The sequence below is a fragment of the Anas platyrhynchos genome, chromosome 1, assembly GCF_047663525.1.
Source record: "Anas platyrhynchos isolate ZD024472 breed Pekin duck chromosome 1, IASCAAS_PekinDuck_T2T, whole genome shotgun sequence".
Classification (NCBI taxonomy): domain Eukaryota; kingdom Metazoa; phylum Chordata; class Aves; order Anseriformes; family Anatidae; genus Anas; species Anas platyrhynchos.
In genome coordinates this window covers 18,171,242-18,243,330 of record NC_092587.1, presented here as the reverse complement: position 1 = coordinate 18,243,330, position 72,089 = coordinate 18,171,242, and the positions used below count along the sequence as shown (strand labels likewise).

Here is a 72,089-nt window from a genome sequence, read left to right as displayed (position 1 = left end):
TTTTATTTAATAACTCAGCTAGAAAGAGAAATAATCCACTACCAGTTAGAGGCACATTTCTCTAGATCTTCCTGTAAGAACCTGAAATAAACAGCTGTTTTTTACTTTAAACTGGTTTTAAATAGTGGTGAAAAATAAATAAATCCAAATGTTTAAAAAAAGAATGGTTTTAAGTACATCCATTCGTCTTTTTACACTGCAGGTCTCTTAATTTGTAAAGACATGAAAGGGAAGTTGGTACATAAGAAAAAAACAAAAACAAACAAACAAACAAACAAAAAAATATTTTCTTGCCTCGGTCCTTTGGGCTCTGTAGTTACCCTCAATTGACGTACTAAAAAAATAATAGCCAGTCCATATTTTACTTTCTCACAAGCTCATCCAACCAGCTTTGGAAGTCTTAGAAGGGCTCCGAGGGATCCATTAAAGCTGCCCATAAGTCTGTTGCTTTGATTTTAATATGTATAGCTGCCTGTCTGATTTTACCACCTTTTGCCTTTAATTAAGAAAAAGTTATAAGCATACTGCATTGAAACTATTCAGTACTAAAAGTAGCAATTCTTTTGATGAAATATGAATTTTTGCTTAATGACATGTAATATAGGCATCAATCAGAATGTGAGAGGATAGAAAGGGAAATGGAAGTACATATTAGTAAGGAAGCCACCAGATACATGGCTTTAGTAATTATTATATATATATATATAATATTAATAATATAGAGTATAATATGAGTATGGAAAGGGAGGGGAAGAAAAAAAAAAAGGGGAAACAAAAAGGAAAATTTTGAGGAAAAAAAAAAAAAAGAAAAGAAAGGTAAAAAAAAAAGGAAAAGGAAAAGTTTTTACTGGCAGAAGCAAAGCCATGCCAGTGTAGTCATATAACCTTGACTATACCTCCATCTTTCTCGCAAACACTCTTCAGTGACTAGTAAAATCAAAGGGTAATCTCTGCTGTTAGAAAAAAAAAATAATCCCTGCTGTTAGAATTACTTGAGTTTCATTGCCAAACTCCCACTGCATACTAAATAGAGCACATTAGTTTGCAACAGTCTACTCTTCTCTCTTTCAATACTATATACTTTCAACTTTGAAAGATACCTGTTAATACATTATACCCAGAAATTCCTTATTCTGAACTGCTGAATTCCTAGTATGCATCTTTTCCCTTTTGCTCAGCAGTATGGCTGGAACTTCCATGAATTCAATAAATTGCTGGACCAGAATTTAAGTTTCCTATACATCAAAGATTCAAATTGTCGAGACCTTATGAGAATAGTTTTGTTTGTTTGTTTTTTGTTTGTTTTGCTTTGTCTAGTTTTCCTTCAGTCTTACAAAACTGAATGGCAAACATTTGTGACAAATACTTTTCAGTTAAAGATGGACATGCCAGTTTGGGGTTATTTTTTTTTTTCCGGTTTGGTTTTAGATCTATAATTCTGTGGGTTTCAGACTGTAAGTGCAGAAATTCAAACCTATATATAGATCTCTGGGGTCCATTTAACTTTAGAAAAATCTTTATCAGAATTCCATTTGAAATATCATTTTTTAAACAAAATGAGGTAGTTGCAAAATCCTAGGTGAACAGGGGTACAGCTAAAATGACTTGTGGTGCCTTGAAAACAGAGTGCAGTAGAATAAACAGTAAAGAAAACATTTTACTCCAACCAAAAGGAAGCAATTTTTTATTTTTTTTTTTAGCACAGAAAAATACATCAGGACCTCTGAAGATGTTGTGGAAGAATGTATACATTCTTAACAAATGAGAGAATTCTTCTGAAAAACTTGACCAAACCTAAGATTTAACCTGCAGAAACCAACAGGGAATCAGAAGGCCTCAGACATTCCACAAAACTAGGTTCTTGTTACAGAGATTGATTAACTTAACTTAGTAGAAGTCTGAACAGCTTGCAATTGTGCTACAAGGTAAACTCCATTTAATGAAAGTTTCTTACAGATATTGGACCAATTTTTTCTTATGCAATTTTGTTGAAGTAACACCAATACCAATGAATTAAGTTTCTGCTGTCTTCTTTCTGTTTATTTTCAAATACAAGAGAATGGAGAGTGAGGAAGATAGGAAGTAATTACCAGCATATGAAAATAAATCTCATAGAGTAGGAAACGGTTAGTGTAGTTTTCTTCTGAAATTAAAATGTGCAGAGTTTTCTTATGCTTTCATTTTCTGTGCAGAGGAAAAGGATCTGGGGTTGTTGGTCAATGCTCACCTGAACATGAACCAGCAGTGTGCCCAGGTGGCCAAGAAGGCCAACAGCATCCTGGCTTGTATCAGGAATAGTGTAGCCAGCAGGACCAGGGGGGTGATCATCCCGTTGTATTCTGTTCTTCTGCTCTGGTGAGGCTGCACCTTGAATACTGTGTTCAGCTTGGGGCCCTCACTACAAGAGACATCAAGGCCCCAGAGTGTGTCCAGAGAAGGGCTACAAAGCTGGTAAAGGGTCTGGAACACAAGTTCTATGAGGACTGGCTGAGGGAACTGGGGATATTTAGTCTGGAGAAGAGAAGGCTCAGGGGAGATCTTATTGCTGTCTACAACTACCTGAAACGAAGCTGTGGGGAGCTGGGGATCAGCCTCTTTTCACAGGTAACTAGTGGTAGGACTAGAGGGAACGGCCTCAAGTTGCTCCAGGGGAGGTTCAGATTGGAAATTAGGAGACATTTCTTCTCAAAAAGAGTAGTCAGGCATTGGAATGGATTGCCCAGGAAGGTGTTGGAGTCACCGTCCCTGGAGGTGTTTAAGGAAAGGTTGGACATGGTGCTTAGGGGCATGGTTTAGTGGGTGATATTGGTGGTAGGGGGATGCTTGGACCAGATGATCTTGGAGGTCTTTTCCAACCTTAATGATTCTATGATTCTTCATGTTTCTTTAAGCATAGTAGAGCAGAGCTTGTTCAGTGCCGAGATAACCAAGAGATATTCTAGGGACAGAATGCTCCAGTTTCTTAACCACTGCCTTGTGCAGGAAATTACTGTCAGAAATGTATTTATTCCAGAAATTACACCAGCAGAATATCATCAAAACACCCAAAGGCTACTTCAACTTCCTCTCTTCAGCAAGAGTCACAACCTTTCGTTTGACCAGGTCTTGAGAGCAATGGAGTGAAAACTCATAGAATCTTTACAATTAAAATTCTGAGTTTGATGCATCTGTGCAACAGCATGTGCTTTCATCTACAGTACAAATGGTCTTCCATTGTCCAGCAGGAGGAGAATTGGCACTCAGCTGTAAAGAAAATTTCCTCTCATCTATCTAGTGAAGCAGGCCTCTAAGGAAGCAAAGAAGATAGAGTTTTGTTCACTTACTCCTCTCACTAAGAACAGATAACTGCTACCAACATGAAAAAAAAAAAAAAAAAAAAAAAAAAAATCTTGGAAAGTTATTATTTAATCTGCAAAAGCAAGTGTTCAAAAACTAAGAACCAAAAGATTCCTGCTCCCTGTAGAAGCTAAATTCAAGCCTCTTGCACATTCTTCCACGCTGTGAGAAAAAGAAACACTTTCTGAAATTAGCATCCTTCTGAGTAATGTGTATTTGCAAGAAAGTTCTGTTTGCAGAACTGCTACTCTCATGCACACATAAACGCATGCTCACACCATTCACACTTCCCTCATTTTCCAGCCATGTCTGCAGCAGGCATTGTCACATACAAAACCCTTTCTTAATGCACCCAGCTGGAGCCAGCAGGCAGGGTGCTTTGGCTCTGACCACTCCCTGTTGACTGGGTAATAAAACACGATGTTTTACTAGTGACTTGTCCAATTAGCAAGGCAAAACCCTTAAATAATTGCTGTGATTTTGTCTAGAGTTTTACTTTTCTGAAACACAAGTCTACATTAGACACACTAGATGGTTCCCATTCCCATTTTCAGAAATCATGTTAATGACTGAGATAGCTCCTGTTATTTTGGGGAAAAAAAAAAAAAAAAAAAAAAAAAAGTGTTGCCTTTTTGTTTGTTGCAGACTTGAGCAGGAAGTGATTCTGCATTTATTTCCATAATGAGTGTTCAACTATATTTTCTATCCCCGTTCTTCCATACTAGTGCAGTGGTTTAAGTATTTTGCCCCTTATCAAATATGAAGAACTCTTATCACACTGGATCTCCATTTCATATGAAAATTAATTACAGTTTTGAACAGCAGATTAAAAAAAAAAAAAAAAAAAAAAAAAGAAAAGACAATTACATTACTTTTGACTGCATTGTGAGGGACTTTTTGCATATTATGATATAACAGAAGCCTTTGTATTCTGGGTGCAGTCAGCTGTCTTTAATATAAAAAAATATATATATATGCAAATGTGCATATCTGTGATGATACTTTTATTTATTTTGTTCACAGATGCTAACAGTAGAGATGACACAGTTCCCTAGAGTTTTTTTATATCTCTTTTGCTGACCCCAAATGTACCAGATTCTGAACTAAAACATATTAAATATTTCTAGTGTAGTTTTTTTGCATATTGACAACTGATAACCATTTTTTTCAAACTTTTTGGGAAAAAACAAAACAAAACAAAGCTTTTTAAAGTCAGACAGGAATATTGCTTTTTCTTATGCTCATGTGTTGTTGTAGAATAAAAAAAAATAGTTGATTACTGTACATCAGAAATTTATACAATTTTTTAAACAAGTAAAGTAAGATTTCTTTTTACTTATCCGAATTTTACATTCTAGATGAATTGCTATACCCTTTAAAACCTTAAATGGAATGAAGTTGCCTTAATTTCATTGTCAACAGCAATGACAAGATGAAATACACAGTTTCAGTTTGCAGTCAACTTAGTGATTTTTTTTTTTTAAGGATGTATCAGAGAAAGGTCAATTTTTACACGTGAATAACTTGAATTTGTGTTTCAGATTCATATGCTTTAGTCCCTGCAGCAAAACTTTCAACTGAGCAGAAAATATTTTTCCAACGAGCCATTTACTAAAACAATCACATAAATGTAGTTCTAACACTGCATGAACTACCACTGTGACAATTTGCCATGATTTAACTTTCAAATTTGAAATTGCTGACCTGACGACAAAAATGACAAATAACAAGAGCAATTGCATTACAGGAAAGGGCGGCATTCTTTTTGTAATTGTCACAGAATTGTGTCAAATGGACATATAGCTCCTGTTGTGGATAATTATTTCATACCTTTGTTCAACTCCAGTTTCATACTCTGTAAAATAATTTGCATTTCTTGAAGAATGGATGCCACCTCCCCAATTTCCAGTCTTTTGTATTAGTGTTTAAAGTCTTCCCTAAAAACATTTTATTTTGCACATCAATTACTTTTCCCATCATTTTTTTTTCCTTATATACTTGTGGTGTATTTCTAAATTAAACTTCTTTTAGTAACCTTAAAGCATAAACAATTTCTCATTTTGTTTTACAATACTCTTTTAAAAGTGAACAATAAAACATTTTATAAGATTTTGCTATTTATTGTAATTTAATATAAAGATTTCGTAGTATTACTCATTTCTTTTTTAATCATTAAAAGAAACTATTGAATCAAGGCACTTTTCCACCCATGTAAGGATTATAAAATGTGTATAGTTTGCCTCAGAAATATCTTACTATAGTGACATATTTTCATTCCTTTACAATTAAAAAATAATGTATCTGGTTTCATAGAAAACTGCAATTATGTCAACAGAGCATCTGAAGTCATGCCATGCTGTACACAGTATTAAAGATTAATTGTTTGCCCACTATGACCTACTATTCTAAATGACCTACTATCTACTATTCTAAATAGACTGAAAAACTGCACCAGAAACAAATCTACTGTTAAGTAAAAAGAAACATACATGACAGTTTCTCCATCTTCCATTCCATAAGGTAATGAAAATATTTTTAAATAGGTAAGTACAAAGAAAAACCATCAAAAGTAACTTCTGAGGGAAACTAGACTATAAAGTAACTTCTGAATATACTCAACCAATCTAAAATGTGGAAGCATAAAATATTCAGAATGTACTTCCTCTCATAATGTGAACATGCATTTGAGTCTGAACATTTTGAATTTTAGAATTTCTAAAATTTTCCATTTCAGGGATATTTTGTATAGGGAAGGAAAAAAGAAAAATATTTCCTGATAAAATTTATTTTTATATGTACATATACTGTCTTCATCTTCAGGATGAAATAGAACATTATATAACTATTCATGATTTAATAAACAAGAAGAATGTGAAAACTTGAATAGAATTGAATATTTGCAAATACTAATTGCTTGGGGGAATATATATATATGTTAATTTCCCATTTGTTTATATTCAATTATTTTCAACATATTCTTTTTTCATAGAGCTTATTAAATATTAGATACAAGAGCATATTTTTGATATGCACAAAACTAGCAAGAAATAAACTTTTAAAGAAATGAATCTTTGTGATATTCACCTTTTTGCATTTTATGACAATATAATGATGAATTGTCTTGCAGTAACACTCACTGAAGTCATGAAAGGTTAATAACTCATTTAAACATTCATTACATGTCCCTATCAAAGTCATCTTAATTTCACAAAGACATCTAAGTTTCTCTTTAGGGAAACACTCTCTCAGGATTCAAGTGTGATTCTTTATTAACAAAATGGCAAGTGCAAAGTTACATGTCAAAACCCTGACTGATGATGCTGCAAATTGGTTCTTCCACCAAAGCAGAAGACTTTAAATTACTGCTTTTTAAAGGTGTGCTCCCTCAAAGGCAATTAATGTGTCAGTTGTCAGTCAGGATTATTTAATTTCCCAGTGAGGGCTAAGAAAATGGGCATAGCAGATTGATGAACAGAACATGGTGCTGCCCACAAGAGAATTCTAATAATGCTGCTAGTTTTCTACCATCATCAGGTCTAAAATTTAAGAGTTGAATGTTCAGCATGTCTGTAATACTTGGAAAGTTCTTAAAAAAAATAAAATCTGAGCTTCTTAGGAGCAAAATTTTCCTAAGCATTGATAAATTTTCCTGTGCAAGTTAGAAATAAGATGATAAAATTGCTATTTTCAATGAATCTGTTTTGGGTTTTATCTTTTTGACAACCTATGTCTCAGGAAATCCCATCTTAGAATGAATAAACATTCATGTACAAGATGTAGGTAAGCAGATTTTAAATATTGCCTGTGCTGTGACCCAAGGTATGGATTTTAAATTGGTGTCCTGTTCCTTAGGAATGTCATAATGTTCTGAAATCAGGATCGTCTATGTGCGTTTATCTTATTACTTATACTTAGTTCAAATTAGAAGTGCACTTTGGAAAAGAATATTCTAGTTGAATCCACTTGAATTCTGTTCAGTTCACATTGTAGAGTGTTCTCAGAGTGCATCAGCTGGATTTCTTCTAGATAAAATTAAACGGGGAGATCCAATGCAAGATGCTTAATATGCTCTTACTGTTATCAGGCATTCAGTCCATAGGACTACAGTAAAACCAGGTTGAAGTATACTCTCAGAAATGATAGCAGTGTGGGCATCATGTTCTCAGCACCAGCTATTACAGCCTATAAATACTGTAAATCCATTCCTGTTGGACCATCCCATTTGCTAATGAACACGTAGCTCAGATCTCTTCTGCTGCTGCTCTTCTACTTGTTATCATATAGTTTTCTAAAATATAACTATTTCTGCACACATGCAAGAAACACTATAATTGAAACAAATATTAAAAGTTGAGAAACAGAGGTCATACAGAATAATTTAATTGTGAAAATATTTATCCCAGTTATGTTTTTCTCATTGTAAGACCTGATGCCTTACAGAATTGAACAGCATGAAAACATAACCCTGCATTTCAATAGGATAAATGTTTGTTGTGTACACAGCTGAGACTTGATAAACCCAGAGGGGTAACTTACAGATAAACACATGTAAGTTCTCTAGAAAAAAAATGAGACCATATGCAGTAGCATCCCATTCTCTGAATAAACATGATCATCAGAATTGCTGTCCTGAGATTTGTCAGATGAAAATTTGCTGTATGTGATATTAGTTACATCTAATATTTTTCATCTTATTGATTCATAATTCTGTTTTTCAGCCTCCCAGTAAGAAAATACGTTTTTGAAGACAGCAAAACAGATTTACGTAACAAAACAGATTTAAGTAATTTCACTATAAAGATGTTAAACATGTTGAGTTGTTGGAGAGATTATTATCAGAAGAATGCAGGAATGCTCCATAGAAAATGAGGTTACTGAATGTAAAATATAAGGTGTCTTCTTGTTTTCTCTTCAACAAGATGTTTTATATCCAAAAAGAGATCAAAACATATGATCAAAACAATATGTATGTTTTCTTGTGTGGCTCTACCTAAGCAGTAACATTAAATAGATATAGTATTATTATTTACTTAATAAATGTGTAATATTTAGAAGGATGTAGACTGAAAACTGACTTTTCACTGCACTGTTTTCTCCATATATTTACTCATTTTCTCATAAAAATCATCCAGTTTTAAAGTTGTTAGAAAACAAAAAAAAAAAAAAAAAAAAAAAAAAATCCCTGACCTGCACTTTCTGATGTTTTCTTCTTGTAGGTGGCCTTTGTGTTATTTCCTTTCTGAAACACAAAATTTACTTCATGGAACAGAAAGGGTAGAAAAATTTATTTGCATAAAGATGGAGCTGAAGCGGAGAGCAGTTGCACTCTGAAATCAAATGGATGGAGGGATCCTTCCTGTTTCATGACTATGTAAAAGACTTGCATATCTTTCGAATGGAAATCATCACCAGTCAGCCAAACTATTTTGGAAAACAGATTTTCTCTGAAGAGGGTTATGCAATATACTTGAACTGGGGTGATATTCTCCCAGACAGCAATCCTCCAGAGTGATATGAATGCTGTCAACTTTTATTCTATTCCAGAGGGAAAAACAAACAAACAAACAAACATCCTTTCAGGCTTGCCACAGCTTTTGCATTTAACATCATTCCTGAAGTTCTACCTTTAATTTTACCTATTCCAAAGATAGTGTCACTCAGGGCCAAACTGTTCTTTATCTTCAAATATTTATATATTTCATTCATATATCTCATTCATAATTTCATGCACTTTTATATATTGACTCTTATTAAAAAAATATATATATATATATATATATATATATATATATATATATATAATAATTATAGCTTTCCCTCAGAAAAAGTGGTTAGGCTGCCATAAGGGGAAAAGTTATTCACCCTTATCCTAACAGCAGGCAAGCCAATTGCACACAGCTCAGTCCAGATTATAACCATCCACTATTCATCTCCATTTTTTGTTTCTGGATATTGATAATACATGTTTCAGTATGCTGTAATCTTCTGAGTTTTTTCCTTGTATTACAGCTCAGACAAAAATGACCTCCACAGAATCTTTTCAACTGGCATGACATTTCTGACTTGGCATCTGTCCTCCACTTGAGGACTAAAAAAAAATTGTGTTATTTTTACAACTGACAGAACATCCATTCATGGAAACTTGAAATATGTGTATTTGGAACACTAACAGTCCCCACTAAACCATATCCCTAAGTTCTACATCTAAACGTCTTTTAAAGACTTCCAGGGATGGTGACTCCACCACTTCCGTGGGCAGCCTGTTCAAAATCACACACTATGAAGATTAAAATGCATTTGTTTAAATTGACAGCTTTCCAAAAACTTTCTTAAGAGCTTTTGTGTCTTATGAAAATAAAAAAACAACAGGAAGGTCTTTGAGGATTTAATAATGAAGCACACTTTTCCCTCAAATGCTTTGTCTCACATGTTAAAAATGTACTATAATGTAAAATGCATATTTGAATGAGCTTTAAAAAATTGCAAATGGAAATGACAAAAATGACAAAATCTGTGAACATAAGGGGTTTCTCATTTACTGTAGAGATTTCTCTGTAGACTAAAAATGAAGGAGATAATGAATCTAGAAACAAACTTGCCCTGTTCTGTTACTGTTACCAAGGACAAGCATTTTTTATTTTATTTTTTTTTTATCTTATTTTCCCCAGACTGGGAACTCCTTACAACCATTTCCAAAAACAATCACACAAACTTTAGCTATCACAGTATTTGGTCCATAGTCTAGTTCTTACCTTTCCATCTAATGTTTGTGGGTTTTTTTTGTTTGTTTGTTTGTTTGTTTTTTTGCTAAATTCTGCTGGCTTTACCTAGCCAGTGAGATTCTTTTGTAAGAGCAAAAACATCTAGCACTGATCTTACAACAAATCAGGCCAAAGCTCTGAAATTAACCTCTGGACTACAGATTCCTGTACTTTTAATGTGCTCAGAACAGATTTAAAATGTTGTGTAGAGCACGAGAAAAAGTGGAAGGATGTATGCCATGAGCATTACGCAAAGATATGATCTGAGTCGCTGATAGTCTAATGAAGTGTTTGAACCACCAGAATATTACGTATTCTGAGGTGAGGCTTTCTTAGCTCATATTGAGAAAAAGCTCCGTTAGAAAAATGCATAATTATATTTCTTATTAGTGTTTAGCCAAACCACTAGACCATAAATATTTTACTTTTTCACTAGATGATGAACTCATCTAGTTGAACTCATGCCTAAAGTTCAAATCTTAAAGGTAATTTTTTTTTTTTTTTCTCCTGGGTGCTGTCACAACAAAACAAAAACAACAAAACATGGCTTTTGTACAATTCAGAAGGACAGAGTTCACAATCAAGGATCATGAGTGAAGAAAAGCGTCTACCAAGTCAGAGATTAGACTGACTCTGCACCCAGGAAAGTAACTAAACCCTAATCCTTATGCCATTTAATTCAGTTTCATCAGTTTCCCACTTAACAGATCTCAGAGAATCCTATGCTGAATTGCTTTCTCTCCTTGTACACAGTATTTTGAGCTAAGGTACTTAATTCTGCTTTGAGGATTCAACTAAGCAGTGAATCACCCCAGTAAAGTTCTGCAGAAACATTACAAATACCTCAAATATTACAATGCAATGAAGGTCTATGCATGTCTCAGAATTCACTCCAAACCCCCAGAGTTTCAATATGGTGTCAGATTTTCCATAGGCCATGTAATTCTCCTTTGCATAACATAAAGTTGCTCATAGAGTACTTAGATGACTATAATCAAAAGAAAACATAAAGATAATATATATATATTAAAGGACAAATAATAGACATACAGGGACCAAGTATGTTCCCTTTGAAGGATGTATTGGGAGCAACTTGGTTTTAGTGATCCCATCATCATGTGTCTCAGGACACCAGAAATGTAGAACTATTCTTCACAGTCGTTATGCACAGTAACTTACAGTTATGTTCTACATCTTTCAGATTGTGTAATACAAGGTGGCTGGAGGTGAATATCAGGTTTCCTGTGTGCAGAAGCTATGGAAACTGGTGTGCTATGTACATTTAGGATTCAAACAGATTGAATAGAGCACAAAAATGCTTTACATATTATTTGCCTGGCAACTCTACAACAGACTTCAGGTGTAATTTAACAAGAGACAAATACCAGCACAACATTTCAAAAGAAAACTAGTGTGAGCTTTAAATCTGGAAGCAGAAAGGATGGTTTGAAGAGAGGAGCATAAAGAAGGAAGGATTTAAGGAGGATAAAGTATGCTCAGCAAATTAAAAGTAGTTCAAGTGAGACTGAAAGTAGAATGTGTTACAGAGATTGTCAGGCAAAAGGCAAAGTGAACCAAGGCAATAAAAAGGAAAGATTGAGGATTAAATCTTTGCATACATGAATTAATACATGCATGTTTCTAAACAATTTGGACAATATGTAGGCATTAACTGCTCAAAGAACACACATATGCTGTTTGTTTTACATCTAGCACTGGCTTCCCCAATAAGGGGTCACCCCATCCCAGACATGGCATAGGTAAAAGACCTGTGTCCTGAATTTTGAGCTCCTTGAAAGTCCATGCAAAATCCAGTCACAGGGTCTTTCTTGTCTATCCTGATTTCCGTGGTACAGGCATTCCAAGGAAGTTTGCAAAAGTAGAAAAAGGTGAAGACAGCCTTGAGAAAGTGTCTCCAGTCCCTTCCTTCATCTGCCCACATCATGCCTGACTGGGGAAGGAGTTTCTATGGAGGAATAGACTGTTGATGAGGAAGTACAGAATACAATCAGGCATGCACAGCAAGAAGCTTAAACTATTTCAGAAAGATAAAGAGAGGAGATACTGTAGAACTTTTGTTGAACAGCATTTCTTTACAAACAAAAAAGCAGTCTAGTAGGGATTGCATTTTGTGAAAAATTAGGTAGTATTTTGTTGTCCTTCATGTGGACTGCTAGATGAAGATCAATATTTTTGGAGTTTATAACATTGACTGTGATGTGTTTCAGAGAAAGGTCATCTAAAGATTTTTTTCTGCATTTTCTAATATACAGTAATAACAAATATTTTCAAAATTATGATTACATTTAGCAGCAATTTTCACACACACAAAAAAAATCCTTATTAAGTAGAATATTACACATGCAGTCATGTAACATATGTGTCTGAAAGTGTTCTGAATTTTCATTTGAGATCTTCTTATTTCAAAATTCAGATAAGATATTTGGAAATTGAAAACAAAACAAACAAACAAATAATAATAATAAAAAAAAAAACTGTCATTGACCCAAACTAATACATTTCTGAATTCATTTATGATATATTCTTTCATTTTGTCTTAATGCTTTGTTTAAGGATTGGCTTGGTTCAGTCTCTGCTTCCTTTACATTTTAATTATCTGTAAAGTTTTCTTATGGCAAATTTGAATGATACGTACTATTAGAATTTATAATATAGTCTAATCCCAGTTCAGTTGATAGTTAATTTTAGTTGCATGTTTATTCCTGTACAAATCACTTTGTCAACTTGCAGCCTGTGGCAGTTTAAAAATCTAGAAATTAGAAAGGTATATCTGGACTTCCAAGGTATAGAAACATTCCCTACTATTAGCCTTTGGTTTTACAGGCAATTTTTTGTTATTTTTGCTGCATTCAATTGTTAATATATTCCCCAGAATGCTACTCTGCTTCAGGTGTTGAATCTTAAATAAACTGGAATGCACTGTGGGCAAATTGAAGTGTGTTCCCTTTCTGTGGTTACTTATTCTCTCAGCCCAAATGAGGAAATTGCACTGTCACCAAATGTGCAAAGGTTTTATATGTCGTTTATATGAAACTACACAGAAGTTCCCTAACACATTTTTCAGTAGGCTGGAGACAAGATTATCAGAAGATGATACACAAGGGAAGCATAACACATGGAAAAAAAAAAAAAAATATATATATATATATATATAAGTATATATATATATAACTAATGTTAAAGAAATTACCTCAAAGCAGCAATCAGAATACTATAAAATGAAGTAGAAATATTTATTATTATTAAAATAGATGCTTACGTTACAATGCTTAAGTAGATCAAATGAAAATCCAGGGCAATAAAAAGGAAATGAGACATTTCATAACATATCTAAAGAGTGGATTGGACATGAATTTAAATGATCATTCATATTTGTTTGTTATGAATGTAAAATAAAACCACTAGAACATGAACGCAAAGCAGATTTTATTTAGACTAATTGGGTCATAGAAAGTGGAGCAATAGTATAAGCTATAATGTATGTATGAATACACTGACAGAAATTTAAGTATTACATTCCTTGAATAAAAAACATATTTTTTCCTACTTGCTTTGTTTTTTTTTTTTTATGTTACATCAATAAAGTGCCATTTAAAACTAATTCATCTCTCAACAATATGAGATGTTATTTATACTTTCACCTATGAAAAGTCAGTGCTTATGTGAACAAAAACAAGACCAACTGCACCATATATACTGTATTTTTGCTTTATTTCCTCACAAAATGAGTCAATTTATTTTAATAATGTGTTTCTGCAAAGAAGAGCGTACTAATGTTATTTCACAGTGACAACATTCTGGTGCTAATTCTCAACTCCATTGTGTATTCAAAATTGTGACCAGCAGTTATTCAACCCCTGCTTTCAGGAGGCTGAGTTTATTCATAATAATATTTGCTCAAACCTGAGCAGTAGAAGGGGCTTCCTTGTCAAATAGAGGGGAGGTGGAGAGGGGGGCAAAGTGGCATGCAAAACACTATTAGCTTTAAACAAAGATCATGCTACACTTTCAGGGTAAAAAGATGAAAGGATGAAATTTTTAGAACAAACATTATGTCAAGTTTGCTGGATGCAAGAAGCTGTAGATTATAAAAAGATAAATCTCTAGGGCATGTTACAGTCAGTTTCATATGTAGGTGTAAAAGAGAAAAAAGATGCAGTCTTCAGAATCAGGCATAGTCAAGGAATATGGAAAGCTTTTCTTGCATAACATTTTCACAGATTTCACTGGAAAATTCATATTCATTTTCAGAGACAATTTATGTTTTTGCTTTATTGCATCCACATCTACATTTCAGAGACCTTGAAAGAAGAACTAAATCAAGCAAAATGATATATCTGATTCTGCAATGAAATCAAACTAAGAACACAATCATAATTTTCTTCCTTATCCAATATCTCAAAAAGAATGAAAACTATAATTTCTAGGGTATTTCTAATAATTCAGTTCTAAGCAGTTCTCACTAACAGCAGCACCACTTTTCACCTCATAAAACATCAAATATTATGAAGTTAGTAGGGTGGTTAATTTTAAAAATATATGGATAACGGCTTTCCTATTGAAATTCTGTTTGGACTTTGTGTTCATTCCCTAACTTTCAGTGAAAGCAGCAAGAGACTTAGAAACACATAGCAGACAGGACCATGCTTCAACAGTGACTATATTTTTCCTCATTTCTATTTAAAGAGTATATTGTCTTTGTTTTATTCATCTTAAACACAAAGGGATTGAGATCAACTCCATTTCTGTCTTCCATTATTGTTCACGTAACTTACTCTCTGAATTACAGATTTCCCAGTGATTGAAGAAAATAGGAAAAAAAAAATCAGAACAGCATAAATATGCTAATAAAAATCAAGTAGGGCCAGCAAACATGACAGGAAATAAAAAGTGCCAGTAGATGGAACCCTTTAAAATAAAGAAAATATAATTTGGGGACATTTTAGATCAAATCTGAGGAATAGATTTAGCTGGGAGAGAGAGAGAAAGAGAGAGAGAAAAAAAGAAAGGAAGGAAAATGTTGAAAAAAAAATAAACTCTTTAAATGAAATATTACATTTGAGAAATAGTGAAGCATTTAATTTTCCAGTTTGCATTTTACGGCAGAACTGACTTCTAATTCTGCAATTGCCCTAAATTAAAAATAAAATACAATTAAATTAAAAAATAATGATAAAGAAGATTCAAAAGAAGGAAGCCCAAATGATACTAAATATTTATTGGTATAGGGTCAGCTGAAAAGTCTTTGGAATAACCTGCTTCTGTCTTTCCAAAGCATAAATATTTACTTGTTTCTGTACGTATTTACTGAAAATTGTATTTTCCTCTATGCTAAGTTAACTACTAACAGATTTGTTTCTCCCGCTCTATTGCAAAATGTTTTTGAAGTGGCAGAATATTAATCAATAAATAAAATAATCCTGAAAATGAATAAAAAGGTAGTTGAAAATTAATACAATTCTAAAATATGCATCATTATATTCAACATTACCATCCTCTGTTGCTGCCTTAATCAAGTAAATTAAGTTAGGTGAAAGTTCTGTAAGTTAGATTTAGCTGAAACCCAAAGTAACAGTCCCTAGAATCTTCCCAACATGCAAAGGGCCAAAGACTTTAATACACCATAACCAAATAACTGTATGAACACAGAGACTTCTGGTCTTGTCTCTCAGGCATTCCTTTTATTTCTTTGACCTGCTGCAGTTCAGAATTCTACCTCTATGACTCATTGTTTGTCAAAAACAACCTGAAGAAGACTTCTGGAGGTATCTACAGTTTTCAAGAAACTGATTCTCATCATAGAAAAGTCAAAACTTCTTTCTCTATAAGTACATCCTAAAATCACTGAGCTATGAAAAACAAACATTTACTAGATTGTTTCAAAGTGAAAGAAAAGCTGACAAAATGTACCCTGACCTTTACATAGTTTTATTAAAAATCACAATAAGAACATGCAAATAAAACAAAAATATCATGTCTTCATTTACTTATGTGCTAATTCTTGATGTTTTTGTTTACTTGTTTCTTCAATACAAATAAAGACAAAATGTCTTTATTTTAAAAGTAGTAGCAATATATCATATTCAGCAGTGCCAAAATCAGCATGAAATTCATGCTGGCCTGTAAGTCGTAGACATATCCAGTCTTACTAGAATTTATTTGTTAACAAAGCATACTTCAAATGTTTTGTCCTAAAGTTGAAAGGCCCAGAGAGCCTTTTATTTATACTTTTTGAAACATGAAAAGTACTGCCCCACAGAATTTAGTTTGCATAATTTCTCCAGGGAGATTTTAACTATAGAATATAAATGGGTGAAAGAAACTCCCAGAGTGCTGTTAGCCTAGGAAAGAGTTCTGTTCCTCTGCCAAAGGGTTTATTTCCAAATGGAAAGATATTTCTCAGAGGCCCTAAGCACTCTTGTCTCCAATGGTACTCAGTGCCAGAACCTTTCAGAAAGGTTCTCATGTGAGGTATTTGCTTCAAGAGCTGTCATAAAGATCATGCAAGAAATAACACAGTGGCCAGTAGCAGAGCTAGAAGACTCCCTTGGGGCCCCCTTTTAATGCCGATCTTTTTTAAAAGCTGATCAGTAAGTATAATTTCACAGAGCTTTTCTCAGTGGATTTTGTTAAATGATTTCCTGTGGTCTAGATACTGCCCTGCAACAAGACACTTGATATCTTGATAACAATTGATTCAAACTGATAGTGAGATCTAGTTTTGTGACACAGAATCTATGATTATTTTCTCCCAAATTTAGAATAGTTTTATCTGACTCTTATATCCATTTCCTTCTTTATACTCCACCTTAGAGGACTTTATGACTGGAAAAGTTATGATTGTTAAAGAACCCAATGAATTCTCCTTCAAATTTTTCAACTTTAACTATGGGAATTCAAATGATTTCTGCTATTTGTAAAAAGAACACTAATTATATTAACACTTTTGTGCTGAAAATAAACATGGTAATGACCTGGTACATATTTCCGTCTATGCTCAGACTGTAATTTATTTATTTACCTAAATACCTAAATAATATTACAGTAACATAACTAAATAATAATAATAACAACAACAACGCTTTCAAAAACATTCCTCCTCCTCTTTAATCTCCTCACCAAATGATGCTTTCTCAAGGGATTTTGTTGTTGTTGTTGTTTTGTTTTGTTTTATGTTTGTTCTTGTCTGAACTTGTCCTTCTAGGAAACAAGGAAAAAAAAAAAAAGAAAAAAAAAAAAAGAGCTCAGGTCGTTTTTCTAATTCTATATTTTCTTATGTATCATCACTTATCTGTTACAGTGCAATAGATACTATCTAAAAGTTAGACATTTGAACATGCTTTTTTTGGTAGTATATCTACCAATGCCCAACCTATCCATATGGAACAATACTGAACATTGCACAGTAAAAATAATGTTTTGTGATAAGTGCTAATTTTTACTGGCCTGTGCTTTTTATAATTATTTGATAATAATCAAACATAATATTATTAATGTTTCTAGCAAATAAAAGATCTCTATAAAAAGATTTATTTTTCTGTAAATCACATAGTTCCTTTTCTCTGACCAAGATTCTCTGCTACTAATATTCTGACCAGTATATATAATGAAACATATTGACATCTGTGATTCTGTGATTCTGTGACAACATAGAAATCATTAGATTCCTTAAAACTTTATGCTAGTTTTCAACCTTAAACTTAAAAAGCAATCTTACCTGCTCCCACCAATCCTATCAGGTATGTTGTCATCTAATTACATCTGGTTCATATATACGAAATGGGCTTTAGTATGAAACACCTCAGGTAAAAGTGATAAATTTGATGGAATTCCTCTCATGCACCTTAGACACATACATCTGGTATCCAGTGGAGATCAAAAGGGTTCTTAGGGTGATGTTCCTGAGGCCTGATTGAAATATTTACTCTAACATAAATCTTGTTCTATTCTCTATTGGGAGTCTGGAAAACTAACTGTATATAATACAGATGTTAGATAAATCTCATTTAGAATGATTAAGTACATCATGTTGAACTCAATGTTAAGACATACATACAGTTATGAAAGCTCTTTAATTCAAAAAGTCTCTTAGGCATTTGAATCCACACTTTCTCTCTCTCTCTCTGTGTGTGTGTGTGTGTGTACCCTAGTAAAGCTAGTAAAGCCAACTGTATCCTGGGCTGCATTGAAAGACCTGGGCCAGCAGGTCAAGGGATGTTCTTCACCCCTTCCCACACCATTCTCCTCAAGAAACTGTCTGCTCTTGGCTTGGACTGGCATACGCTTTGTTGGGTTAAAAACTGGCTGGATAGCCGGGCACAAAGAGTCTTGGTGAATGGAGTCAAATCCAGTTGGAAGCCAGTCACTAGTGGCGTTCCCCAGGGTTCAGTGCTGGGGCCGGTCCTCTTTAATATCTTTATTGATGATCTGGATGAGGGGATCGAGTGCACCCTCAGTAAGTTTGCAGATGACACCAAGCTAGGTGCGTGTGTCGATCTGTTCGAGGGTAGGAAGGCTCTGCAGGAGGATCTGGATAGGCTGAGGTCAACTGTATGAAGTTCAACAAGGCCAAGTGCCAGGTCCTGCACCTGGGGCACAATAACCCCAAGCAGAACTACAGGCTGGGAGATGAGTGGTTGGAGAGCTGCCAGGCAGAGAAGGACCTGGGAGTGATGGTTGATAGTCAGCTGAATATGAGCCAGCAGTGTGCTCAGGTGGCCAAGAAGGCCAACGGCATCCTGGCTTGCATTAGAAACACTGTGGCCAGCAGGGCTAGGGAGGTGATTGTCCCCCTGTACTCGGCTCTGGTGAGGCCGCACCTTGAGCACTGTGTTCAGTTTTGGGCCCCTCGCTACAAGAAGGACATTGAGGTGCTCAAGCGAGTCCAGAGAAGGGCGACGAAGCTGGTGAGGGGCCTGGAGAACAAGTCCTACGAGGAGCGGCTGAAGGAGCTGGGCTTGTTCAGCCTGGAGAAGAGGAGGCTCAGGGGCGACCTTATCGCTCTCTACAGATACCTTAAAGGAGGCTGTAGAGAGGTGGGGGTTGGCCTGTTCTCCCATGTGCCTGGTGACAGGACGAGGGGGAATGGGCTAAAGTTGCGCCAGGGGAGTTTTAGGTTGGATCTTAGGAGGAACTTCTTTACCGAAAGGGTTGTTAGACATTGTAACAGGCTGCCCAGGGAGGTGGTGGAGTCACCATCCCTGGAAGTCTTCAAAAGACATTTAGATATAGAGCTTAGGGATATGGTTTAGTGGGGACTGTTAGTGTTAAGTCAGAGGTTGGACTTGATGATCTTGAGGTCTCTTCCAACCTAGAAATTCTGTGATTCTGAGTGATTCTGTGATTCCACTCTGCTCTTGTGAGACCCCACCTGGAGCACCACTTTCAGCTCCGGGGCCCCCATCACAAGAACACAGATGTATTAGAATAAGTCCAGAGGAGGGTATGAGGATGATCCGAAGGATGGACCACCTCTCCTGTGAAGACAGGCTGAGGGAGTTGGGGTTGTTCAGCCTGGAGAAGGGAAGGCTCCGAGACTTCTAGTGGCATTCCAATACCCAAAGGGGACTTACAGAAAAGCTGAGGACTCTTTATCAGGGAGTAGAGTGATAGGACAAGGAGAAATGGATTTAAATTAAAAAAGGGTAGATTTAGATTGGATATTTGTAATAAATTCTTTACTCAGAGGGTAGTGTGGCACTGGAACAGGTTGCCCAGAGAAGTTGTGGATGCTCCATCTTTGGAAGTGTTCAAGTCTAGGTTGGACGGGGCCCTTGACAACCTGATCTAGGGAGTGGCATCTCTGCCATAAACTGCAAGAATATATACATATATATATTATTTTTAATGTATATATGCATTTAAATTTAAACTTTTCTTAGGTCAATTGAACCTTCTTTTTGTTTCTCTCATTACTAAGACGAATATCCCTTGTTAAGACAAATGGCTTCCAGTGTCTTTTTACTTTTTAAAGATAATTTCTTTACTATTTCATCTGTAATCAATAGTGAGTAAATTGTTATCACAAAATTTGTTTGGAATAAAATTCCAGCCTGTACCTGCCAACTTTATATCCATTAACAAAATTAGGGGAGCTGTACTTGGCGAATTGTGACTCATTCTTTTCCCTTTCAGATATGGTTTTAGCTCTAATCTTTGGTTTCTATAGCAGAATAATGAAAAAGCCATCTTCATAAGATATTGATTGGAAAACAAAGTAGTTATAACAAACCTACATGAAAAGCCTTTGCCATTAACTACTTTGCTTTCAGTTTCTGACATTTTAAAGAAAGATTTTTGCAGAGTGCCTGAAAAGTATAAGTTAATACTAAACATAAGCTAAGTGTGGAATATTCATGGTATTTATGAGCTACCATTATTAACACACCTTGCTCAGGTGTTATCCATGGAACACACAGAACTGTAGGTAATCCACATTAACAGTCCAACTCTAGTTCCACACTCCTGTAATTTCCATTCATGATTCTCACTCTTTCTGGCATAGAACTATGATATCTTAGTTATGATCATATAATACCATAACTTTGTTCATCCAAAATTTTACATTGTAGTAATATATTTCCAAGCAAGAAGCTGTATCTATTAAATGAGTCTGTAGTAATGTTTCACGCTATAAACATTAGTGTTATATTTATAGCAGAATTCAGATATAGAACTGCTATTGATCTTTCAAATACTCACTCAGCTGCCTCCTAGCACCTCATACCACAAGTAAAGACTTCATCAGAGACTGAATTTCATGTGTATATGCAGACATTTTATTTCCACCACCTATTTTCCTGGTTTCCAACTAAAGTGTAGAAATCTCTTGAGTCAGAAGTGATTTGTTTGTATTTGGTACCTCTCAATGCCTTTCCACTATACCACCCTCCCTAATTCTCTGCCCCACCCCCCCTCCTCTCCCCCCATTCCCACCCCAAAGTTCTCCAAATACTTTAATATTAAAACCAAAGAAGGAAGAAAATTGATATTTATCTCTTTGGCTACTCTATGTATAACAATATTTATTAATTTTAGAAGCAGTTCTGCACAATAGTCTTGGGCTAGAGACCGGAGAAGTTGGAAACATTTCTACTCGTCACCATAGAAAGTGATAGCACAACCTTTTCTTATGGTTAATTTCAACACAAAGAGATTTTAAACAGTCAAGCCAGAAATGCATTAACAAATGAGAGAGAAGAAGATGAAAAAATTGGGGGGCAGGTATGTAAATCACAGTTTAGAAAAGATTTTCAGGATCACAGATTTCATTATTATCAGTTTCACAGATTTCATTAAATTAAACACAAAGAATATGTTTCTAATCTAAGAATTTGGATTTCACTGATGTATAGGAATCTAAATATTTTTTCCTTAGTAAGGTCTTACTGATTCCTTGTAGTGAGATTACCAGATTCTACTGGTTTCAGCAAAATTAGCACAGTCATCATGTTGCTTAAAGAAGGTAATTAAGGTTCAGTGTGAGTATATAAACTACCTGTGTTCCTGCTGTGGTTGACTGAAAGACATACATTCCTTCAGAGCATGATTTTATCTGTGTTGTTCCAAATCACTCTCCAAATGAGCCAGTTTCTTTCTTTTCACTGAGTATTGGAAGATTTGAAAGAACATCTTAGAATAAACACCTAAATTAGATGTCTCACCTTAGGAAGCCTTATAAAACCTGATATGGTGATTGAAAGCATTATAATACTAGGTGATGTTTAGAAAGAGGAGAGCAAGAGAAAATACACCTCCCGACTTTTGTGAGATCAACCTAACTACTTTACATTCAAAAAATAAGATGCATAAGGAAATATTGAGACAGATAACAGAGCAAGCAGGTAGTCGTATTTGTTCAAGGACATTTGAGTGTCTGTGCATGTGCATGAATGTTTACTGATGGGGAGGGAAACAGAAAGTAAATGCAAAAGGATTACTCGTAGCAGGTAAGAGGATAAACTAAATATCTCCACAGCAAACTGCAAGACAGAGATTACCAGAATGCAGTTTTTAATTGACTTTGATGGACTTTTGAGAATAGGAATCATCAGCACAATAGCTGTCAGCATGATCACAGACTATAACCAGAAAGAATAATCGCTGAAATGCATTAGCATTGTCTGATGCTCTTTAGTGTTTTGACTTTAGTTAGAACTGAGTATCTCTTGTGATTCCAAGGAATAGCATATACTTTGCCACATAATCATGAAAAAGGCACCTGGAATGCAGGTCAGGGATGTGCTTGATCCCTGGAAGGCTGCTGTTTTTACCAAATATTACAGTACTGCAAATTCACTAATCTCAGCATAAAGAAGGAAAGGGGATGCAATAACAAATTACAGCTGCTATGATGAATCCACATTAAAAGATCTATCTGTGTGTATGTTTGGAGTGAGGAGCATCCAGTTGATGCTGAAGTTATATGAATATCTTAAGTTAGTGGTCTGTGCTGAAATCCCATTTTATGGAACTGTAAATAGAGAATAACAGAAGAAATTGAAAGTTCTGAAGATTATTTTTTTTTTCTCTCTCTCTTTCTGAAGATGAAAATTGCTGTTTCATTGATATCGTATCAAGAAGGGGAGATAACTGTATTCTATGCCACTTCCAAGTGTTCAGCCACAAAATTATTCTCAAGTGAAAGACAAGATAGCCTGCAACAGAAAAATGTTCATTCCATTAATAATTAACTATTTACCACTTCATCATCACTGGCCAAATTTGGAGGCCTTTAATCACTTTCTCTTGGGTTTGTGAACATTAAGATGTGAAGGCTTTGCTGAAAATCAGTTCAGTGCAGTTTGTAGGACCTCAGCAGTATAACCAGATACAGAATTTGAGAGAGAAAATAAGTTCTCCATGTTATTTACACATCTCAGAGAGATTCTGAGAGGCTTTGCTGATGCTACTAAAGCTCTGCAACTATTATGACTGTTAGTTTTCTCTGTATGTGAAATATTTCCTAGCATGTACCGGATTGGCGAGGTAATTACTTATACAGACTATTTAAAACAACTTTATCTGCAAAATTCTGTTTTTGCACAGCAAATCTATTCTTACAGTACATAGGAATACCAAATTTATAAGAACAATGCAGCATACTTTGTGATCCACAGCTGTTCTGAAAGCAAATACTAGCTGTGATAAAACATCTACTTATGCTGACATAGCTGCAGTCTCCAGAAAATCTCTTACTTTGTTGTGATTTGTCTTAAGCTAAACCCTTTTGGAATCAAAATGTGAATCACAGTCTGCTTACTAAAAGCAGAGAGGCAAAGGTCAAAAATAAACAAAAATCAAGAAGTGTCTTTAAATGTAGTTCTTTAAATGTAGTTCTCATTTTATATTTTATTCTGAATACACCAAAACATGTAATTAACACAGGGATTATATTTTTTCTAGTTCAACATACATCCTTTTCTTATTATTTTTATTTAGCAGCCCTCTCTACCCTGCATGCTGGGGTTATGCATCTTGAAAACAGGTTCATTGAACTTAATACTGCAGCAATGGAGAAGCAGCGCATCTTCATAAAACCATGTGATTATCCTTGTAAAAGTTCTGTGTGCATTCTCAAGCACTGATGAAGACTATTATTATCGTTACTAAAGCTGAAAAAATGTATTTAAAGTAAAAAGACAAGGACTTTATTAATATAGAATGCCTTGTTTCCAAGTGTTCATTCCAAGTGCTCCAAGTGCTTCTACTATTGCCTATAGTTTGCCTTTATTCACTTTCACTACAGAAATTTTATCACCCTTTCATCCTACTCTAATTTTCCTTCTTACTGCTCATCTTGAGAATATAGCAGTCAGCCACCACTATGTTTTATGGTCTGAATGAGAGATATTTAACACAGATTAAGCAGAAAGATTGTTTGGAAAAGAAAGCACACAAATGAAAATGTCCCTTTCTCACAAATACTGTGTTAATCTTTTTTTTTTTTTTTTTTTTTTTTTTTTTTCCCAAAGGTTCTATCTATTTAATTGCTGAAAATTCTGGCTTTAATCTAGCCAATAATTTAAGTACATGCTTAATTGTAAGTATATGCATCTGTTCCTTTGAAGTCAGTAACCATACAAAATTCTAAACTGAAACACAGTCTAAATGCTTTGTTGAACAAGGAACAGAAGCAAGTTTTCAGTCCTGTTTTCTAGAAGAGACAAAATAAAAATGCCCTCTGCATGCTATGCTTTTGCTTTTGTGTGTATACATGATCCAATTAACTTAGGCAGCCTTCTACAAAGAAAAATCAACTGCATATAACTTTTAACGATTTGTTTGCTTTATTTTGGGGGATGTTCAGACTACAGGTGTCCCGACAAACAAGATTATCCTTCTTTAGAACATATGTAAATCATCATACACATAGTTATCTGTCACTCTACCAAACTTGTAAGGCAAGTACATTTCAGTCAGTCACTGCATTACGCTGATTTTAGCTGATTGATAAGTACAGCCAGACAATTACTTTTGATGTGTTACTACAGTATAATAGGAGTAAACCATGCTGGAGATTTCAAACAAAATGTTTTCCATGTGTCAAGAGTATTTGTAATAATGACTATTGTTGCTTTCCTCTTCAGTTTGGAAAAAAGAGAGAAAAAATAATAATAATAAATATGACCTAGGATTCCTTGGCAGTACACTGCTGCAGATATTTGCTTAGGATTTATAGCAGCAACTGCTTAAGTACAGGACTCAGATTTTTGGATTTTAATAGTGGAAGCAGGGATAAAATAATTATTTTTCCCATTGCATATTCTTTTATCTTTTGATTTCTAAATCTTAAGGTTCACAATTTTATTAATAATGTATCTGTATACATTCACCATATACATACAGAAGAATAACTTATACTTCTCTAGTTACCATTATCTCTTTCTTTACTCTTTCTTCCTCAAAAAACTAGCTCTTCAGAAACACCCTAAAAATATGTAACTCAAACAACAGAAAAGTAATTTTCACAACTACAAGTCTAAGACCAAACTTCCAGTCTTTTAACATGAATTTGAAGAAGGCAATGTAGAGCTGTAATCAGAATCCCAACTATTTTTTGTAAAAACTAGAATGCTAGAATCAATAAATCAACCTAACTGTTAGTCTAACTATTTTATGTAAAAATGTAACCAACACTGGTATGAACTACTTTGTTCAGATTCCTTACACCAGATGATCAAATATGCAGCTTGGAGTAGATATCCAACATTCAGGGAAGTCTGTTATGCTGAGCTGAATTTGAAGCCAAAGACCTGAAAAACGATCTATGTTTCCGTTACTTCTAGTGCCTGCCCTATCTTGCCTATGATGACAGAAATTTTGGTAAACGATGAATACTTTTGAAAATCTTATGTAAAATTTACAAGTTTAGAAAAATATTCAAGCTCGATGATCATTTCATTCAATTTTCTGTCCATATAACCATAGAACCATAGAATGGCTTGGGTTAGAAGGGACCTTAAAATTCATCTAGTACCAACCTCCCTGTCCTGGGCAGGGATCCTGATCCACTAGGTCAGGTTGCTGAAAGCCCCATTCAACCTGGTCTTGAACATCTCCAGAAATGGGGCAGAATGCCAGCCCACATTAAAAGTCAACTCTAATCAATTTCCACATGCTTCAAATATCCAGTCTAAGTTTAGCTATACAAGCATTGTACATTATAGAAACTAATTAATGTTTGTAAAACCCTTTGCTTGGTCTGCAGAAGTATCACAGGTTCTATGCAATTTAATTCTTCTAAATGATTGTCATAATCTTTCATGAACTTCATACCAAAAGTCATAACAGAAAAAAATATTACATTGAATATCTTCTTATTACTTGGGTATCCTTTACTAGGTTGCTTGATTTCAAGCAATTATTTCTTGCTTTCATGAAATCTTTTTAGCAGTACTTGGTGTTTCTTAACCATTTGTGATGGGTCAGGATTAAAAAATTCTCCATACTTCCATACTTCTTTACTGTATGCAAAAGTTTATGTTTAAAGTTTATGTTTAAATTTATGTTTATGTTCTATGTTTAAAACAAATATGTACATTTTCTTTATTTCTCATCATACGTTAATTCTTTCAATTGGACTTCACCTTCCTCTAATCATTTATTTGCGGTCCAATGACACAAATCACATTTATTACAGCTTAAGATATGTATGAACAACACTAAAGATTTATGAAATATTTTGTACATTTCATCTTACATCATTCTAATATGCAACAGCAGAAATATAAGAGAGCAAACAAACAACAACAACAAAAACACCTTTTTCTCCTGATTTCATGCAAGCTTGCCCCTCTTTAAACCAAAAGAAAGATTTCTTCACAGATTAGTGGTATTTCCAAAGAGGATGCATTAGCATTAAAAATAAATGTTATGCATTCAGATAAAAGCAGAGATAAATCTAGGCAATAAACCACAGTTTTCAGTTCATGTTATTCAGTAATGTGCAAGAAAATGGTTACAAGAAGCTTTTATAATATAATATATATATTTATGAGTACACAATGTAGTTATTATTTTTAGGAAAAAAAAATCCAATACTCTTTAGCAAATGTGGATACAACTAATTTCAAGAAATATGGAAATTTCACTAATTAGAATGCTAGGTAACAGATCATGGGTTTATTAAGTCCATAGGAAGAACAGCTTAGTACTATATGTTTATTTGTTCCCATAAACTCCCCATTAAGGTATATTTAAACACAAACTAGCATGTCAAGCCTTTTTTTTTTTTTTTTTTTTTTTTTTTTATATATATATGTAATAGGTCTTGTTGAACAATTGTAAGATGTGAATTTAAATGTATTTGCTGTAAGAATAAATAGCTGAGAATATATATATATATATGTAAAAATATAAATTATATATATTACTTTTGTATCTGTGGCCAGAACTGTAAGCCAGTAAATAATTTTTGCCATTTCTAGTAAAGGGATTTAGACTATGATGAAGCCTGATGAAGCTGCAATCAGAGGTCTCAGGGCTGGCCTGTGCTCCCCTTGGCTGCAGCTGGACTGAGCTGTTTCCAGGCCTCTGGGCTGAGTGCCTGCTGCCTCCCCTGCCTGACCTGATCTCTGACAGTACCTCCATGGGAAGGGTCTGGCAAAGCCAGGGAGTCGCTGCTGTATTCAGTTTATGTGGCAAGGTTTTGGTGGGGGGCTGCAGAGGTATCCTCTGTGAGAAGAGCCCAGAAGCTGTTCCACATCAGATAAGAAACAGTTCCCGATGGCTCCAAAAAGAACTTGCCACTGGCCAAAGCTGAGCTAATGAGCAACACTGGTTGCACCTCTGTGGTATTGTATTGAGAAAGGAAAAAAAAAAAAAAAAAAAAAAAAAAAAAAACTGCAGCAAAACAACAGCTGGGAGATAAGTGTAAGAACTAGCCTTGCACACAGCAAAAGTTCCCCCCTGCGGCCTGTGGAGAGGCCCCTGGTGGAGCAGGCTGTCCCCCTGCAGCTCATGGGTTGCACATGGAACAGATCTCCATGCTGCAGCCCGTGGAGCAGGTGGATGTGGTCTGGAGGAGGCTGTGGCCCATGGAGAGTGCCAGCAGGAGCAGGCCCCAAGCTGGAGGTGAAGCCTGTGGAGAGGAGCCCACGCAGGAGCAGGGGCTCTGGGGGGAGCTGCTGCCTGGGGACCAGTGCTGGAGCAGTTTGCTCCTGACGGATGAACCTATGTTGGAGCAGTTCTTGAAGAGCTGCTGCCTGTGGGAAGCCCATTCAGGATGAGTTTGGGAAGGATGGCATGCCGTAGGAGGGACCCCACGTGGAGCAGAGGCATAGAGTGACTGTGAAGGAGTGGTGGAGATGAAGTGTTAGGGATTGACCTAACACTTGCTTTTAGTTTCTGACTGCACTTGTCTGTTAGTAATAAGCAATAAATTATTTTAATCTCCATATGCTGAGTCAGTTTTGCCCATCACAATAACTGATGAGTGATCTCCCTCTCCTTTATCTCAGCCCTTGAGCCCTATCCTGCTCCCCCCCCCCAGTTCTCCTTGAGGAGAGGAAGTGAGAGTGGTTGTGCTGGAGTTCAGCTGCACAGGTTGGTAAAACCACCACAGCTGCCCAGCAAACAAGATCCGCTGGGGGGCTGAGCCTTGGGGAGGCTTTGGGTCCATGCTTAATTTGCTGGGAACAGCCAGAAACGCTTAAAAATTAATCTAAATGTATCAGACTGAGGAGGGAGAGCCTACTCCACTCCACATACAAATCTCCCAAGCCTTTTCCTCCAAGCAAAGACTTTGTGATGTTCCAAACTCATTAAAACCTTTCCACCCTTCCCTTTCAACATTTCCACTATTGGGGAATACTGAAGTGCTAACCATAGATCCCAGAATGGGAACTGGAAGAGTAATAGTAAATCAGGAAGAAGGGGTTGATTTGAGCCAGCCCACATACAGTGATTTAGACCATTATCACAGACCCCTCTGTATTAGTTACTTATTTGGACTAATGGGCGTTAAAAAGTTAACTGGGCTAACAATAAGTTAATAGCTAAATGTATATTTTGTGTTCTATTTTGGTTACATCAAGATTTTGAGAGTAACAGAACATAGTACAATGGCAATAAGCTGTCAAAAAGAGAGTTGTTTGGTTCTCTGTTTTCCAAGTTCATTAAAAAAAAATAATCTGCAGTGATGACACAAGAATAAAAATCTTGGAAAGTAAAGATTAATTAAAGTCATAGTTAAGTAAGAGACCCTCTGTTTTCCTGAACTCTGCTCTGCCTAAGGATTTAGTGCAAGTTAAGTTTATGTCAAGAAGGGCAGCCATCCCAACACACATTGCCCATTGAAACACAGGGTTAGGAAGGCAGGTAGCTAAAACATGCAGAGCAATAGGATTTATGTGCATCATCATAGAAGCAAATGAGGATTCACGAACAAAGCTGGCTATCTGGTTATCCTTTAATCCAGAGAAGAGAGATCTCCCCATCATTTCCTTTAATAGCTTTGCAAGGATTTCTTTCAAAGAGTGTGAAACAGAGTGGTTTTTTTTTCAGTGTTATGATTTGCATTTACAGCATTCGGTAGTGTTTATATATCAAAAACTAAGGCGAGCTTGCTTAAGTCAGTATTTAGTTGAACAACCTTCAAGAAACACCCAGAGAATCAAGAAATGTAAGTGTTCTTTTGCAATGTTATGCCAAATGTCACAGCCAGATGCCAGTGAAATCCTTTTAGATGAATCAGAACAACCATTGTAAGTGATTTTCAGTCCTTAAAATTCTGTGTAACATAAGTGAATGAGGTAAATAGCAGGCCCACAGGACTAGGGTGGTGATTGTCCCTTCATACGCTACACCAGTGAGACCTCACCTTAAATACTGTGTTCAGCATTGGGCCCCTCACTACAAGAAGGATATTTAGTTGCTTGAGCATGTGCAGGGAAGAGCAAGAAAAGTGGTGCAGGGACTGGAAAAAATGACTTATGAGGAGTGACTGAGGGAATTGGGGTTTTTTAGTCTGGAGAAGAGAAAGCTGAAGGGAGACCTCATGCTCTCTACAACTACCTGAAAGGAGGTTACAGCATTTTCTAAAATGACAAGTGATAGCACACAAGACAACAGTCTCAATTTGGGACAGGGGAGATTTAGACTAGATATTAGGAAGAATTTCTTCACAGAGTGGCTGGTAATGCCTCGGAAGGGGCTGCCCAGGGAAGTGATGGATTCCACATCCCTGGAGGTATTTAAGAGATGTGTGGACATAACAGTAAAGGACATGGTTTCATGATAGGATTCATTAAGTCAGGTTGATGGTTAGACTTCATGAACCTAAAGGACTTTTCCATCTTAAATGATTCTGTGAATCTATGATTCTAATCACACTGATGCTACCATTTAAAAAATGTTACCCCTCTTTTATTTCCTGAACTGTACAAGATTGCTGTGCACAGAAAGCACTTCAAAAGTAACTGCATCCCTGTGGTGCAATTGCCTAAAGTAACTATGAAAATAAAACTAACATTCACATTTTAAAGAAAACATACAACATTGAAGAGGCTTTCAGGATAGGGCATAGCTTCATTACCCGAGCATTCCCTAGGTTTCCAACCTTAGATGCTATCGTGCTGGGGGAACCTGGTGTGTTAGCTCTAAGGAATGGTACAGAGTGTAGAGTGGAGTGGAGACACCATGGATAGGCTCTGTGACCAGGTGGGGACTTGATTGTTCTTGTGCACACCGAGACCAATAAGCTGCACTTTTTGCTACCCTGAACTAAGGACCTGCCATGTTTTGAAAAATGCTGTACCCTAGTGAACTTTTGCTCATTATAATATCATTATAATACCAAAACACACCTCCATCCCAAAAGCTACCCACCTCCAAGGTGCGACCACCCCTCACTGAGCATGTGCTCTGAATTTCTCAGAGCCTATACCTTTAAACGGAGATGGGAAAACTTTTCACCAATCATAACTAAGATATGCTTGACTAGAGTCACTCAAGCTCCACCTAAAAGATAGAAAATAATATAAATTGGCCTAAGAGAGAGGGGATGTTAGGGGAGATACCATCGTCAGGGGAGATACCATCGTCAGGGGAGATACCATCCCGAGGGAATACACCATCCTGAGGACCTCCTGACTCCTAGGATCAGTCAGTGGGCTGAACCTCTCTTCCCCCCACATTGGGACGCCTTTGGGTGAGATTTGAACACTTGGTTATACTGTGTGTCTCCGCAGAAACTTAGAAATCTCTATAGAGTCTTTGTGCCTTTTAACACATTAATTTCGAGGCTTCACACCTGTATCACCTGTGTATTTCGTGCATGCTAGCTTGCTTTTGCAGACAGTAACTATCACTGGTAATCCAAAGAACCTGTGTACCTGTTACTGTAATAAATTGCACTTGATTGCATTGTTCCTAGCCGTGATAGTTCTCATTAAACGTGACTAGAGTAAGGGTGGTTATACTTTATTGCTGAATCTGTGACTGTAGTAGTTCAGTGGTCTGAATCCAACCAGACCCCTAACAGTTAATGCATTATTGGTGAATCTGTGATTGTGATAGTTCAGTACCCTGAATCCGACTGGACCCGTAACAGTTAATTGGCTACACCACTTAATGCGATAACCCCAGTGGAGAATGAAATGTTGTCCCTCTTTACATTGCACAAGCCCTTTTGAAAATTGCTGCTTGTGTTGAAGGCTGTTTGCATTGTTGAGGCTGGTTTACAAACTATTGTGACTTCTACAGGCAAGAAAATATTGCTATATTATGATCATATTTTTAAACATTCAGAATGCCTTAGTTTATATTATGCACAAGCTAAACCTACAAAACAAAGACACTGAAGATAAATAGTACATTCAGTTTCTCTAATTCAAGTGAGAGTCTAAGTTCTCTTATTCCCCTTGCTGTGATATCATTTTTATATCAGCAGCCAAGAGACAAAAGACTGTCTGTTTATGAATTGACAGGTTGCTGTCCCAGTTTCTGTTTTTTATTTAGCTTGTAGGAAATTTGTTTCTGAACATGTATGTTTGTTAATGAAAAACTGTAGACAATGCAGAATTACAATAAATTAATTCAAATGTTGCCTTGTTTTTCTATTTATGTAATGAGCAACTTACATTTAATAACATTAAAAGTAATTACCTATAATAATATATTTGCAATATTTTTTAGCTGAATATAAGCAATAGATAATGTTATCTCTGAAGAGAGGGTATCACATGTAATTTAATAACTACAGTGAAGGAAGTTTGGAGTGTGGGAAAACTTAAATTTGTAAAGCAGTGTTCATAGCTTATTACAGAGCTCTAGGGTAGAATAGAGGAAAATATTGAGGCAGCTAAGGGAACCTTATAAATAGTTATAATATTGATATGATTTAAAGTTCCTGGATGTTGATCAGAATACAAATTTGAAAACAGATAAGGGAATCATATCAGGTATTTTCTGAAAAATTTCTTAGCAATCCCCAAGATCATAGGCTGTTTTGAATTATATCTTAAAAAAGAAACCATATACATGGTAGTCTAAATGTGATGAAAAACATAAACGTTGACCTTTGAGCCTACAACAGAAAAGGGCATGAGGTCATTTCATTTCTATTCTATGCCTTTATTTATGTTTCCACTTCTGAACTGTGGGCAGCTGCTCACCACATTTTCTCATTCAGGACACAGATAAGCAAAGGAAAAAAAAAACATGCAAAATGTGAAAGGAATATCGAATATTCTGAAGAAAGCTGTTCACTGCTCCCCTCCATGCAAAGAAATCTTTCTCCAGTCCTAGATCAGTGTATTATCAGCTGGCATAAACACTTAATTAGATGCAGGTCGTTGCATCTGTGTTACAGTTGCCCTTTATTCAATACATGTTCTTTGGGCAGGAATTATTAATTTCTTATGTTATTTATACAGTGAGGTACTACTGACTCTGGTCTTTGACACCTGGTTCTGCTCTTTTTCTCTGTGATACTTTGGACGGGTCTCTTGACCTTCTTGCGGCTGTCAGAAGGCCCTACATTCAGGGACCCACAGAAGTCCTCCACAATTTTTAGCCTCTGTATAGAAATCCCTGGAGACCTAACTCAAGATTAACATAGCAGCCTTCGACAAACCCTTGCTTTAGAAAGAGAATAGAGAGAAAGAGACTTGCCTTTGAAGAAGCAGCAGCTATATCTACTGAGTCAATAGCCACCGCATGTAAACCAAGATGCAGACTAAGACTTTAACCTTAATTTTCCTCCATATTTCATCTTAATTAGCCCAGAATAAATGCGCAAATCACCACAGATGTGAGGCATGGAAGAGAGGCAATGAGTTGGGTAAGGACTGAGTGGTAAAGAAAGCTACCTTTTAACACTTTTTTTTTTTTTTACCAAACACCTTTGGTAAAAAATAACGGTGCCCTGTTGCAAAACAAAAGACGTAGGACTATTGGACTATTGACTGAATATTACTTTAGCTTAAAGACTTCCATCTCCCTAGGTTCCCTCTATGTTTAGTGGAGAAAAAGAGGATTCTCAAAGGGAATACTTGGAGTGTAAGCCCATGACTGTTGCTCTGAGGGGTCCTTCTCCATTAATAGTCTTCCTAAGCAAGAAGTCTCTTGGCAATTATTCCATAATGATCATTATAAAAGGATTAAATGTACTTCTCTGACATATGCCCACAGCAGGTTGTAGCTCCTATGTACTGTAGGATCTTCGGTTATGGAGCTTAACATAACACAGAGTTTAACATGTACACGAGGGACTAGCATACACCTATTTCAGCATGAATTCAGCCCACAGTTTTCATCATAGGTTTGCATAAGCATTGTAATAGCTTTAACCTAGAGTGTTTTAATAGAGGGGAAAATAAATAATAATAATAGTAAAGTCTGATTTAGATGAGGTGTTTTTGGTTTTCTATGTTGTTTAAATGGATGTGTGAGTGAGACATATGCACAGATGTAATTAGCTTACCCATTATTTCTCTCCCACTGCTTGCTCAAATCTGCTTTCTGCTTCTTATCCTCTTTTTTTGTCAGTAGGTGAATCCTCAGCAAAGCCTCTCTTTAGGAATTATTCCCAGTGGAATATTCTGAGTGAAACAACATCCACAAAAGCAACAACATATGCTTAAATTTAAGTGGACTAATTCCATTTATTATTTATCTGTGATATTAATGTACTAGAGCTGAGCTAGATGATAAAATACTTGTCTTTTTAAGGAGATCTTTGGTGAAACAGCAGAAGGACATTCAAGTCAGTTTATTGGAGGGATGTTCAGACAGAAACTAGGCTTTGGTTTTCATGCATAAGGGAATGGAAAGACCCTAAAATTATTATTCCATAGTTTTTGAAAAAGTAGTTATCTATCTTGTTGTTGTTGTTCCTTTCTTTCAAGAGTTTGCTTATCTACAAACAATATTTTTAGCATTAAAATTATATTAAAAGAAAATAAATGGAAAAATAAGTTTTGCAATGGTGTTATGAATGTAACTTCATCTCTAATGCCTGGCTAATCTGGTGCCCTTCTATGATGTCATGTCTGCATCACTGGACAAGGGAGGAAAAACTAATATCTTGTACCTGGGCTTCTGTAATTCCTTTAATATGGTCCCACACAACATTCTTGCCTCTAAATTGGAGAGAGAGATGGATTTGATGGGTGGACTACTAGACTACTGTATTTCTCCTGTGAAGACAGGTGGAGAGAGATGGGGCTTCTAAAGAAGATAAGGCTCTGGGGTGACCTTATTGAAGCTTTTCAGTACTTAAAGGGAGCTTATAAAAAAGATGGATGAACTTTTCTTTTTTTTTTTTTTTTTTTTTTTTCCACCGATGAAAAAAATGACCTTGTTATTAGGGAGATAAGTCATCAACAGTGTCCAGATTAAGAGGAAATAGTGAAAAAAGGTTTTTGCATTTGCATTTCTTATTTAATCTCTATCTGGTTTTCTTTTTCTTTACTTTTTTTTTTCCTTGTTGGTTATTCCAATTTAAAGATATTCTGTGAGACATCATGGGGCCAACAAGGCCATCTCAGAACTCAAAACCAATGTGAGATATTAATGGGTCTGCTATTTAGTAGCAACAAAAATGTATTATTGTATAAATGGTGCTTTTTTCTACCTTGTAAATTGAGTCCTCAGTATGTCCTTGATAAATGAAAAATACCTCTTGCACAAGGAGACTAATAGGGAGCCCCTCAGATACTTTAAATGATAATTGCCACATCAGGCCTTTTTGTGAAAGAATGATGACCAAACTCTGAAAACAATTATATAAACAACATTTTATAAGGGTATTTGACAACTGCTTATTCTTTAATACTTCATAAGAGTCATTTACCTTTTTAGATCATTGCCTCCATGGTGGGGGGGAAAAAAAAAAAAAAAAGAGAGGAAAGTCCAGGTCTAGAACTCTGTCATTCTTTGAGTCATTTTAGATTAATAGGACCTTTGTGATTTCAAATAATTTACTGGCCAGTCACTGATAACTTCATAAGATTTTTTTTCCCTGAGGGACTGTAGGATGCTGAACTGCTGAGTCTAAGCACTGGTGCTACACTGCTAAGTGGATGAAAATTAGTAGAATCATATGTGAGCATTTTCAACCCTATTTGGTCCTTAATGTTTAGCAACAAGAATCCCGGTTGTGCTCAGTGTTCAAGATCATGGAGGGAGAAGATACATATTTGCAGAGTTACCTGCTCATTCATGAAACAGTGTCACTGCCTGCATTTAAGTCTGATGAAAAAGCAGTCATCAACTATGTTCTTTTTAGGCATGTGAAAGCTTGCAAAAGTGGTGAAAAGGCAAGATGAATTTTAGCCTTCTGACTTTCAGGGCAGGGAAGATTAAAAAAAAATAAAAAAGCGTGGGGGTAAATTGTTCTAACCAAAGTGCATCTGTAGATCTATGGATATAATAATTCAGAAGAAAATTGGATGTATTTAGAGTGCAGGAATGAGCATTTGAAGGAGAAACAAGTGTGTCCTTTGAGATTACGTCTTTATTTAAATACCATTTATTGTTTGAATTTCAGGAAGAAAAACTTAGATCTATCATCACTTTAATATGCAATCTTCTATTAAAAAGCAAATGATGCAGCTGTAACGAGTTGGCTTTTCCAACTGGCATTTTTATGTTGTGGACAAAACAGATGTATACCTCTTTGCTTATGTTCACAATGCAATGTCAGACATGCTGTCATATACAGTAAGAGGGAATCACTGAGTGTTCATGTTTTTCATAAAATATAATCTGAACCCAAAGAAAACAGCAAAGTATTTTAAAACTTGTTCAACTAGAATCATAGAATCATAGAATCATAGAATATCCTGAGTTGGAAGGGACCCTTAAGGATCATCAAGTCCAACTCTTGACACTGCACAGGTCTACCCAAAAGTTCAGACCATGTGACTAAGCGCACAGTCCAATCTCTTCTTAAATTCAGTCAGGCTCGGTGCAGTGACCACTTCCCTGGGGAGCCTGTTCCAGTGTGCAACCACTCTCTCTGTGAAGAACCCCCTCCTGATGTCAAGCCTAAACTTCCCCTGCCTCAGCTTAACCCCGTTCTCACGGGTCCTGTCGCTGGTGTTAATGGAGAAAAGGTTTCCTGCCTCTCGACACCCCCTTACGAGGAAGTTGTAGACTGCGATGAGGTCTCCCCTCAGCCTCCTCTTCTCCAGGCTGAACAGGCCCAGTGCCCTCAGCCGTTCCTCATACGTCTTCCCCTCCAGGCCTTTCACCATCTTCGTAGCCCTCCTCTGGACACTCTCCAACAGTTTCATGTCCTTTTTATACTGTGGTGCCCAGAACTGCACACAGTACTCGAGGTGAGGCCGCACCAGCGCAGAGTAGAGCGGGACAATCACCTCCCTCGACCTACTAGCGATGCCGTGCTTGATGCACCCCAGGACATGGTTGGCCCTCCTGGCTGCCAGGGCACACTGCCGGCTCATATTCAACTTGCTGTCTACCACGACCCCCAGATCCCTCTCTTCTAGGCTGCTCTCCAGCGTCTCATCGCCCAGTCTGTACGTGCAGCCAGGGTTTCTGATAACTGATAATACCTTTGGTACTTGAGATCAAAATAATCTGTTGGAATCCTTGCCATTCTAATATGGGCCATTATCTTCAATAGCATATCCACTGCTGAGTATTTACAGAAAATTTAACTGTTCCTAAATTCTTGAAAACACTGATACTGACCATTTCCAAATACTACAAATACTGCTTGGGAAAAAAAAAAAAAAAAAAAAAAAAAAAAGTGCTGAGAAAGATCTTTGTTCCTTCTCTTTCAGAAGTACAAAGTTGTTGATGTGTATTCCATCCTTTCCATAATTTAATAATGTGTACAAAGAGACAAAAGAAGTCCATTCTTTCATTAACAGTGGCAAATTATTGAGTTTGTCTTTATTCTAACTATTTTCTGTGAACTATATCATTGATCTTAGTCATTAGGATCTAGACTTGTAAATGTTAATTACATTACTACTGTGAAGTAAATAGCCACAGGTTAAAGTTTTTAAATGTGACTTCCTTAAATTAGGATCTTTTATCTTTATTTGAGGTCCATGAAATTTTGAAACTTTTACTGAAGTCACAATGGCTATATTATATCACCACTGCAGTTCTATATAATTTTTATCATTAGTACTTCTCATTCCTTGATACCAGTAGGAATGATACACACTGCTATTTGATTGGGATTTTTTGTTCATCATATGTTGTGCAAATTCTATGGCATGTGACATATAATTATATCTTTTTTCTTTTGTCTATGCCAGGTTAATGCTGAAACTCACGGAAAAAGTACAAATAAGAACTTGTGTGGAACACATGATGTAAGTACATGCAGGTTTGAAATGAAAGCAAGTTCACTTGAGCTTATGCACCAGAAGTCTCTGCCACCATGATGTATAGGTTTAGAATTGAATTCTGTAGATGATCTCAATTTCTGCAGCTGTGCAGTTCAGTATCATAGGTCACTTGTGGAAAGAAAGACATAAACCCTTGGGTCTGTATAGCTGAGACATTAATATATTTCTCATTAAGACAAATGACCCAAGGATACAAATGCAAATGGGATGCAATTGCTCATCTGAAGAGGTTATTCCAATGCCTAAAAAATGAAACAGATTTTAAAAAGATTTTTGAAAGATTTGTTCCACTAAAAAATAATAATTAATTAATCAGTAGACAGAATTTCTAGGTTGGAAGAGACCTCAAGATCATCGAGTCCAACCTCTGACCTAACGCTAACAGTCCCCACTAAACCATATCCCTAAGCTCTACATATAAACGTCTTTTGAAGACTTCCAGGGATGGTGACTCCACCACCTCTCTGGGCAGCCTGTTCCAATGTCTAACAACCCTTTCGGTAAAGAAGTTCTTCCTAACATCCAACCTAAAACACCCCTGGCACAACTTAAGCCCATTCCCCCTCGTCCTGTCACCAGGCACGTGGGAGAATAGACCAACCCCCACCTGGCTACAGCCTCCTTTAAGGTATCTGTAGAGAGCGATAAGGTTGCCCCTGAGCCTCCTCTTCTCCAGGCTGAACAAGCCCAGCTCCCTCAGCCACTCCTTGTAGGACTTGTTCTCCAGGCCCCTCACCAGCTTCGTCGCCCTTCTCTGGACCCGCTCAAGCACCTCAATGTCCTTCTTGTAGCGAGGGGCCCAAAACTGAACACAGTACTCGAGGTGCGGCCTCACCAGAGCCGAGTACAGGGGGACGATCACCTCCCTAGCCCTGCTGGCCACAGTGTTTCTAATGCAAGCCAGGATGCCATTGGCCTTCTTGGCCACCTGAGCACACTGCTGGCTCATATTCAGCTGACTATCAACCATCACTCCCAGGTCCTTCTTTGCCTGGCAGCTCTCCAACCACTCATCTCCCAGCCTGTAGCTCTGCTTGGGGTTATTGCGCCCCAGGTACAGGACCCGGCACTTGGCCTTGTTAAACTTCATGCAGTTGACCTCAGCCCAATATATGATATAAACAATTAATATCATATACAAAACAAATCTATTTAAAACAAGTCACAGGCAAAGAGGAGCTTGGTCACATAAAGGAACATTCTGTGGCTGATAATCATTTTTTCTCAAGCGTCTCCTTCAATGATGAGGACCAAAATGACAGAAGAAGCCTTCTAAGTCAGGTTCAGAGAAAAACAGTCATGATGTTGGCCTTCAAATCCTTATCACAATTCTGGTGTCGTAAGCTCAGTTAAGACTGGAAACAGTGCAAGCGTATACTGGAGCTGGCCTCAGTATGCTTCCATAACTGAAGAATTCAGGATTGCCTTATTTTTCCAAAGGCTTTTAACCAGAAAGGCTAGGGCTGCTTTAAATGCCCATCCTTCCAGAATGCAAGTTCTGTGATGTATCTTTAAGAAAATGAAGCAAGGCATTCTGAAACTGTAGCATGTTGCTAAGGTGATTAAAGCCATGATCTCCTGCAGGTAGTGATGTCGTCTGTGAGCAGAATGAAATGTATGGCACAATCTCATCCCAGCTCAGTCTGCTGCTTTAGCATCATGTGATGGTGTCATTACTCCCTTCCCCCTCCCCAGCACGTGTACACACACACACACACACACACTTCTTGCCTTCTTGCCTTCAGTCTGGCTGTTGCTCAAAGAGTGGCCCTTGCACCCAAGGCCTTGCTCAGGCAGATAGTGACCACAATATTGGCTCACACCAAGTGCTGGAAAAACTGTCAGACAGACGTCTTGCTCAGGAGCCAAGGGCAAGCATGCACCAAAACAAAACAAAGCAACACAAAACAAAACAAAACACAGTATGACTACTAGTTCATCATCTTACCCCATAAATAGTAAGCAGTCCAAGAGCCCTTGAGCTCTTCTGCAGGGCAGCTGGCTGCACAGCAGGATCTCCCCTTGAGTCAGGGGCATGCCTGCCCTTACTCCTCGCAAGAGATTCCTTGCTACAACAGATCCACAGTAAGTGATTAATAGTTTGCTAAACTTTGTAAGCTTTGCTAAGATTATATTTTAGATTGATTATGCACATATAATCCTTAGACATAAATCATGGTGCCACTAGGAGTGGGCACCATTACCTCTTTAGTTCAACGAGTTTAGAAAACAAAACAAGGGGGGTCAACTCTGAACCTTATGAGTCAATGGGAGGGTCTTCCCCAACATGTCTGACTAATCCCATCCTCTATGTAGTAAATAATCATGTCCCTTGGAATCTCAAATCTTGTTAATTTTGTTTTATCTGAAAATAAGCTTTGTTAGATCAATACATTGTATCAATACATATATTGCTGCTTCTCTTTTATGCATGAAATATATAATTTCATCCACAACATTCAGACAACGGTGTGCTAAACTGTGGTAATGCTGCTGAAAACTATCTTTGTTTGCCTAGAAATATCTTGTAATGAACAACGTCCAAATAGTAGAAATTTCAGAGCTGCTCATTGTTAGAATTTGTCTTCATTTTTGCTGTTTTGTTCTTTTAATATATATATGAAGAACTAATCTCTGTGATACATTGATTCATATGTGTGAGTTACTGGGGTGTTTTTTATCATTGAGAAAGTACTAGTTTAGATCTTGTTGGCCTCAGAAAGATCACATAGTTTTCTGAGATTAGCTTACATTTGGAGATGTATATTGTTTCATTTAATAAATACACTATTTTATTTTATTTTATTTTATTTTATTTTATTTTATTTTATTTATTTTATTTTTTCTCTCTCTGTAGCTGACAAGCTTCAAGTAAGGATTCAGGAATGCCATGATAAACACACATACTGTAATTCCTGCATGGTGACCTATGTTAGAATAATTAACTCAAATCCAATGCTAAAAATGATAGCTTAGGTTTCCCCTGAAAAGTGGTCTTTGGACCAGTCCTGCTCCCCCTACTGTCAATGTCAAAATTCCTGTTGATTTTCCTGAGAGAAAGATTGGCCCCATTAGAAAGATTGGCATACTCAAGACACTAAAGGCTCTTTTAAAGAAAGCAGTAAACTGAACCCCTGTTGTACTGTGGCTGATTAATTCTCTTAGAATTATTCCCCAAGTAGCACTGCATTGCAAAACTTTTTTTTTTTCATTTCAATTTCTTTTTTTCTCATACCATCTTATTGCTTTTAAACTATTCCCTTTTCTTCTTCTTTCATTATAAACCTCAATGTCTTCTCAGGCTACCACTCAAATTTACAGAGAGGGGAAACAGCAGACAATAAAACAAGGACAAACAGAGGAGTAGAAAATGGGAATTATTGGGAAAGATGATGGTACTTCAAAAGTTTTCTTAAAATTATTCAAATATCTCTACTTTCACTTCAGCTAGCAGAATCTTATAGTTGCCTCAGCTTTCAGTAGCTTAACACATCTTCAAGTTAATATTATTGCCCAAAAGGTTAAAAAAAAAAAAAATAGTGCTAAATCAACTTTGGAATGAAAGGTAAATTTTAGTTCTTTCAGCAAACACAAATAATCTGCAAATATATTTTGTCAAGCAAAGTGTTTATTTTTTATTTTTAGAAATATTAATGCATTTATTTAATTTTCTCTATTTTCTTTTCAAAACATGAGATTAGAAAGGGTTTTTGGAAAAAATATTGAAAAACAATTACAGCAATTCCAAATGACCATTTTTTCTTCATCTTTCCTTTGCTATAAAAGTATTCATTAGAGTAATTCAAATTGATGAAGTTTTTTAAACTCTACATGGAAATCCATATTTATTTTTACATTAACAAAAAATATGTCCTCAGATATATTGACTAATGTAAAAAATAACAGAGAACTCATATACAGAGACACATAACTGCATATACACAACTGTGCATTTGTAGGACTGCACGTGTGTTGTGTGCGTATTTATCCTCCTTTCCCCCAGTGTTCTTTTCTTTTCAGTTCATAGCACCATCCAAATTGTCCTCCAAATATACAGTATGTAACATGACATAACTGTCAATTCACTTTTCCAGCTACTCTGAAAAGGGCAATGAATACTAGAGAGAGAGCTAACTTGAAATGCCTACATTCCTTTGAAGGAAAGTAACTGAAAGAAATTGACAGTACGTTCCTGATTAGACCTCTTCACCTGAACCCATTTTTCATTCTCTTTCTGCTGGCATTACCTTTTATTGTAAGGGGATGGGTTTGTGCATGCTACTTCATAGAGCCAGTGAGTAACTAAGGCAAGCTGTGCAGCTACTGTGAAGTGCGAAAAATTATATTCTACTAATGAAATCAAGCTATGTCTCCTTATGGGATTAGCTGGATGATAATTAAGCCCTCCTACCTAAATGTCCTAAATCTCTTACCTCCTGTCCTAAATGACACAAACCTGTCAGTAGATTCAGCTTGCTATTTTTAAAGTGATAATGATGTTTAAAGTGAGTGTGCAGAGTTGCAGAGCTCAATCCTTTTGTGAGTAGCATTGATATCCTGTCCATATCAGGAATCACGATGTGGATCACTTACTCTCAAATCTGTGCTGTATTGTCACTTGTAATATTTTTTCTAGAGATGGAAAAAGACATGGAAGAGATGGTTAGTAACAGAAAGCACAAAACAAAGCCATAGCAGAAATGTCACAAAGAATCCACTACTGAATGAAATATAACTGTGGTTATAATGATGCTGTCTGGCAAAATGGAATTCCATTTTACAGTGGTAGAATTTCAGAAGGCTTGTATCAGTTTTATGTTCCTAAATAATCCACATTTTTTCATGTGCTATTATTTGTTCGTGTTCATTAAAATATACTTCAAAAGGGATTTTTTCAAAGACACCTTAGTTTAGCTACAAAGAAAAAGGCAATAACCTGTGTGCCACTGTGTCAGCTCAGATGCTTAACTTGAAACCACTATGACTGACAAGAGGCAAAACTATCAGAGTAAAATCCTTGAAAACATTTACCCAGGCCTGACATCTGTCACTGCCACAAGTTAATGCATTAGCCACTTAATTTAGTTAAGTTCATGAGCAACAGAAGGCATTGCCTGGAATCTTTTCATTGACTTTATTGGATGTTAGATTAGATCCATTAGGAGCAGAATAGTTGATAGTTTCTGCTCTCATAAGTTTCAGGAAATCCTCATATCTTAACAAGAGTCAAAATGTTAATAGCAGCTGGAGTTTTTTAGACATTTTTTCTTCTTCAAAATGTTTTATTTTCTTGAAATGTTCACTAAAAGACCAGGTAGTAAAAAGGCACTGACATAGGAAATAAAGTTCAGTAATTCATATTATTGATGTTGTTCCAAAGCCAACAATAAGTTACCTTAGGTAATTCAATACAATCTATATGATTGTATTGTAACAGTAAATGCAACATTCCTTACTATAAAATATGTTTTAATGACTTTTTGAATGATCACATTGTAGTTAAACAACTTAGACTTGAAGAATAATTTACTGAATTTACAGGAAGGACTATTCAGTATTCTAGTCACCCAGAGCAGTCGTATGACTTTTATAAAAATTTTAACAGACACTGACTTTAGATTAATTAAAAAGTAATATTAATAATGATAAAAGTTTCCATAAGAAATAAATTCACATTTAGTCACCAAAGCTGTCCTTTACATGTGAGTATCAAATTGAGCAGAGAATCACAGAAAGGAGGAAAGGAAAGGAAAGGAAAGGAAAGGAAAGGAAAGGAAAGGAAAGGAAAGGAAAGGAAAGGAAAGGAAAGGAAAGGAAAGGAAAGGAAAGGAAAGGAAAGGAAAGGAAAGGAAAGGAAAGGAAAGGAAAGGAAAGGAAAGGAAAGGAAAGGAAAGGAAAGGAAAGGAAAGGAAAGGAAAGGAAAGGAAAGGAAAGGAAAGGAAAGGAAAGGAAAGGAAAGGAAAGGAAAGGAAAGGAAAGGAAAGGAAAGGAAAGGAAAGGAAAGGAAAGGAAAGTTACTGTCAAAACCATCATTATCAAACTAAACAAAATCACAATAAGGAGTATGAATTACAAATCCTGTGAGGCAAATATTGTAAATTGCTGCATCCAACAGAAAAATGGTGGTAGACAATTCTTTGATTCCAGTTCACTGGACCAACCTCCCTATGGATGTGATTGAATCCTCCTACTCTTGAGATTTTTAAGTCTCAAGTTCTCATAGACAAGGTATTAGACAATTTCACCTAGGCCCTGCTTTTACGATGAAAGATTGGATCAGATGATCTCTGGGATCCCTTCCAACCTAGGCTGTTCTATGATTCTATGAAAAAAAAATTTTAAAAATCTCTCATTTTAGATGGGGAGCTGGAAAAAGAATAAAATATGTAGTCAGATGCAGGTAAATATCGTTTGTATTACTCAATACCCATTCTATTGCAAAAACAGGGAAAGAAACAAAGTTGGTCTGGGGTATTTTACATGACATACTACATGACAGGACAGATCCACAGCTGGTGTAAACTGTTTTTGCTCTCCTGACCTTAATGAAATTCAGGCATTTCAAGAGCTGTATACCTATCTCAAACAGCCAAGAGTGAAGGAAGAAAAATTAAGATGTATAAGAAATACAGAATGGAGTTAAATCTAGTTGGAGGCCGGTCACTAGTTGAGTCCCCAGGGGCCAGTACTGGGGCCAGTTCGCTTTAATATCTTTATTGATGATCTGGATGAGGGGATCGAATGCATCCTCAGTAAGTTTGCAGACAACACCAAGTTAGGTGTGTGTGTCAATCTGCTCAAGGGTAGGAAGGCTCTGCAGGAGGATCTGGATAGGCTGAACTAATGGGCTGAGGTCAACTGTATGAGATTCAACTAGACCAAGTGCCGGGTCCTGCACCTGGGGCACAACAACTACAGGCTGGGAGATGAGTGGTTAGGAAGCTGCCAGGCAGAGAAGGACCTGGGAGTGATGGTTGATAGTCAGCTGAATATGAGCCAGCAGTGTGCTCAGGTGGCCAAGAAGGCCAACAGCATCCTGGCTTGCATTAGAAACACTGTGGCCAGCAGGGCTAGGGAGGTGATTGTCCCCCTCTGGTGAGGCCGCACCTCGAGTACTGTGTTCAGTTTTGGGCCCCTCAATACAAGAAGGACATTGAGGTGCTCAAGCGAGTCCAGAGAAGGGCAATGAAGCTGGTGAGGGGCCTGGAGAACAAGAACTACAAGGAGTGTCTCAGGGAGCTGGGCTTGTTCAGCCTGGAAAATAGAAGGCTCAGGGGTGACCTTATTGCTCTCTACAGATACCTTAAAGGAGGCTGTAGCCAGGTGGGGGTTGGTCTATTCTCCCACGTGCCTGGTGACAGGACGAGGGGGAATGGGCTAAAGTTAAGCCACAGGAAGTTTAGGTTGGATGTTAGGAAGAACTTCTTTACGGAAAGAGTTGTGAGGCATTGGAATGGGCTGCCCAGGGAAGTGGTGGAGTCACCATCCCCAGAGGTATTTAAAAGACGTTTAGATGTTGAACTTAGTGATATGGATTATTGGAAGACTTGTTAGTGTTAGGTCAGAGGTTGGACTCGATGATCTTGGAGGTCTCTTCCAACCTAAATGATTCTGTAATTCTGTGAAAAATACATATTTCTCTCTCCCATTTTTATCCTCTCTGTCATTTTCTCTTTTTGTCAAGGTAGAATTATAAAGTGAAAAAAGTGTAGTTGCAACTGGTTATAAGACAGTGAAACTTTTCTTATGGTTATCTTCTCTGTTTCCTTGTATACCACTAATTTTCTGTTGGATGCAGCTATCTACAATACCCACCACACAGATTTTTCACTTCATATTCTTTGTGATTTTGTTTATTTTGATAATGATGTTTTTGACAGCAACTTTTATCTTTCCCCACCCATCTTACAGACCACTTAAAAGATCTCCAATAAACAAACAAACAAATAATAAATAAATAAATATAATATAATATACTAGAGAGATATGGAGAAGAAAAATCATTCAAGAAAATATTTTCACTGATGAAATTAACAATGAATGAGTATCACTATTTCTCACAACACACCTTAGTGCTTGTTAGTTTCCAGAAGAATGAGAAAGTATTTATGCTTAGCACAAATTTAAATATTATGTATATATACACATATACTTTTAATGATAAGCATAGGCAATAAGATCCCTTGGCCAACAGCATCTGGAAAAATGTTGTGATACGTAGCAAGTTTAAGTATTGTTTCTAAAGTAGGCTTTATTCTCAGAGATTATAGTATTTAGTCAGCCATTCTCCCTAACAGCAGAATCTTCTTCAGTGTTAGAAGTCTCATTTCGGGGAGCTATATGGCACGAAAGCAAGGAGCTCCAAGAATCTCAACTTTTAAGTCGAGTGCAAGATACAATTCTTAAATGTATCTTCTACTGTATAAAATGGTGGAATATAAAACCTAAGTGATTTATTACATTGATATGGAGCACAGGTGAACATATTTCTTCCTTTCTTACTGATACCATTAAGAAGTATTGCTTCATTTATCTTATATATTCTACCTTCATTTATCTTATATATTTTACCTTCAACACTGGTTAGCAGGCTGCAATACAAACTTCTAAAAGAAACTTTTGATAGCTAGATAATGAGATTCCTTTGTACAATATACAATTCAGAAGACTTTGGAACTTTCTACTTTTTACTTCTGTAGGAATAATATTATAAAAAAAAAAAAAAAAGTGAACAGTCTTTAAAGAACTGAAACATTAAACCCCAGCCTACTTACTAACTCTCCTCCCTTTTTCATATAGAGAGTGAATAAACTGAAGATGTTCTTAAGTAGACAAGCTTGTGAAAGCAGGACCAGATGATCTTGGAGGTCTTTTTCACCCTTAATGATTCTGTGATTCTATGATTCCATGAGTCAGTAGTATGCCACTGCAGAAAAAAAATAATAAAAATAAATAAATAAATAAATAAATAAATAAGATTCTGGCCTGCATCCACAGGAGCATTACTAGCATAGAGAGAGAGGTAATAATTCCACTACCTTCATTCTGGAGAAGGCTCAGGGAGGACCAAATTACAATATTCCAGTACTTAAAGGGCAGCTACAAAGAGGACAGAGGCTTTCTTTTCATAACGAAACACATGGAGAAGACAAGTGACAATGAGTACAAGTTGCACCAAGAGAGGCTTTCTCTTGATTTAGGAAAGAAATTTTAAAGTGAAAACAATCAGTTGCTGGAACAACCTCCCCAGGGATGTGGTGGAATCCCTATCGCTGGAGTTTTTCAAGATGAGGTTGGAAAGTATGTAGATAAACTCACCTAAACTCTCTCTCTTCCCATGAATAGTTGGACCTGATAATCTTTTGAAGTCCCTTCCAACCTGGGCTGTTCTATGATTCTATGATGCAGCAGCTCCTGACATGCCTTGATTGCTTGATGGGCATGATGGGGCTCTGGTTTTGGGGTGGAAGGCATCCCACCTGTCCCTTCCAACATGTCCCAGCTTTTTGTCAATAGCTCCTGAAAATGTTTGGCATTGTCCCCCTGGGACTCCATACACAGTACCTGCCAGTGGCCTGTAAGCTCTCGGGCCAGGAAGTGTTGACTCCTCTGGTCTTATATAAGGTGAACAAACCAAGTATCCTGAGCAGCTCCTTATAAGTCACACCCACTAGTCCTTTAACCGTCTTTGTTGTCCTCCTTTGGGCACACTCTACTATACTTCTTATATTGTGGTGCCCCAAACTGCACAGAGTACTTGAAGTGAGGCAGCACCAGTGCTGAGTGCAGTAGGACAATCACTTCTTTCAACCAGTATTCCCCAAGTTTCTGAAAGAGTTTCTCCTGCCAGTCTGAAAGGAGAGAGATGGATTTGTGGAGGTAGCCTGGGTCCCACTGCCAAATGTCTCCTGAAAACCCTCCAGCAATGGTTGCTGAGACTGGAAAGCGGGGGATTAGCTGACTGCAGTGGTGCAGATGCTAGCCCCAGGCAGAGGGAGGCTCACACCCCTGTCCAGCTCTGTCCCTTTCATGTCACTCACCTGCCTTGGTCTGACATCAAGCTGCCCTGATACCACTGGGGAGAAACATTGCCCTTGCTCTCCTGCTGCTTGTGCTCACTCCCTCCTTCTACCTCTACAGAACAGTTTCCTTGAGGCTCTACCACCACAGCTCAGGCCAGGCAGTTTTACTGCAGCTCCTCCAGAGTCTCTGTCTTAAAGTCCAGGACCACCAGATTCTTGATGTCAGCCCCGGAGTGCACTCAAAGCCATTTGCCATGGAAGTGGCTGGAGGTGCATAAAGTTGACCATGCCAAGTGCCTACACACCACTGACAGCTGGCCATCTCCCTGTCTAGTAGCTGCAGCATGGTCCAGACTGTATACACAAGGGAGCAGATTGTACCTTCCAGAGCCATGGCAAGCTGCAGACCTGTGCAGGGTAAGACACTGGATCTCTGCCCTTGTTGCCATACCCAGCTCACTGAGGAGGGGAGAAGTTGATGACTTTGCATCTTCATGCATTGATGTTCAGTGAGACGTTCTGTGGCCCTCACCCCCAGGTACTCCAAGTGAGGATGAAGCCTTTGCCTCTAGTTTATCGTGCTGTGACACGTCTTTGTTAAGGATTTCTGCCCACTCTTCCTCCATGTGTCCCTGTCCTGGTTTCAGTTAGGACAAAGTTAATTTTCCTCCTAGTAGCTGGTAGGGTGCTGTTTTGCATTAGGATGGGAAGAGTGCTGATAACATGCTGATGTTTTAATTGTTGCAGAGCAGTGCTTACACCAAGCCAAGGACTTTTCAGCTTCTTGCTCTGTCCTGCCAGCGGACAGGCTAGGGGTACAGCAGGAGCTGGGAGGGGACAGACCCAGGACAGGTGACCCAAACTAGCCAAAGGGGTATCCCATACCATTTGACATCATGTTAAACAATATACAGGGGTGGCAAGCTGGGGTGGGGGGGATGGCTGCTCGGGGATAGGCTGGGCATCAGTCAGCAGGTGGTAAACAATTGCATTGTGCATCACTTGTTTCGTAGACATTATTATTAGTAGTAATACTATTAATAATATTTTTTTTTTCCTGTCTTAATAAACTGTCTTTATCTCAACTCACAGGCTTCACTTTCCCATTTCTCTCCCCCATCCCAGAGAGGGAGGAGGGAGGGTGAGCAAACGGCTGTGTGGTGCTTAGCTGCCAACCGGGTTAAACCACAACAGTCCCAGAGCTGTGACAGCTCTAGTGACTCCATGAGCATGGCAATCAGGTCCCTCCTGAGCTGTGGGGGCCCTGACACTCTTAGTTGCTTAGACCTCAGCTGTACCTGACTCTCGCAGGGCCATGAGAAGAAACTCCTGGCTAGCCAGAAGGAGATTCCCTGCTCTTCCCTGTGTGGGTAGTATGGGAGTGCCTCACTGGTGCTGACAAAAGAAAGAAGGTGATAAGGGAATGTGTCGTATGGCTCATGGGTACAGAGAACTGTTTGGATTCTCAAGGTATGCCAGGCTTCCCATGGTATGTAGGAGTTGCAAGAGTGCTCACAGGCTTCAGTGGCTGCTCTGTGGGCCTGTGTGGCTCTGTCCCTGACCTTCTTCTCTGACAGGGCTTCTCAATAACTCCAGAAGGGATTTCCTTGTGATCTTGTGATCCCAAGCAACTTGCTCTAGGTGGCCCTGATTGACCAGTGGGTGTGGAATATGTGACCTCCAGAGGTCTCTTCTAGCCTCAACCATTACATGATTCTGCAATTTGGGCATTTTTGGCTACTCTCACTTGATTTCTGAGCTTTCATATTTTTCATGATATTGTTCTTAGTAAATATTTTATTTTTTATGTTATCTTGTGGGTTTGGAACTTTTAATATCCTGTATAAGATATTTGAGATATTCTTTCTGTAGTAGGCTAGTCATAGCTCTTTGTCATTTTTATCCTTGAGCTCAAAATGCTACTTCTGAAGAATACTTCCACTGTGACTTATAAAGAAATATGATATTTCATCTAGAGTCATATCTGAAGATCATTTTGAGCTCATTTGTCTGGTCAGTCTAATTTCCTTTGTCTTTTAAGGTTTACATTTCTAAAATCTCAAAACATAACTAAATGCAGTTTTACGTTTAGTTTTTGCCTCTTTTGTAACTTTGAACTAACAGAAGCCACTCAAACACCTAGACTAGAGGTTTCTCATTTGTTTCTTTTTATAATCAGCTTGCCCGTAACATCCTTATTGATCACTAAAAAGTCTAAAATAGAATCACTGTCATTGGTTCATTTACTGTCTCCTGGAGTGAATCACTAACTCATCTAGTGTGACAGTTTGCACATATGTGTTGCTGGTTACACAACCTGTTTAGAATAGTGCAACTGGTCAAGGACACTCTTTATGTATCCCTGCCTTTCCTTGATGCAAACCAGGAAGCAGGACAGCAGAAACACTGTTTTGTTGAAACTTCAACCTCAGCCTGAGATACAGACAGGAGTTCTATAGACAGGAGTTCTCATTGGCTTTCTGTAAGTTAAGTAAGGAATTCAGCTGAGCAGGAACAGTGTTATAGAATCCTATCATGCGTTCTCTGTACTTATGAGAAGAAAAAATAAAAAATACAGAATAAAAAATAAAATAAAAAACATAAAGAAAATATGATTTAGTTCAGCAGAGAAATAATAATATTAATAATAATAATAATAATAATAATAATAATAATAATAATAATAATAATAATAATAATAATATCTTGACTTTCAAATTTTAGTAAAACAGGAATTATCCGTAACTGAGGAACAAATTTTGTTCTATACTGTTTTGTAAGTCTCATTCATTTTATTATATTAATGAAGCAAAGGTTGGTTACTATATTGATCTTTTGTATACAAAATATAAAAAATAGACATTGTCACACATTGGCAATGAATTCAGGCATTTGAAGTAGAACTGACATTAATTTCCCAAATACCAACTACAGAATTTAGAACTAAATGTAGACCATAAAACAGCTATGGGAAAATCAATGAAAAGAAAATTGACATTTCCTTATTACAGATGAAACTAAGGAGAGCACTTGTTGAAAGTACAGTAGAAATATCCCCCACATCATTAATTGAATGGAGAGCTGAGACTAGTTAGACGAATAACCTCTGCTCTGCAATTACTGAGGAACTGTGCACTGCAGTTGACTGCAGGACCGTGTATGTGTCTGTATATGTTGAAGAAAAAGAACTAGGGAAAAGTATTTTTAAAAGTGTATTATCCATTAGTTGTTTAAATCTGCAGTTGCTGAAAATACATTTTAATTACACAGTTCAGAGCAATTTATTGTACTTACTATTTATAAATCACTCAGTTTGCTAAGGGCTTAAATTCAGATGGTATTTAAACCTGTTCTTTTCTGATGACTGTACAACAGTTTGTCTGACCAATTTAAACTCCTAAGTGCTCACGAAGTTACTCCCCAGATTATTTCTAGTGAAGCTGCTGGAATTATATGTGACTAAACAAAAACTCACAGAAAATATTTTCAGAAATTGGTGAGGACAAAGACATGTATCTTTTATGAAACTGGATACTTTGTGTAAGTGTGCATTTTATATAAATTTATATAATTAAGAACTTTGTTGAGATACACATACAGATTTCATGTTTACATGCCATATACATACTTCCTAGATAATATATAGAAGAACCTTTCCTTTCTTATTCTGATTTTCATTTTCTCAAAATGGTTTTCTCTTTTGGGTTCTTTGGGGAAACTGTTGAAAAAGTTTGAAAAAATGGGCATCAAATGAGTGCAATATTTGAAGATTTACTTACTCTTACTGAAGAGAGAGCAGAGCACATACAGAAGTATCATGTTTACATTCGTATTCCAATACTTGCATCTCCAGCTTTAAGCTTTTGGGACTACTTAGACTAGTCTTTACTCTATTCATTATATAATGTAGAAAATTAATGTAGCAAAAATCAGTGGCAGAAAGAAAAGCAATGCCATTTTTAAATAAAACTGATTTTAGTCAACTGCTGACATTTTCTCAGTTTTCATTCTGTCATATTCTCACACTCAGATACGCTCACAAGCACCAAAATACACGTGTCCAGATAGTATGACTAGCGCTACTTGTATGTGACACAAAACCAAAGGGGCACTAGCAATCAACTCCTCAATGCCTCTTGTTTTTTTCTTGATCAGCAAAAACTAACTAGATTTTGGGCAGCTTTTTTTGTACCTTGCAAGTGAAAGTATTTAAGGCATTCATATTTACACATTCATTTTGAAAATATTCTAGGTGTATTTTCCACATACATGGATCCAGGAGCTACGTTTTTAAGGTCCTACTCATGTAAAGAGTAAGACTGGAATATTACCTTACAAGTCCTCCAGTAAAAATTACAAAATAAACCACCCCATTTGAATTATCTGCATGGAAGTCACTTATTTCAATTATTAGTATTATCCCACTTTGTTTGTTTGTTTGTTTCCCATTAACATCTTCAGAAAATGAAATTATAGTTCTACTTACCTTATTGGACATGCCACATTCCTGTCACTTGAGAAGAAAATGAGAAAGATAGTTTTTATCATGAATATAGAGGAACAAGAGGTAAAATTACAGAATCACAGAATTGTCTAGGTTGGAAGAGACCTCAAGATCATCGAGTTCAACCTCTGACCTAACACTAAGAAGTCCTCCACTAAACCATATCACTAATGTTCAATATCTAAACACCTTTTAAAGACCTCCAGGGTTGGTGACTCCACCGCTTCCCTGGGCAACCTATTCCAATGTCTAACAGTGCCATGCCCATAGCAAATGGTCATTTCACAGAATCACAGAATCACAGAACTGTAGGGGTTGGAAGGGACCTCGAAAGATCATCAGGTCCAACCCCCCTGCCAAAGCAGGTTCCTCAGAGCAGGCTGCCCAGGTAGGTGTCCAGACAGGACTTGAATAACTCCAGAGAAGGAGACTCCACAACCTCCCTAGGCAGCCTGTTCCAATGGTCCGTCATCCTCACTGTGAAGAAGGCCTTTTGCGTGTTGGTGCGGAACTTCCTGCCATTTTTGGCAGGAAGTTCCAAAGTCAGCATGATCAGCTAAACTTCCTGCCAAACTTGCAGCCATTGCCCCTTGTCCTATCCCAACAAACCACTAAGAGGTTGGCTACATCCTTCTGTCCCCCACCCCTCAGATATTTATATACATTGGGGAGATCCCCTCTCAGTCTTCTCTTCTCCAGGCTGAACAGACCCAGGTCTCTCAGACTTTCTCCATAGGGAAGATGCTCCAGACCCTGTACCATCTTTGTGGCCCTCCGCTGGACTCTTTCCAGGAGATCCCTGTCTTTTTTTGTACCAGGGAGCCCAGAACTGGACACAGTACTCCAGGTGAGGCCTGACCAGGGCAGAGGAGAGGGGGAGGATCACCTCCCTTGACCTGCTGGCCACACTCCTTTTAATGCACGCCAGGATCCCATTAGCCCTCTTGGCCACAAGGGCACACTGCTGGCTCACAGTCAACCTGTCATCCACCAGGACCCCCAGATCCTTCTCCCTAGAGCTCCTCTTGAGCAGGTAGTCCCCCAGCCTGTACTGATACATGCAGTTGTTCCTTCCCAGGTGCAGGACTCTACACTTGCTCGTATTAAATCTCATTTGGTTTCTTCCTGCCCATGCCATTTGCCATGGGTGAATCAGTGCCTCTGACAGAGATTTCCAAAGACACTTAGTGAGATGAGTATTAAGGCTGATTCTGATCTTTGCACATTGGCACTTTCAGATCATTTCACCTTTTGTCCTAAAATCTTAGGATACATCTTAGGATGCATCTTAGGACACATTATTTGTCCTAAAATCTTAGGCACATTATTACTCTCATATTCTTTCTACACTGAGACCAATTCATCAATATACCTTTGATACAATTGCTCCTGGGACAGAGAGCAGATTCCTCACATGCTCAAAGTTAACAATGTAACTGCTTTACTGAATCAGAGCTGTAGGCTTAATGTCATTTTGCATCAGAAAATGTAGGTATTTTAATATATTTCCCACTCAGAAAACTGCTGTTTACATTATATGCTGTTTACATTATATGGGAATTAAAATAGTTAATCATTAGTAAAATGGTAACATCATTGCGGCCTGTTACTAGTATTTCCTTCAAGTATCTGCAGTGCCTGAACAGCTGTTTTGTTTGTTTGTTTGTTTGTTTCCTGTCAGAGATGAGATTATTATTGAACATTAAAAGAGAGAGAGAGATTTCCACTCATCACTATAAAAAAAAATACCTTAATGTTTACACAGTTAAATCTCCTACTGTGGAAATTTTAGATCTTGGCTCACTGTAAATGTGGAAAATCTCCAGAAGTTAACATGCTCGTTGGAGGTGAACCCTTGAAGCAAAGCTCCTTGGTATTGATTGTGACATTATCTTGTCAGCATGAACATCCAATATCTAACTTAGGCAATGTTTCTCATTAAGCTGCATAGACTATGGAAAGCATAAGCTTAAACAAATGTGCAGCAAAGGGGATAGGTAAAATGCAGCACCTAGTTTTAAAAATGAAGACAATCTAGCAACTTCTAATTTTACCTCTGACTCAGTTTATGTAGTGTTCCACCCAGCATCCTTCTTTTTATAATTTTCCCAAGTGACTGGCTTTGTAGAGGGCTTTACACTGCTTCACTGAATCCAGCAATAATATTCCCATAGAAAACAATGGTCCAGGATCAAGCTCATCTCTGTGAAATATTTATTTATTTATTTTGGTATTGCCACTGCCCTAAATTGTTAAGCTTTGAATACACTTCTCTAGAAGAATATACTTCATGTATTATTTCTTCACCAGATTCACAGATTTTAAAGCATGAAGAAGTCAGCATGATCAGTTAAACTAACATTGTGCATAGTTTAGAGGATATAAGTTCATCTAATTCTTGTGATATATTCATTATTTCAACTGAGCTATGCCACTTCTTTCCAAAAGTTTTGAATGAATGACATCATGTAAGGCAGAACCTGCTGTGGCCTTTGATAAGTTGTTCAAATGGATCATTAAATCACTAACCAGTCACATTTCAACTTTCATTGTGTTTCATTTATGATTAAGTCACCTCTTAAACTTCCCATGTATAAACCAAAATCCACGTCTGTTAAATCACACTGTCAAGACCTTGAATACTTTTATATCTCTTATCTAAAGCTGTTCCAATCTGTCATCTTTGCTCTAAAGTGCTTCACACAGTCAGTATTCAGGTAATGACCTCACTAATGTAATGTACTACAGTAATATAATCTCCCTCTTTCTACTCAGTCGACACTTGCTTATCAATTGAGACTCAATCGTCTCAAGCTCTTGCCTGCCACAGAAGTTCAAAGTGCTTTCTGATTACTTACTTCCATAAATAGTCACACCTTCCTACAGTTTTCTTGTGCTTATTTTTGTACTTAGCCATCTTAAAAGGCAAGTCTGGTTGCTGACTAGCCCGTATAACACCCAGTATTTGTGTCATCCATTGATTTCACCAATGACTTCAAATTTTCTTTTACTCTGTTTAAGACCTTCCAGCTACTTAAGTGATGTCTCAGAAATTTCTGAAACTATGTAAAACAGTTCTGGTCTAGTATTTTTTTTTCCAAGTTGTGAATAAAGAAAATAAAATCCAACATGTTTAACATTGTCTTCTTATAGAACAAAAACCTCCAACTTCCTTTAATAGAACACTAACTGGCTGAAGAAAATAACACAACAGTTGTACTGTGGAAACAGTTAAGAGTAAGATAGAACAAGAACAGGAAGTTGTGACTACATTGTCTATTAGTATCTCAGATTCAGTTACCATGTTCAAATAAAGTCTGTATGTGCCAGTTAATTATTCTTTTGAATTTTTCATCTGCCTTCTGTAATAAATATACCAGTTTATATCTTGCACAAGGTGGGACCTGATCCATTTTACTTATTATTTTAGATGTATTAAACAGAATAAAATTTCAAAAATACTGTATATTCCCCATGCTGAGTTAAGCTGAATTTTCAGACACACAATAGATTAGTCATTTAATTAAGGTTTACAAAATAAAGTCAGAGTCACAGAATGGCTTGGATTAGATGACTTTAAAGATCATCTAGTTCCAACCTCCCTGCCATAGTCAGGGATACCACCCACTAGATTAGATTGTCAAGGGCCTCTTCATGCCTGGTCTTGAACACCTCCATGGATAGGACATCCATAACTTCAGAGCCATAGGATTATTTTAAAGATTTTAGCTAAATTTTCCAAAGCCTAGAAGACTATCTGTATTCAGTATATGTATATAAAGTGAGTGTGTCTCAGTGAGTGTAAAAGATAGAAAAGAAAAATGAAATGTATAGAAATTCAAATAAATCAGAAACTAGAAAAGGGAAAGAAGAAAAAAAAAGGCACAGAGAAGCAAAATGGTACAAGGAAAGAACTCTAGAACTCTAGAAAACCAAGGAGTAGATGCAGTTTTGAATTATAGCATTAAGAATAAGACAATATGTCTTTCAATGGTCTTGTTAAAAAGTCAGACGTTGTGGTTGCCTGAGATTTAAACAGTAAAAGGTTTTTCAATGTAATGGGAAATAACAAGGTTGCTAAATAACAGTATGATAGATGTTGTTAAATCAGCAAGTCCAGATAATTTTGCCTCCAAGAGCTGTAAAGAGTTGTTGAGGAGATCTCTTGATCATCAGTGATGATTTTCAATATGTCTTAGAGCACTGGAGCATTTCCAAAGGGCTGGAATGAAGCTAATATTATGCCAATATTTTAAAAGTATAAATGGGACAACTAATTATAGGCCTGTCATCCTGACATTGATCCTAGACAAATTATGGAACAAGAGAATTGGGATTTGATGAATAACCTATTAAAAGAGGATAATATAATTAATGGCAATCAGCATGGGCTTATATATAGGAAAGACATACTTTTGAACTTGCTTGTTAGCTGATCAGGAAAAGCTATTGGACGATGAGGATGCTGGTGATCTTGGTTTACTTCTGCCAGTCACTTAGTTTCAAACTGAGTATGATGATTAATAAAGAAGAAATTGCAAACACCAGCTTTATACATATTAAACTGACTAAAAGCTTCTAACATATGTTTTAATATGCAATTTCATTTAAGGAGCTATTGATGATATGTTTTTCTAATACTATGCCAGAAGGAGTGATTATTGGCTTTATTTGCAGCCTCAGTAAAACTGCATTATTAGTGAAAAAAAAAACCAAAATGAATAACAGCAATTGGAGGTGTGGCAAATGAAACAAAGAAAAGACTACCAATGGCTGTTTACCAGTAGGTCAGGTATATAAAAGTTTTTTGTTTGTTTGTTTGTTTGTTTGTTTTTTCTTTTTGTTTGTTTGTTTGTTTGTTTTTTAATTATGGACAAAGAAAATCACATATCTAGGGACAACAGTGTAGAGAACATTTATGGAATGGGAACTCTGTCCTGGGAATTAAAACCCTTAAACCTTGGGGCTGACAAACAGTAACATGCTACAACTGGAAAAGCCTAATGCACTCCTCATCCCTGCAGCAATCAGAATCTCTCTCTCTTGGAATGTGATGTAGTCTCTACAGTCTTCAATTAAAGAAGGACATTGATACAATGAAAAATAATTATAGAGAGATGTTACAAAATTATTGAAATATAAGAAAATAAATCTTATACCTAAACTTATGTATTGCTTTCAATTTTGTGCTGCAGCAGTTTTTTTTCACCTCTTTTAGCATAGACAGCATTGCAACAATACTGGTAGGAAGAAGTCACTTTTGTGATTATCCCCAAGGAGTTCAATCTGTCTAACATTTACAAAAGAAGGTGAAGGATTCATTCAATCATAAGCCACTAAATATAGCAGGAGAAATATTAATTTTGACTATTTGTGTGATGCTGCCTTGAATGTATCACAAAACGCAGTTTGTCCTCTTGGCTGCCAGGGTACCCTGCTGACACATGTTGAGCCTACTGTTGACCCACACCCCCAGATCCACTGAGCTTCAGCCTCTCTGCTCCCGGTCTGTACCTGTGTCTGCCATTACTGTGTTTCAGGTACAGAATCCGGCATTTTCCTTTGTTGAACTTTATGCTGCTGGTGATTGTTCAAAGCTCCAATCTATATAGATCCCTCTGCAAGGCCTTTTGTCCCTCCAGGAAGTCAACAGCACCTCCCAGTCAAGTATCATCAGGAAACTTTGTAAGGATGCATTCCACTGATGCATCCAAATTATTGGCAAAAATGTTGAAATGAATTGAAGTGAGCCCTGGGAAACACTGTTAATGATCGGATGCCAGCCAGATGTAGCCACACTCACTACAAGCATTTGAGCTATACCACTGAGCCAGTTAAACAGGTAGCGCAGCATGTACCTGCTTATCTCACAGTTGGAAAAATTGTCCAGAAGAATGCTGTGAAGGGTGGTACCAATGGCTTTACTATAATCCAGAAAGATTATATCTACCACTTCCCTTCATATACCAAGCAGACGACCTTACCATAGAAGGAAATCATAGAATCATTAAGGTTGGAAAAGACCTCCAAGATCATCTGGTCCAACCATCACCCCACCACCAGTATCACCAACTAAACCATGTCCCTAAGCACCATGTCCAACCTTTCCTTAAACACTTCCCAGGGACAGTGACTTGGCAGTGACTTGACAGTGCCCCTTCCCTGAGCAACCCATTCCAATGCCTGACTGCTCTTTCTGAGAATAAATGTATCCTGATTTCCAACCTAAACCTCCCTTGGAGCAACTTGAGGCCATTCCCTCTAGTCCTATCACCAGTTACCTGCAAAAAGAGGCTGATCCGTAGCTCCTCACAACTTCCTTTCAGGTAGCTGTAGAGAGCAATAAGGTCTTCCCTGAGCCTCTTCTTCTCCAGACTAAACAACCACTGTTCCCTCAGCCACTCCTCATAGGACTTGTGTTCCAGGCCTTTCACCAGCTTTATAGCCTTTCTCTGGACATGCTCCATGGCCTCAATGTCTTTCTTGTAGTGAGGAACACAAAGCTGAACACAGTACCCAAGGTGCAGCCTCACCGGAGCAGAGTACAAGGGGACAATCACCTCCGTCGTACTGCTGGTTACACTATTCCTGATACAAGCCAGGATGCTGTTGGTCTTCTTGGCTACCTGGGCACACTGCCAGCTCATGTTCAGGTGAGCATCAATCAGCACCCCCAGATCCTTTTCCTCTGCACAGCTTTCAAGCTGCCCCAAGTCTGTAGTGCTACATGGGATTATTGTGGCCAAAGTGCATGACCTGGCATTTAGACATGTTGAACCTCATTCCATTGGCCTCTTCCCATCAATCCAACCTCTCCAGGTACCTCTGCAGATGAATCAATCCGCAGATGAATCAATCCCTTCGTGCCCTCTGGCAGATGAATCAAATAAAAGACAGGACTTTCCTTTCATGAACCTATGTTGACAATGTCTGGTAATTGCTTTTTTCTTTAACTGCCTTTCAATAAATGCTCAAGATAATCTTCTCCGTAACTTTTCCAGGGACTGAATTTAAACTAACATGTTCATAGTTTCCTGGGTCTTCACTCATGCCCCTTTTGTAGATGGTATAACACTGGCTAGTTTCCAGATAGCAGGGACCTCCCCAGACTGCCAAAACCTTTGGCATATTGCTGAGAGAGGGCCAGCTGTAACAAACAGCTATCAGTACTCTGGGTTTAATCCTGTAAGACCCCATGGACTCACAGACACTCATCTGATACAACTGCTCCGTTACCATTTCGGAGATGACAGATGGAAAGTCACTGCTCCCTTAATCATTGTCCTCCATCTCTGAGCATTGGACAGCCCAATATCTGACATTACTGTTAAAAACTGAAGTAAAAAAAAAAAAAGGTATTAAAGGTCTTTTCCTCATCCTTAATTGTTAGGTGACCACCTATATAAAGTATTGATCCAATGTTTTCCCCTTGTGCACTGATCCCAATTTAAAGTTCTGTCAATCAGTCTTGCCAGGTTATGAGCCAAGAAACATTTCCCCCATTGAAAGAGGAAGGTCCCATCAGGCCTCATCTCAAAGACTCTTCTGTGATTATAAAACCCAAAATTCTGCTGGAGGCACCTGTCTTGGAGCCATTAATGATCTGGGCTCAGCTGTTTCTTTCCGTGTTTTTCCCTATTAGTGGGAAGATTGACGAAAACCCTATCTCTGCTCCTGAATCCTTTAGACATGTTCCCAGTGCCCTGAAATCTCTTTTGAGATTTCTTCAGGCTTCCTGTTGCTATGTTGTTGCTACATGAAAGAGAAGGAGTAGGCAACAGTCTGAAGGCTGTATTATACTCGGAAGCTTACTGGTACTATCCCTGAACCTAGTCCCAGGGAGGCAGCAAACGTCACTGTAAAAGAGGATGTGGTCTGTAGATTGGGAGCCTCCGTTCCCTTCAGGTGGGAGTCACCTATGAGTATAGCTCGCTACCTTTTCTTCACAGTGCTGCTCTTGATGCTGCACTTGCTATGAGCCCTTAGTTGATCTGTACTTGAAGGGAAAACTTCAAGGATGCCTGTTCATTCATATTCTTACATCCATATGACATACCCAGACCCAGACCCAGGGTCTACCATACCCAGAGCTTCATTCCTATTCATTAGTGTAATCTGAATGGGAAGACAGAGGCTTCTCTTACAGTTCCATGTAGTAATTTGCTGCCATTCTTCAGTGTACCTCAAATTGCTGCCTTTATTCTGATGCAGATCACATCACATGTCAATCTCCCTCTCAGACTCCTAGATGCTTCTCAGTCTCCACATTTAGTTTTTTTTTCCTGAAGCTTGGCCACCAGGCAGAGCAGTTTATCTACCTGGGCACACCTCCCACAGGTGTGTGTGTGTTATCACCCTCACCTTGAGGTAGTAGCCCTAGGCACACACCAAAGCCTGAAAGCTCAGCGGTTTCACGAATTCATGAACTTCATCTGAGTGGATGTGCTACACCTACCAGGTGCCAGAGGAACAAAAGTGGAGGACATGGCTCTCTGCCAGTTCACCATATCTGCACCTCCTCACTGCCACACACTCAACAGAATATTGTTTAGTGCATTGTTGTCGATTTAGGAGGCTATCAGGGCTGTAGCTTAAGCCTGTGAGCTAGCTGAGCAGGGGAGTAAAGCAGGCTGCCTACTGCTAGAGTGCGCTGTCCTCGCCAACTGCCCCATGAACTGCCCTGTCCCTGATGAGGGCCCTGGTTGCTAGGCACAACCTAGCTTTCTGCTGTTTGAATTGGCCACAGTGTCAGCCAGCTTTGCCCAATTCTTGCCTGTCTCTCTTGTGAGACTGATCAGCTGCTGTCTGGCACCTCCATACACACACACACACACACACACACACACACACACGTGCACACACACACACGTGCACACACGTGCACACAGAGCACATACAGCCTGAGAGTGTCAGAAACCTCTTCTCAGGTCCCTGGAACCTCACAAGCCTCATGTTCTTCTCACCACGTGGCAGCTGCTGCTGCCCACACTGCTACCACTATTTAAGACTAAGAAGCCATGCTTTGAAATGCTTTACTTTCATCTAGCAGTGTATACAATGACCTATATGGATCTTCTACTGCTTTTCTAAAAATTTAGGTCTTCTAGCCTACAGTGAAATTCACAACTGTTTGACAACATTCCCAGCCCTGAGAAGTTCTGAGGAACTTCTGTAATTCAAAATTGAGATATTGGAACCATGGAATTTGACTTTACTGGGTGTTGCCCTTTCCAGAGTCTGATGAATTCAACATAATGCTAACAGAAGCTTTCAAGCAGCAACGTCAAGAGGAGATAGGATTCTATAATGCTGAGTAATTCAGGACTCTTCTGAACAGCAGATAAAAGAGTATCTGAAGAAATTGCTGCTTCTTTTAGTGCAGGGGGTTCAGCTGCTGTTCTTTGTGAAAACAATAACTATCTAACATTCAAAGTGAAGCAATCTGGAAAAATAATGTAGCGATATTTTAAAACCAAGCTTAGTACACAATTTTGAGTTGGCTTTGCAGTTTCAATGCTACTACATGGTACCATCAATTTAAAGACAGTTGAAATATATGCAAATATATGGGGGTTTTCCTAGTAAGGAATACTATTCTTGAAGAAGAGTAATAAATAAAAATTTTATTTTAAGAAATGCTGTATTAAACTCCTTAAAGAGAGATTGCTATTGAAAACTAATAGTTGTTCACCAAAGAGCAGAAGTCCTTTTAACACTATAGCCTTCAAAATTTGTAATGCCAGAGTTAAAGTTTCACTAGAGAATGAAGTTTTAACAAGCTGAAAATGCTTTATCCTGCTATTAACTTATTGACAAGAAGCAGCAAAATCATTGTGATTGTAAAAAATTACCTGGTTCCTACGTATTTCATAGACACACACTGCCAAGGTACTGGAGTGTGAAATTAGTGAAGTATTTATGCAATATACAGGCATTGTGAATATGATTCTTACTGACAGATGATCCTAGCAATTATAACTTGAAACTCAGACTAGAGCAATTACTCATTTATATCAAGTGATAAAATGTAACAATTTTAATGCTAAGGGTCTCTAATTTTTATTCTTCCTTACTAACACCATCTGTATGGATATAGCCAATATACCCATCCACAATCAGGGACACAGCTTGTTTCCTGTTTGGGAAGAATGGGTGGGCATAGGTTGCTTGTGTTTTGTTTTAGTATAAACCTAATTTCAGTTCTGTGGTGTTACTGCATGGCTAAAGGAATTTTCAGTATGGAATAGTCAGAACACTAAATCATGGAATACGTTTAAATAATATTTTGGTCATATATTTTTGGGGTCTAAAGCCTGTTATTCTGCTGGTATGTTGGCTGCAAATTCAAAAGGTAGGTCAATAGATTTTAATATTAGGTTTGTTCTAGAATGACAATAAAAATTATCAGTTGGGAAAAGTATCTAAGGTTAAGGCTAGGCACTGATCGTCATTTTTAGGATACTTAGTCAAGGGTCAGCAGTTCATGAATGTTGGATCATTCTGGAAGATCTACAAGCAAAAGCATCTTTTTGCCAGGTTCTCCTCCCTCTCAGCAAAGGCACAGCCAGAATAATTTGATCTTCACAGACTATCCAGTGAAGTAGTCTTCTCATTAGTCTAAGAAAAAGTCTATCTGTATTTGTCCAAGAAAACTTGCATCATGGATCAAGCTTTTGGCTTATATTGATCTCCCCTGCATTCAGGAAGCAATTGCAGTTCTCCATCCTCTCAGTATGCAGAATTTCCATTCAGCTCAGTTACCAGCTCAGTCCCCTTCTTGCTTTGTCCTCACTTGCACATACCCATAACCAGGAAGAATAAGATACATGAACAGGCTGAGGTGTCAGGTTGTTGATGAGTGAGCTCTGAATAGTTTAGACTGGAGAACCTCCTGAACCAAAGGAGTTCCATTGACCAACATATAAAAATATCAGTGCCTGTGGAAACATCATCTAATATTGTCATCTATTTTATTGGTCAGTCTGTCAGAAGCTAAGATAAGAAGATAAGGTAATAAGATAATAAGAAGATAAAAAGATCCCAAATGTATCAAATGTAAGAGTTTTTGACTTATTCTTTTTTGTTCATTTGTTTGTTTGTTTGTTTTTCCTTACTGATATTTGGAATTAGGAAAGGAGTTTTGTTTTGTTTTGTTTTGTTTTGTTTTGTTTTGTTTTTCCTTCCTGTTTTACCAATGTTATACACAAAGAAGTGCATATAACAATTTGTTGAATAAAACTGATGTGGACAAGAGAATAGGATAACTTAAGACATAGATTAGAGAACAGCAGCCCAGATATGAAGATATATTTTGAATTGTACAAAAGCCTTTGGACCTTCACTACAAGTTCTAGTACAGCTCTAATCAGCTTATACAAGATAGTGTGTTCAGTGTGAGCTGACAGAGTTCCAGCAGATAAAGACTGAGCTTTTAAAGCATCCTATGGTCTTGAAAAACAAAAATTATGACATAGCACAGGTCTGGTATTTAAAGTTGTTTATATACAGTCTGTTGAATTGAAATTATCTGTTATTCTGTCACTGAAGTCAATTTTCACAGAGCTTTCCAAGTGCTCAAGTTTGAAATTAAAAAATAAAATTTTAAAAAATATATATTTTTTGAATGTGGGCCAAAAATACCTTGTTTTTCAGGCAAATGCAGGCACAGATACATGGAGTTTGTTGCCCAAGGAAACTTTAACTTTAACTAACAATGTGTTGATGTCCTCAAGCGAGAATTCTTAATTTCATTTTTGATCACATTACCTACTGAATTATAAATCTAGGAACACTGACAACTAGCCTGGAGTAAATTAATTTCAATATAATCTGAAACTTTGATTTGGATCTTATCTTCCTCCTATGGCAGCATAATCATTAAGATAATTTGCATGATTATGCTGAGAAAAACTCTAAATGCATGCATGAAAACCCATGCTTTTATTTTCTTATGCACTTCTAAATGAAACTGAACACAGTGCTTTCTTTTTGAACTTAAGATTCAGGAGTGCACAGAATTAGTACATTGTTAAAAGTAGTTGAGGGATCAAGTAGCTTATGTATTTCAAGTGAGGCAATAGCTTTCATCTTTCCTCAAACTTATATATTAGATGTAGGTGGAATCAATAAGAGTCTCATTCCAATAATTTGCTCTATCACAAGTCACAAAATTAATGTCCTAGAGGGTGACCAATTCTTTCACTGCAAGTTGATTACTATCTAATACATTTAGAGCCAATAGTACCTTTTAATCTTCCAGTGTGATGGAGACAATATTCACACTAATATTTTGTGTAAGAAGTTATTGTAGGAACAATACCAGCACCACTTAACTATGCAACTTAATAGGTCAATTTTTGTTTCTTTATAGTGATTTATAAGACCTGTCTGAATGGCTCTGACATTTATGCTTACCCATTTCTAAGAGTGAGACTGAGATGACTTATTTTCCTTAGACTGAAAAACATGCTGGTGAGTTTTATTTGAATGTCCTTACATCAGGACATGTCCCTATGTAGCAGGAAATTCTAATTTGTCAGGTATGTGCTGCGATGTCAGGTGGAGTGCTGCGATGCCTGGCTATAGGCTCTTCAGAAGGGACAGGCAGCACAGAAGGGGTGGCGGTGTGGCTCTCTATATTAGAGAGTCTTTCGATGTTGTAGAACTCGAGGCTAGGAATGACAAGATCGAGTCCCTTTGGGTTAGGATCGGCAGGGACAACAAGGCTAGTGTCCTGGTCGGGGTCTGCTATAGACCGCCGAACCAGGATGAGGAGACGGATGAGGAGTTCTACAGGCAGCTGACAGAAGTTGCGAAATCTTCAGCGCTTGTACTCGTGGGGGACTTCAACTTCCCTGACATATCCTGGAAGCACAACACAGCCCAGAGGAAGCAGTCTAGGAGGTTTCTGGAGAAAGTGGAAGATAGCTTCCTGATGCAGCTGATTAGTGAACCTACCAGGGGTGGTGCCCTGCTAGACCTTCTCTTCACAAACAGAGAAGGACTGGTGGAGGATGTGATTGTCGGGAACAGTCTTGGGCAGAGTGACCACGAAATGGTGGAGTTCACTATTCTTGGCGAGGCCAGGAAGGGAACCAGTAAAACTGCTGTATTGGACTTTTGGAGGGCTGACTTTGGGCTGCTCAGGACACTAGTTGGTGGAGTCCCATGGGAGGCGGTTCTGAAGGGCAGAGGAGTCCAGGAAGGCTGGGCGCTCTTTAAGAGGCAAATCCTAATGGCGCAGGAGCGGTCTATTCCCATGCGCCCAAAGATGAGCCAGCGGGGAAGAAGACCAGACTGGCTCAACAGAGAATTGTGGCTTGAGCTTAGGAGAAAAAAGAGGGTTTATAATCTTTGGAAAATTGGGCAGGCCACTAAGGAGGACTATAAGGATGTAGCGAGGCTGTGCAGGGACAAGATTAGGAAGGCCAAAGCTCATCTGGAGCTCAATCTGGCTACTGCTGTTAAAGATAACAAAAAACGCTTTTATAAATACATCAACACAAAAAGGAGGACTAGGGAGAATCTCCATCCTTTACTGGATGCGGGGGGAAACTTAGTTACAAGAGATGAGGAAAAGGCGGAGGTGCTTAATGCCTTCTTTGCCTCAGTCTTTAGCGGCAAAACCGGTTGCTCTCTGGATACCCAGTACCCAGAACTGGTGGAAGGGGACGGGGAGCAGGATGTGGCCCTCACCATCCACGAAGAACTGGTTGGTGACCTGCTACGGCACTTGGATGTCCACAAATCGATGGGGCCGGATGGGATCCACCCAAGGGTACTGAGAGAACTGGCAGAGGAGCTGGCCAAGCCCCTATCCATCATTTATCAGCAGTCCTGGCTATCGGGGGAGGTCCCAGCTGACTGGCGACTAGCAAACGTGACGCCCATCTACAAGAAGGGCCGGAGGGCAGACCCGGGGAACTACAGGCCGGTCAGTTTGACCTCAGTACCAGGGAAGCTCATGGAGCAGATCCTCTTGGGAGTCATCATGCGGCACTTGAAGGGCAAGCAGGCGATCAGGCCCAGCCAGCATGGGTTTATGGAAGGCAGGTCCTGCTTGACGAACCTGATCTCCTTCTACGACAAAGTGACATGCTGGGTGGATGAGGGAAAGGCTGTGGATGTGGTCTACCTTGACTTCAGCAAGGCTTTTGACACCGTCTCCCACAGCATTCTCCTCAAGAAACTGGCTGCTCTTGGCTTGGACTGGCGCACGCTTCGTTGGGTTAGAAAATGGCTGGATAGCCGGGCCCAAAGAGTTTTGGTAAATGGAGCCAAGTCCAGTTGGAGGCCAGTCACTAGTGGCGTTCCCCAGGGCTCGGTGCTGGGGCCGGTCCTCTTTAACATCTTCATCAATGATCTGGATGACGGCACTGAGTGCACCCTCAGTAAGTTTGCAGATGACACCAAGCTAGGTGCGTGTGTCGATCTGCTTGAGGGTAGGAAGGCTCTGCAGGAGGATCTGGATAGGCTTCACCGATGGGCTGAGGTCAACTGTATGAAATTCAACAAGGCCAAGTGCCGGGTCCTGCACCTGGGGCGCAATAACCCCAAGCAGAACTACAGGCTGGGAGAGGAATGGTTGGAGAGCTGCCAGGCAGAGAAGGACCTGGGAGTGATGGTGGACAGTCGGCTGAATATGAGCCAGCAGTGTGCTCAGGTGGCCAAGAAGGCCAACGGCATCCTGGCTTGTATCAGAAACACTGTGACCAGCAGGGCTAGGGAGGTCATCGTCCCCCTGTACTTGGCTCTGGTGAGGCCGCACCTCGAGTACTGTGTTCAGTTTTGGGCCCCTCGCTACAAGAAGGACATCGAGGTGCTTGAGCGGGTCCAAAGAAGGGCGACGAAGCTGGTGAGGGGCCTGGAGAGCAAGTCCTATGAGGAGCGGCTGAAGGAGCTGGGCTTGTTCAGCCTAGTAGAAGAGGAGGCTCAGGGGTGACCTTATTGCTCTGTATAAGTACATTAAAGGAGGCTGTAGTGAGGTGGGGGTTGGCCTGTTCTCCCATGTGCCTGGTGACAGGACGAGGGGGAATGGGCTAAAGTTGCGCCAGGGGAGTTTTAGGTTAGATGTTAGGAAGAATTTCTTTACTGAAAGGGTTGTTAGGCACTGGAACGGGCTGCCCAGGGAGGTGGTGGAGTCACCATCCCTGGAAGTCTTCAAAAGACGTTTAGATGTAGAGCTTAGGGATATGGTTTAGTGGGGACTGTTAGTGTTAGGTTAGAGGTTGGACTCGATGATCTTGAGGTCTCTTCCAACCTAGAAATTCTGTGATTCTGTGATTCTGTATGATATTTGTTTCAAGAATCTAAAACTTTAACCAGAAGAGGGATGGGCAATATTTTTAAATTGGGTAACAGTTTGGTGTTCAGCAAATTTTAATGAGTCTTTAAAGCTGATCAAGAACAGGGTTACCATGAGGATTACAGTTCAAATAAATAATCACAGTGCTAAGAACTGATCAAACAAAAATTTTAGTTTTAACTGTCTGATTAAACCTGCTAGTTAAAATTCTGGGTGAATGTCAGTATCCTTATTAATCTGCCTGAAGATGTGTCTTGAACATTGGAATATTTCTTCATGCATCTTGTTCTCTAATTTGCTTATGCTTTCAAAATGCTTCATGTTTCATTGTAATATTGGTCTTTACTACATTAGAAGAAAGGCATTAACCAAAATAAAAAGCTTAAACATTGAAACATTAACGTTCAGATGGCATATGGAATTTATAAAATAATCTAGAACCAAACAAGTTAATTAAAGACTCAATATTATCCTTATTTTAGTCATAAATAAGTGTTACACTCAAGCCACTACATTAAACGCATAAGTGTTTCATTCTGAGAGGATTTCTGACATACTGCACTACCTGGTAACTTGATCCTTCCTAACTCAGTGGGGCACAGCTTGATGCATAATCAGAATATGGTGTGTGAGGCAGAAATATTTACTATTATTATCATAGAATCATAGAATATCCTGAGTTGGAAGGGATCCACAATTATCATCAAGCCCAACTCCTGGCTCTGCACAGGACCTCACAAAAATCAGACCATATTTGCAAGAGCATTTTCCAAATGCTTCTTGAACTCCATCAGGCTCAGTGCTGTCACCCCTTCCTTGCTGAACCTGTTCCAGTGCCTGACCACTCTCTTAGTGAAGAACCTTTTCCTAACACTTAGCCTGACCCTCCCTGGTAACAGCTCCATCCCATTCCCTTGGGTCCTCTTGCTGTAACCACAGAGCCAAGATCAGTGCCTGCCCATCCACCCCCTTCATGAAGAAGCTGTAGGCCACCAAAAGGTCTCTGTTCAGTCTCCTCTTCTCTAGGCTGAACTTTCAGGTGCTCCTCATAAGTCTTGCCCTCTAGACACTTCACCTATTTTGTAGCCCTCCTTTGGACACTCTTTAATAGTTTAATGTCCTTTTTATGCTGTAGCATCCAAAATTGCACACTCTACTCAAGGTGACAACACATCAGTGCAGAGCAGAGCAGGTCGATCCCTTCCCTTGACTAGCTAACAGTGTTGTGCCTGATGCACCCCAGAGTACAGTTGACCCTACTAGTTGCCAAGACATACTGCTGGCTCCTATTCAGCTTGCTGTAGACCAAAACCCTCAGATCCTTTACTGCAGGGCTGATTTCCAGCCTCGTGTCCTCCAGTCTGTACATACAGCCAGGGTTGCCCCTTTCTATCATATTGTTGGTATGGCCCAGCTCCCTAATTTGTCAAGATGTCTCTGCAAGGCCTCTCCACCCTTGACAGTTCCTCCCAATGTAGTGTCATCCAGAAACTTACTAAGTAAACCTTCAAGTCTTACACCAAAATCATTTATGAAAATACTGAAGAGAACATAGGCTGTTCTCTGATGGCTGAGAAGCTACCGTTACTACTTACTACTGTCAACAGTGGAGATATGTGTTGAGGTGCCTATCCAAATAAAGCCAGTACCTAGAAAAATACCCTTGAAATTTGTTCTGCTGAGTGCAAAAGATAAAGAATAATGCTATACTCCACCTGTGCCCAAGCAGAACTTCCATTCACAATTGAAATGGAGTGCGATTCTTGAACAATGCACCATGTCTTACAGCATCAAGGCTTTTGCACTAAGGCAACAAATTAATCCGAGGGATCCACTTGTCTTAGCAGAAAATTCTACTGCATGATAAACTGCTGTTTCTAGTCTTTCTGAATGAAATAAAATGAAACAAAACAAACAAGCAAAAAGTATGTAATGGTATATATATATATATATATATATATAAAGAATAAATAATAGGTCCCAGTTGCAAGCCACAGGAGATATTAAAAAATATCTAGATAGATATCAAGAAAAATGTTCCCCCTTTATGTCAATTTAGTACATCATGAAGTACATACTTTCATCCTTTTTAACAATTATCTTAGATATGATAGCATTTGGATCAAATGATCAATGGATTTATTATTTTTCCTTGAAAGGTAATTTCAAGGCCAATAAGAACACATTATCTGTCTTGTCTTTCTGTTGTATAGTGTGATAGAAATATCCAAGCAATTTTTATTTTATTTTATTTTATTTTATTTTATTTTATTTTATTTTATTTTATTTTATTTTATTTTTAATTAAGAACCTTCTTAAAGCTGGATCATTGAAGTCTGCAGTTTACTCATTGTCTGTACAAAATTGAGGCCTATCCATTTTTGCAAAAGAAATACATTTTCAAGGTATGTAGATTAAGAAAAGGAACAGTTAAGCATTTGTTCCAATTGCTCTAACTGTAAGATAGTTGAAGATTTTTCTCTGTCTCTCATTCTCACTGGTTTTGACTGGTCTAAATAATAAATAAATATATAAACACAACAACAAAACAACAGCCTGGTTTGGGTATGTTCCTACCAACATTTTCAGTTTTGTTTAATAAATGTAGTTTGACAAAAATGTTCTTCGTTACAAATTCCAACCTCTTCTTTCTCCAGCATTCTCAAATTTTAGTGGTTTAGAGAAGACTGGACAGAAATCTAAATAATTTCCATTTCAAAACCTAATCCATGTATGTGTTGGCCAAAGGGAAAAAAAATAAATAAATAAAAAAGATACAGATTCTTTAGTGCAGCTGTGATCATAATAGGCTTAATTGTAACAGAATGTTGAACTAAGGATTGTGCTTCTTCAGTTCTAGAATTGTTGCATAATCTAGAAACTGAAACTGAAACTTAATTATCCTGCCACACATTCACAAAGATAAGACAGATGAAGCTAATAACAGTTATTGTTGTTTGATAGTCTGTTAAAGAGATTGCATCTGCCATCATGTTTTGACCATTGCCTGAGTGAAAGAATAATAGATTGGTTATATGTTCATTTGCATTATATCCCACTTTAACTTAGAGATGAAATCAAGTTAATTTTATTAAAATAATACATCTGGATGGAAATGCATTTTATATGACTCAGTATCCTTTGCTATATAGTCATTTAAGAGGTAAAAAGAAATATAATTCAAATATGCTATGATTTAAAAAAACAAAACAAAACAAAACAAAAAAACACTTAGCAAGCAAAAATCAGACAGATAAGAATTTAACTAAATAAACACTCAATTCCATATCAGTTATAGCTATCAAGAAACAAACTTCCCTTGGCAGAAAAAAAAAAAAAAAAAGATACAGAATACGGACATGAGCTTCACACACACATTCAAAAGGGAAACTTTAAAAAATGTACAAAATTCAAGGGATCAACTGTAGACAATCTGTTTCAAATTATTCCAACTGATTTCAGATTATTATATATATATATATATATTTTTATTTTTTTTTAAATAGTGGCACGTGTGGTAAATACCTTTGGTATGGAGATTTTGGCAAGTCCTTGTCACTGTAACAAACGTTTCTCTCAACGTAAATTATACTGTGTTTATAGAACAAGATTTTTACCTTGACTGCTTCACTTTAATGAACTCTTTTTTGACCACATGATAAATAAGAGAGAAAATTACTGTAATTTTGAAAAATATCTGGTACATATTCTAATATTTTCAAGAATATTTGGAACTGCAATGACTTTTATTTTGGACACTATTACACTTTAACAATGTGTGAGAAAAATTTTGAGCAATACAGACTTTAGCCCATTACCCCTCATCCTGTCACCAGGCACATGGGAGTATAGACCAACCCCCACCAAACTACAGCCTCCTTTAATGTACTTACAAAGAGCAATAAGGTCACCCCTGAGCCTCCTTTTCTGCAGGCTGAACAAACCCAGCTCCCTCAGCCGCTCCTCGTAAGGCTTGTTCTCCAGACACACTGTACATAATCTAATGTCAGTTCCACATGTGTTGATGAACTTGTGGTTTAACACTTGACACCCATCCAATTTACCCCCTGGGAATAGCTGAATTAAGTCTACATCCTATTATAATTAACAAACTTAACCACACCAGTATTACTCATGTAGTGCTCTTGCAATTGCTTGCTGTTGACCTTCCAACTTCAACTGTAATAGGTCAAGATCCTGAACATAATATAAATTTGCATTAAAAATATCTTTGCTATCTAATATATTAATTATTAATATAATAAATGGTTATCAATATGATTTCTCATATCTTACATTTGCAATCATGACGTATAAGATTTCAGTTATTATTTAAGAGCATTTATTCATTTTGAATTTCTAAAGAAATTATGGTCTTTATGTGTGAAATGTAATACATATCATACACATTCTGTGAATAACTGTAAATGAACAAAATTACTAGCATATAGGTAACATCGTATTTCTTTTTCTTTTCCTTTTTTTGTTTTTGTTTTTGTTTTGTTTTGTTTTAATTTTAATTTTCCCCTTGATTAAATTTTGTGCAAGCTGTATTTTAAGCTCTGTGATGAGAAGGTATCAGTTCACATCTAAGTAGTTCATGGAGAATTATAAAACAGAGTACTGAGATAATTAAATAAGTATTAAGTGGATTAGTCGGTCACTTCCCAAGGCTCTGATAGGGCTTTTCAGTGGGAAAGAATGCAAAATGAATAAAAAACCTAGTAGTATGATTTCATTCATGGATTTAACTGTCTGTGAGAATGAGCTTTTACTTTCTGCCACATTTTGTTTTTTCCATCTTACAAA

General features: G+C 37.6%; 1 long non-coding RNA gene across 1 annotated transcript; it reads right to left on the bottom strand.

Annotated features, from left to right (window-relative positions):
• Positions 1 to 41,123: 41,123 nt before the first annotated feature.
• Positions 41,124 to 71,290, bottom strand: LOC140001415 (uncharacterized). Its single transcript, XR_011806633.1, has 3 exons — positions 71,174 to 71,290; positions 46,225 to 46,376; positions 41,124 to 42,082 (listed from the first exon to the last, which is right to left on the bottom strand). It is a non-coding gene; the product is annotated as an uncharacterized lncRNA (long non-coding RNA).
• Between the last annotated feature and the right edge of the window lie 799 nt (positions 71,291 to 72,089).